General features: G+C 41.1%; 4 non-coding genes across 4 annotated transcripts; all 4 read left to right on the top strand.

Moving 5' to 3' along the window:
- The first annotated feature begins 23,620 nt into the window (after positions 1-23,620).
- Positions 23,621-23,706, top strand: TRNAY-GUA (transfer RNA tyrosine (anticodon GUA)). The gene is given in 2 exon segments: positions 23,621-23,657; positions 23,671-23,706. It is a non-coding gene; the product is annotated as a tRNA-Tyr (tRNA).
- Positions 23,707-26,108: 2,402 nt separating this feature from the next.
- TRNAY-GUA (transfer RNA tyrosine (anticodon GUA)) lies at positions 26,109-26,194 on the top strand. Its single transcript is given in 2 exon segments — positions 26,109-26,145; positions 26,159-26,194. It is a non-coding gene; the product is annotated as a tRNA-Tyr (tRNA).
- A 17,463-nt stretch (positions 26,195-43,657) lies between these two features.
- Positions 43,658-43,743, top strand: TRNAY-GUA (transfer RNA tyrosine (anticodon GUA)). Its single transcript is given in 2 exon segments — positions 43,658-43,694; positions 43,708-43,743. It is a non-coding gene; the product is annotated as a tRNA-Tyr (tRNA).
- A 14,369-nt stretch (positions 43,744-58,112) lies between these two features.
- On the top strand, positions 58,113-58,198 carry TRNAY-GUA (transfer RNA tyrosine (anticodon GUA)). Its single transcript is given in 2 exon segments — positions 58,113-58,149; positions 58,163-58,198. It is a non-coding gene; the product is annotated as a tRNA-Tyr (tRNA).
- The last annotated feature ends 7,514 nt before the right edge of the window (positions 58,199-65,712 follow it).

Raw genomic sequence — 65,712 nt, 5'->3', positions numbered from 1 at the left:
AGTTGGTACAGCGGAGGACTGTAGTGGTAAAACAGACATCCTTAGGTCGCTGGTTCAAATCCGGCTCGAAGGACTTTTGCCAAATGCACATTTTATTGAATACTTGGAAAGTAAAATACTTGGAAAATAAAATAACAGACAATTTATAATTATATTATATTTCATCACTGAAAATAGATGCCTTTGCTTTGAGGCTGTGACCATGTTATTTTTCTGTCCAACACGAATCTTCATTGGTTTCCTGTGAGGTGTTTTGGATCCCCATCTCTTGCTATGAACTGGCAAAACAGCAGAATCCCCTTGACAATCTTGATTTCTCAAGGGAAATGAGAGAACACTATACACCATCCAAGATATTAAAATATTGTCAAGGCCCAACGCGGCTGAATACTCTGAGGAGATGGCCTGTGAGGTGCCGCCTTTCAACTTTTCCCCCTTAGTATGGTGGTCAGTAACATGCGGGAGACTGCGGAGGGGGTCATTTTTTTAATTGGGAACTGATGTGCTTTTACTCAATTCGGGAACCTCACAAGCCAAATTTGTAGTATTTTGCACGAATTGCAAGAGATGTTTGAATGTCGACGGTTGAAGTGGAAGCTCGTATTGAGCTTGCTAGAGACTGATTTGCCAAGCTTTCGATAGCTCAGTTGGTAGAGCAGAGGACTGTAGTGGTAAAACAGGCATCCTTAGGTCGCTGGTTCAAATCCAGATTGAAGGACTTTTGCCAAATGCAAATTTTATTGAATACTTGGAAAGTAAAATGCTTGGAAAATAAAATAACAGAAAATGTATAATTATATTATATTTCATCACTGAAAATAGATGCCTTTTGCTTTGAGGCTGTGGCCACGTTATGTTTCTGGCCGACACCAATCTTCGTTGGTTTCCTGTGAGGTGTTTTGGATCCCCATCTCTTGCTATGAACTGACAAAACAGCAGAATCCCCTTGACAATCTTGATTTCTCAAGGGAAATGGGAGAACACTATACACCATCCAAGATATTAAAATATTGTCAAGGCCCAACACTGCTGAATACTCTGAGGAGATGGCCTGTGAGGCGCGCCTTTCAACTTTTCCCCCTTAGTATGGTGGTCAGTAACATGCGGGAGACTGCGGAGGGGGTCATTTTTTTAATTGGGAACTGATGTGCTTTTACTCAATTCGGGAACCTCACAAGCCAAATTTGTAGTATTTTGCACGAATTGCAAGAGATGTTTACAAGTCGACGGTTGAAGTGGAAGCTCGTATTGGGTTTGCTAGAGAATGATTTGCCAAGCATTCGATAGCTCGTCGCTGGTTCAAGTCCGGCTCAAAGGACTTTTGCCAAATGCACATTTTATTAAATACTTGGAAAGTAAAATACTTGGAAAGTAAAATAACAGACAATTTATAATTATATTTCATCACTGAAAATAGATGCCTTTTGCTTTGAGGCTGTGGCCACGTTATGTTTCTGTCCAACACGAATCTTCATTGGTTTCATGTGAGGTGTTTTGGATCCCCATCTCATGCTATGAACTGGCAAAACAGCAGAATCCCCTTGACAATCTTGATTTCTCAAGGGAAATGAGAGAACACTATACACCATCCAAGATATTAAAATATTGTCAAGGCCCAACACGGCTGAATACTCTGAGGAGATGGCCTGTGAGGCGCCGCCTTTCAACTTTTCCCCCTTAGTATGGTGGTCAGTAACATGCGGGAGACTGCGGAGGGGGTCATTTTTTTAATTGTGAACTGATGTGCTTTTACTCAATTCGGGAACCTCACAAGCCAAATTTGTAGTATTTTGCACGAATTGCAAGAGATGTTTGAATGTCGACGGTTGAAGTGGAAGCTCGTATTGAGCTTGCTAGAGACTGATTTGCCAAGCCTTCGATAGCTCAGTTGGTAGAGCAGAGGACTGTAGTGGTAAAACCGGCATCCTTAGGTCACTGGTTCAAATCCAGATTGAAGGACTTTTGCCAAATGCAAATTTTATTGAATACTTGGAAAATAAAATAACAGACAATTTATAATTATATTATATTTCATCACTGAAAATAGATGCCTTTTGCTTTGAGGCTGTGGCCACGTTATGTTTCTGTCCGACACCAATCTTCGTTGGTTTCCTGTGAGGTGTTTTGGATCCCCATCTCTTGCTATGAACTGACAAAACAGCAGAATCCCCTTGACAATCTTGATTTCTCAAGGGAAATGGGAGAACACTATACACCATCCAAGATATTAAAATATTGTCAAGGCCCAACACTGCTGAATACTCTGAGGAGATGGCCTGTGAGGCGCGCCTTTCAACTTTTCCCCCTTAGTATGGTGGTCAGTAACATGCGGGAGACTGCGGAGGGGGTCATTTTTTTAATTGGGAACTGATGTGCTTTTACTCAATTCGGGAACCTCACAAGCCAAATTTGTAGTATTTTGCACGAATTGCAAGAGATGTTTACAAGTCGACGGTTGAAGTGGAAGCTCGTATTGAGTTTGCTAGAGAATGATTTGCCAAGCCTTCGATAGCTCGTCGCTGGTTCAAATCCGGCTCAAAGGACTTTTGCCAAATGCACATTTTATTGAATACTTGGAAAGTAACATACTTGGAAAGTAAAATAACAGACAATTTATAATGATATTATATTTCATCACTGAAAATAGATGCCTTTTGCTTTGAGGCTGTGGCCACGTTATTTTTCTGTCCGACACCAATCTTCGTTGGTTTCCTGTGAGGTATTTTGGATCCCTCCCCATCTCTTGCTATGAACTGACAAAACAGCAGAATCCCCTTGACAATCTTGATTTATCAAGGGAAATGGGAGAACACTATACACCATCCAAGATATTAAAATGTTGTCAAGGCCGAACACTGATGAATACTCTGAGGAGATGGCCTGTGAGGCGCCGCCTTTCAACTTTTCCTCCTTAGTATGGTGGTCAGTAACATGCGGGAGACTGCGGAGGGGGTCATTTTTTTAATTGTGAACTGATGTGCTTTTACTCAATTCGGGAACCTCACAAGCCAAATTTGTAGTATTTTGCACGAATTGCAAGAGATGTTTGAATGTCGACGGTTGAAGTGGAAGCTCGTATTGAGCTTGCTAGAGACTGGTTTGCCAAGCCTTCGATAGCTCAGTTGGTACAGCGGAGGACTGTAGTGGTAAAACAGACATCCTTAGGTCGCTGGTTCAAATCCGGCTCGAAGGACTTTTGCCAAATGCACATTTTATTGAATACTTGGAAAGTAAAATACTTGGAAAATAAAATAACAGACAATTTATAATTATATTATATTTCATCACTGAAAATAGATGCCTTTTGCTTTGAGGCTGTGACCATGTTATTTTTCTGTCCAACACGAATCTTCATTGGTTTCCTGTGAGGTGTTTTGGATCCCCATCTCTTGCTATGAACTGGCAAAACAGCAGAATCCCCTTGACAATCTTGATTTCTCAAGGGAAATGAGAGAACACTATACACCATCCAAGATATTAAAATATTGTCAAGGCCCAACGCGGCTGAATACTCTGAGGAGATGGCCTGTGAGGTGCCGCCTTTCAACTTTTCCCCCTTATTATGGTGGTCAGTAACATGCGGGAGACTGCGGAGGGGGTCATTTTTTTAATTGGGAACTGATGTGCTTTTACTCAATTCGGGAACCTCACAAGCCAAATTTGTAGTATTTTGCACGAATTGCCAGAGATGTTTGAATGTCGACGGTTGAAGTGGAAGCTCGTATTGAGCTTGCTAGAGACTGATTTGCCAAGCTTTCGATAGCTCAGTTGGTAGAGCAGAGGACTGTAGTGGTAAAACAGGCATCCTTAGGTCGCTGGTTCAAATCCAGCTTGAAGGACTTTTGCCAAATGCAAATTTTATTGAATACTTTGAAAGTAAAATGCTTGGAAAATAAAATAACAGACAATTTATAATTATATTATATTTCATCACTGAAAATAGATGCCTTTTGCTTTGAGGCTGTGGCCACGTTATGTTTCTGGCCGACACCAATCTTCGTTGGTTTCCTGTGAGGTGTTTTGGATCCCCATCTCTTGCTATGAACTGACAAAACAGCAGAATCCCCTTGACAATCTTGATTTCTCAAGGGAAATGAGAGAACACTATACACCATCCAAGATATTAAAATATTGTCAAGGCCCAACACTGCTGAATACTCTGAGGAGATGGCCTGTGAGGCGCGCCTTTCAACTTTTCCCCCTTAGTATGGTGGTCAGTAACATGCGGGAGACTGCGGAGGGGGTCATTTTTTTAATTGGGAACTGATGTGCTTTTACTCAATTCGGGAACCTCACAAGCCAAATTTGTAGTATTTTGCACGAATTGCAAGAGATGTTTACAAGTCGACGGTTGAAGTGGAAGCTCGTATTGGGTTTGCTAGAGAATGATTTGCCAAGCCTTCGATAGCTCGTCGCTGGTTCAAATCCGGCTCAAAGGACTTTTGCCAAATGCACATTTTATTGAATACTTGGAAAGTAAAATACTTGGAAAGTAAAATAACAGACAATTTATAATTATATTATATTTCATCACTGAAAATAGATGCCTTTTGCTTTGAGGCTGTGGCCACGTTATGTTTCTGTCCGACACCAATCTTCGTTGGTTTCCTGTGAGGTGTTTTGGATCCCCATCTCTTGCTATGAACTGACAAAACAGCAGAATCCCCTTGACAATCTTGATTTATCAAGGGAAATGGGAGAACACTATACACCATGCAAGATATTAAAATATTGTCAAGGCCGAACACTGATGAATACTCTGAGGAGATGGCCTGTGAGGCGCCGCCTTTCAACTTTTCCTCCTTAGTATGGTGGTCAGTAACATGCGGGAGACTGCGGAGGGGGTCATTTTTTTAATTGTGAACTGATGTGCTTTTACTCAATTCGGGAACCTCACAAGCCAAATTTGTAGTATTTTGCACGAATTGCAAGAGATGTTTGAATGTCGACGGTTGAAGTCAAAGCTCGTATTGAGCTTGCTAGAGACTGATTTGCCAAGCCTTCGATAGCTCAGTTGGTACAGCGGAGGACTGTAGTGGTAAAACAAACATCCTTAGGTCGCTGGTTCAAATCCGGCTCGAATGACTTTTGCCAAATGCACATTTTATTGAATACTTGGAAAGTAACATACTTGGAAAGTAAAATAACAGACAATTTATAATTATATTATATTTCATCACTGAAAATAGATGCCTTTTGCTTTGAGGCTGTGACCATGTTATTTTTCTGTCCAACACCAATCTTCTTTGGTTTCCTGTGAGGTGTTTTTTTGATCCCCATCTCTTGCTATGAACTGGCAAAACAGCATAATCCCCTTGACAATCTTGATTTCTCAAGGAAAATGAGAGAACACTATACACCATCCAAGATATTAAAATATTGTCAAGGCCCAACATGGCTGAATACTCTGAGGAGATGGCCTGTGAGGTGCCGCCTTTCAACTTTTCCCCCTTAGTATGGTGGTCAGTAACATGCGGGAGACTGCGGAGGGGGTAATTTTTTTAATTGGGAACTGATGTGCTTTTACTCAATTCGGGAACCTCACAAGCCAAATTTGTAGTATTTTGCACGAATTGCAAGAGATGTTTACAAGTCGACGGTTGAAGTGGAAGCTCGTATTGAGCTTGTTAGAGACTGATTTGCCAAGCTTTCGATAGCTCAGTTGGTAGAGCAGAGGACTGTAGTGGTAAAACAGGCATCCTTAGGTCGCTGGTTCAAATCCAGATTGAAGGACTTTTGCCAAATGCAAATTTTATTGAATACTTGGAAAGTAAAATACTTGGAAAGTAAAATAACAGACAATTTATAATTATATTTCATCACTGAAAATAGATGCCTTTTGCTTTGAGGCTGTGGCCACGTTATGTTTCTGTCCAACACGAATCTTCATTGGTTTCATGTGAGGTGTTTTGGATCCCCATCTCTTGCTATGAACTGGCAAAACAGCAGAATCCCCTTGACAATCTTGATTTCTCAAGGGAAATGAGAGAACACTATACACCATCCAAGATATTAAAATATTGTCAAGGCCCAACACGGCTGAATACTCTGAGGAGATAGCCTGTGAGGCGCCGCCTTTCAACTTTTCCCCCTTAGTATGGTGGTCAGTAACATGCGGGAGACTGCGGAGGGGGTCATTTTTTTAATTGGGAACTGATGTGCTTTTACTCAATTCGGGAACCTCACAAGCCAAATTTGTAGTATTTTGCACGAATTGCAAGAGATGTTTGAATGTCGACGGTTGAAGTGGAAGCTCGTATTGAGCTTGCTAGAGACTGATTTGCCAGGCTTTCGATAGCTCAGTTGGTAGAGCAGAGGACTGTAGTGGTAAAACAGGCATCCTTAGGTCGCTGGTTCAAATCCAGATTGAAGGACTTTTGCCAAATGCAAATTTTATTGAATACTTGGAAAGTAAAATGCTTGGAAAATAAAATAACTGACAAAACAGCAGAAATATAATATCAGTTCCCAATTAAAAAAATGACCCCCTCCGCAGTCTCCCGCATGTTACTGACCACCATACTAAGGGGGAAAAGTTGAAAGGCGGCGCCTCACAGGCCATCTCCTCAGAGTATTCATCAGTGTTCGGCCTTGACAATATTTTAATATCTTGGATGGTGTATAGTGTTCTCCCATTTCCCTTGATAAATCAAGATTGTCAAGGGGATTCTGCTGTTTTGTCAGTTCATAGCAAGAGATGGGGATCCAAAATACCTCACAGGAAACCAACGAAGATTGGTGTCGGACAGAAAAATAACGTGGCCACAGCCTCAAAGCAAAAGGCAGTGATGAAATATAATATAATTATAAATTGTCTGTTATTTTACTTTCCAAGTATTTTACTTTCCAAGTATTCAATAAAATGTGCATTTGGCAAAAGTCCTTTGAGCCGGATTTGAACCAGCGACGAGCTATCGAAGGCTTGGCAAATCATTCTCTAGCAAACCCAATACGAGCTTCCACTTCAACCGTCGACTTGTAAACATCTCTTGCAATTCGTGCAAAATACTACAAATTTGGCTTGTGAGGTTCCCGAATTGAGTAAAAGCACAACCGTCGATTCAGCTGTGTTGGGCCTTGACAATATTTTAATATCTTGGATGGTGTATAGTGTTCTCTCATTTCCCTTGAGAAATCAAGATTGTCAAGGGGATTCTGCTGTTTTGCTAGTTCATAGCAAGAGATGGGGATCCAAAACACCTCACAGGAAACCAACGAAGATTGGTGTCGGCCAGAAACATAACGTGGCCACAGCCTCAAAGCAAAAGGCATCTATTTTCAGTGATGAAATATAATATAATTATAAATTGTCTGTCACAAGCCAAATTTGTAGTATTTTGCACGAATTGCAAGAGATGTTTGAATGTTGACGGTTGAAGTGGAAGCTCGTATTGAGCTTGCTAGAGACTCATTTGCCAAGCCTTCAATAGCTCAGTTGGTAGAGCAGAGGACTGTAGTGGTAAAACAGGCATCCTTAGGTCACTGGTTCAAATCCAGATTGAAGGACTTTTGCCAAATGCAAATTTTATTGAATACTTGGAAAGTAAAATGCTTGGAAAATAAAATAACAGACAATTTATAATTATATTATATTTCATCACTGAAAATAGATGCCTTTTGCTTTGAGGCTGTGGCCACGTTATGTTTCTGTCCGACACCAATCTTCGTTGGTTTCCTGTGAGGTGTTTTGGATCCCCATCTCTTGCTATGAACTGACAAAACAGCAGAATCCCCTTGACAATCTTGATTTCTCAAGGGAAATGGGAGAACACTATACACCATCCAAGATATTAAAATATGGTCAAGGCCCAAGACTGCTGAATACTCTGAGGAGATGGCCTGTGAGGCGCGCCTTTCAACTTTTCCCCCTTAGTATGGTGGTCAGTAACATGCGGGAGACTGCGGAGGGGGTCATTTTTTTAATTGGGAACTGATGTGCTTTTACTCAATTCGGGAACCTCACAAGCCAAATTTGTAGTATTTTGCACGAATTGCAAGAGATGTTTACAAGTCGACGGTTGAAGTGGAAGCTCGTATTGAGTTTGCTAGAGAATGATTTGCCAAGCCTTCGATAGCTCGTCGCTGGTTCAAATCCGGCTCAAAGGACTTTTGCCAAATGCACATTTTATTGAATACTTGGAAAGTAAAATACTTGGAAAGTAAAATAACAGACAATTTATAATTATATTATATTTCATCACTGAAAATAGATGCCTTTTGCTTTGAGGCTGTGGCCACGTTATTTTTCTGTCCGACACCAATCTTCGTTGGTTTCCTGTGAGGTATTTTGGATCCCCATCTCTTGCTATGAACTGACAAAACAGCAGAATCCCCTTGACAATCTTGATTTATAAAGGGAAATGGGAGAACACTATACACCATCCAAGATATTAAAATATTGTCAAGGCCGAACACTGATGAATACTCTGAGGAGATGGCCTGTGAGGCGCCGCCTTTCAACTTTTCCTCCTTAGTATGGTGGTCAGTAACATGCGGGAGACTGCGGAGGGGGTCATTTTTTTAATTGTGAACTGATGTGCTTTTACTCAATTCGGGAACCTCACAAGCCAAATTTGTAGTATTTTGCACGAATTGCAAGAGATGTTTGAATGTCGACGGTTGAAGTGGAAGCTCGTATTGAGCTTGCTAGAGACTGATTTGCCAAGCCTTCGATAGCTCAGTTGGTACAGCGGAGGACTGTAGTGGTAAAACAGACATCCTTAGGTCGCTGGTTCAAATCCGGCTCGAAGGACTTTTGCCAAATGCAAATTTTATTGAATACTTGGAAAGTAAAATACTTGGAAAGTAAAATAACAGACAATTTATAATTATATTTCATCACTGAAAATAGATGCCTTTTGCTTTGAGGCTGTGGCCACGTTATGTTTCTGTCCAACACGAATCTTCATTGGTTTCATGTGAGGTGTTTTGGATCCCCATCTCTTGCTATGAACTGGCAAAACAGCAGAATCCCCTTGACAATCTTGATTTCTCAAGGGAAATGAGAGAACACTATACACCATCCAAGATATTAAAATATTGTCAAGGCCCAACACGGCTGAATACTCTGAGGAGATAGCCTGTGAGGCGCCGCCTTTCAACTTTTCCCCCTTAGTATGGTGGTCAGTAACATGCGGGAGACTGCGGAGGGGGTCATTTTTTTAATTGTGAACTGATGTGCTTTTACTCAATTCGGGAACCTCACAAGCCAAATTTGTAGTATTTTGCACGAATTGCAAGAGATGTTTGAATGTCGACGGTTGAAGTGGAAGCTCGTATTGAGCTTGCTAGAGACTGATCTGCCAGGCATTCGATAGCTCAGTTGGTAGAGCAGAGGACTGTAGTGGTAAAACAGGCATCCTTAGGTCGCTGGTTCAAATCCAGATTGAAGGACTTTTGCCAAATGCAAATTTTATTGAATACTTGGAAAGTAAAATGCTTGGAAAATAAAATAACAGACAATTTATAATTATATTATATTTCATCACTGAAAATAGATGCCTTTTGCTTTGAGGCTGTGGCCACGTTATGTTTCTGGCCGACACAAATCTTCGTTGGTTTCCTGTGAGGTGTTTTGGATCCCCATCTCTTGCTATGAACTGACAAAACAGCAGAATCCCCTTGACAATCTTGATTTCTCAAGGGAAATGAGAGAACACTATACACCATCCAAGATATTAAAATATTGTCAAGGCCCAACACTGCTGAATACTCTGAGGAGATGGCCTGTGAGGCGCGCCTTTCAACTTTTCCCCCTTAGTATGGTGGTCAGTAACATGCGGGAGACTGCGGAGGGGGTCATTTTTTTAATTGGGAACTGATGTGCTTTTACTCAATTCGGGAACCTCACAAGCCAAATTTGTAGTATTTTGCACGAATTGCAAGAGATGTTTACAAGTCGACGGTTGAAGTGGAAGCTCGTATTGGGTTTGCTAGAGAATGATTTGCCAAGCCTTCGATAGCTCGTCGCTGGTTCAAATCCGGCTCAAAGGACTTTTGCCAAATGCACATTTTATTGAATACTTGGAAAGTAAAATACTTGGAAAGTAAAATAACAGACAATTTATAATTATATTATATTTCATCACTGAAAATAGATGCCTTTTGCTTTGAGGCTGTGGCCACGTTATGTTTCTGTCCGACACCAATCTTCGTTGGTTTCCTGTGAGGTATTTTGGATCCCCATCTCTTGCTATGAACTGACAAAACAGCAGAATCCCCTTGACAATTTTGATTTATAAAGGGAAATGGGAGAACACTATACACCATCCAAGATATTAAAATATTGTCAAGGCCGAACACTGATGAATACTCTGAGGAGATGGCCTGTGAGGCGCCGCCTTTCAACTTTTCCTCCTTAGTATGGTGGTCAGTAACATGCGGGAGACTGCGGAGGGGGTCATTTTTTTAATTGTGAACTGATGTGCTTTTACTCAATTCGGGAACCTCACAAGCCAAATTTGTAGTATTTTGCACGAATTGCAAGAGATGTTTGAATGTCGACGGTTGAAGTGGAAGCTCGTATTGAGCTTGCTAGAGACTGATTTGCCAAGCCTTCGATAGCTCAGTTGGTACAGCGGAGGACTGTAGTGGTAAAACAGACATCCTTAGGTCGCTGGTTCAAATCCGGCTCGAAGGACTTTTGCCAAATGCACATTTTATTGAATACTTGGAAAGTAAAATACTTGGAAAATAAAATAACAAACAATTTATAATTATATTATATTTCATCACTGAAAATAGATGCCTTTTGCTTTGAGGCTGTGACCATGTTATTTTTCTGTCCAACACGAATCTTCATTGGTTTCCTGTGAGGTGTTTTGGATCCCCATCTCTTGCTATGAACTGGCAAAACAGCAGAATCCCCTTGACAATCTTGATTTCTCAAGGGAAATGAGAGAACACTATACACCATCCAAGATATTAAAATATTGTCAAGGCCCAACGCGGCTGAATACTCTGAGGAGATGGCCTGTGAGGTGCCGCCTTTCAACTTTTCCCCCTTAGTATGGTGGTCAGTAACATGCGGGAGACTGCGGAGGGGGTCATTTTTTTAATTGGGAACTGATGTGCTTTTACTCAATTCAGGAACCTCACAAGCCAAATTTGTAGTATTTTGCACGAATTGCAAGAGATGTTTGAATGTCGACGGTTGAAGTGGAAGCTCGTATTGAGCTTGCTAGAGATTGATTTGCCAAGCTTTCGATAGCTCAGTTGGTAGAGCAGAGGACTGTAGTGGTAAAATAGGCATCCTTAGGTCGCTGGTTCAAATCCAGATTGAAGGACTTTTGCCAAATGCAAATTTTATTGAATACTTGGAAAGTAAAATGCTTTGAAAATAAAATAACAGACAATTTATAATTATATTATATTTCATCACTGAAAATAGATGCCTTTTTCTTTGAGGCTGTGGCCACGTTATGTTTCTGGCCGACACCAATCTTCGTTGGTTTCCTGTGAGGTGTTTTGGATCCCCATCTCTTGCTATGAACTGACAAAACAGCAGAATCCCCTTGACAATCTTGATTTCTCAAGGGAAATGGGAGAACACTATACACCATCCAAGATATTAAAATATTGTCAAGGCCCAACACTGCTGAATACTCTGAGGAGATGGCTTGTGAGGCGCGCCTTTCAACTTTTCCCCCTTAGTATGGTGGTCAGTAACATGCGGGAGACTGCGGAGGGGGTCATTTTTTTAATTGGGAACTGATGTGCTTTTACTCAATTCGGGAACCTCACAAGCCAAATTTGTAGTATTTTGCACGAATTGCAAGAGATGTTTACAAGTCGACGGTTGAAGTGGAAGCTCGTATTGGGTTTGCTAGAGAATGATTTGCCAAGCCTTCGATAGCTCGTCGCTGGTTCAAATCCGGCTCAAAGGACTTTTGCCAAATGCACATTTTATTGAATACTTGGAAAGTAAAATACTTGGAAAGTAAAATAACAGACAATTTATAATTATATTATATTTCATCACTGAAAATAGATGCCTTTTGCTTTGAGGCTGTGGCCACGTTATTTTTCTGTCCGACACCAATCTTCGTTGGTTTCCTGTGAGGTATTTTGGATCCCCATCTCTTGCTATGAACTGACAAAACAGCAGAATCCCCTTGACAATCTTGATTTATCAAGGGAAATGGGAGAACACTATACACCATCCAAGATATTAAAATGTTGTCAAGGCCGAACACTGATGAATACTCTGAGGAGATGGCCTGTGAGGCGCCGCCTTTCAACTTTTCCTCCTTAGTATGGTGGTCAGTAACATGCGGGAGACTGCGGAGGGGGTCATTTTTTTAATTGTGAACTGATGTGCTTTTACTCAATTCGGGAACCTCACAAGCCAAATTTGTAGTATTTTGCACGAATTGCAAGAGATGTTTGAATGTCGACGGTTGAAGTGGAAGCTCGTATTGAGCTTGCTAGAGACTGGTTTGCCAAGCCTTCGATAGCTCAGTTGGTAGAACAGAGGACTGTAGTGGTAAAACCGGCATCCTTAGGTCACTGGTTCAAAACCAGATTGAAGGACTTTTGCCAAATGCAAATTTTATTGAATACTTGGAAAATAAAATAACAGACAATTTATAATTATATTATATTTCATCACTGAAAATAGATGCCTTTTGCTTTGAGGCTGTGGCCACGTTATGTTTCTGTCCGACACCAATCTTCGTTGGTTTCCTGTGAGGTGTTTTGGATCCCCATCTCTTGCTATGAACTGACAAAACAGCAGAATCCCCTTGACAATCTTGATTTCTCAAGGGAAATGGGAGAACACTATACACCATCCAAGATATTAAAATATTGTCAAGGCCCAACACTGCTGAATACTCTGAGGAGATGGCCTGTGAGGCGCGCCTTTCAACTTTTCCCCCTTAGTATGGTGGTCAGTAACATGCGGGAGACTGCGGAGGGGGTCATTTTTTTAATTGGGAACTGATGTGCTTTTACTCAATTCGGGAACCTCACAAGCCAAATTTGTAGTATTTTGCACGAATTGCAAGAGATGTTTACAAGTCGACGGTTGAAGTGGAAGCTCGTATTGAGTTTGCTAGAGAATGATTTGCCAAGCCTTCGATAGCTCGTCGCTGGTTCAAATCCGGCTCAAAGGACTTTTGCCAAATGCACATTTTATTGAATACTTGGAAAGTAACATACTTGGAAAGTAAAATAACAGACAATTTATAATTATATTATATTTCATCACTGAAAATAGATGCCTTTTTCTTTGAGGCTGTGACCATGTTATTTTTCTGTCCAACACCAATCTTCTTTGGTTTCCTGTGAGGTGTTTTTTTGATCCCCATCTCTTGCTATGAACTGGCAAAACAGCATAATCCCCTTGACAATCTTGATTTCTCAAGGAAAATGAGAGAACACTATACACCATCCAAGATATTAAAATATTGTCAAGGCCCAACACGGCTGAATACTCTGAGGAGATGGCCTGTGAGGTGCCGCCTTTCAACTTTTCCCCCTTAGTATGGTGGTCAGTAACATGCGGGAGACTGCGGAGGGGGTAATTTTTTTAATTGGGAACTGATGTGCTTTTACTCAATTCGGGAACCTCACAAGCCAAATTTGTAGTATTTTGCACGAATTGCAAGAGATGTTTACAAGTCGACGGTTGAAGTGGAAGCTCGTATTGAGCTTGCTAGAGACTGATTTGCCAAGCTTTCGATAGCTCAGTTGGTAGAGCAGAGGACTGTAGTGGTAAAACAGGCATCCTTAGGTCGCTGGTTCGAATCCAGATTGAAGGACTTTTGCCAAATGCAAATTTTATTGAATACTTGGAAAGTAAAATGCTTGGAAAATAAAATAACAGACAATTTATAATTATATTATATTTCATCACTGAAAATAGATGCCTTTTGCTTTGAGGCTGTGGCCACGTTATGTTTCTGGCCGACACCAATCTTCGTTGGTTTCCTGTGAGGTGTTTTGGATCCCCATCTCTTGCTATGAACTGACAAAACAGCAGAATCCCCTTGACAATCTTGATTTCTCAAGGGAAATGAGAGAACACTATACACCATCCAAGATATTAAAATATTGTCAAGGCCCAACACTGCTGAATACTCTGAGGAGATGGCCTGTGAGGCGCGCCTTTCAACTTTTCCCGCTTAGTATGGTGGTCAGTAACATGCGGGAGACTGCGGAGGGGGTCATTTTTTTAATTGGGAACTGATGTGCTTTTACTCAATTCGGGAACCTCACAAGCCAAATTTGTAGTATTTTGCACGAATTGCAAGAGATGTTTACAAGTCGACGGTTGAAGTGGAAGCTCGTATTGGGTTTGCTAGAGAATGATTTGCCAAGCCTTCGATAGCTCGTCGCTGGTTCAAATCCGGCTCAAAGGACTTTTGCCAAATGCACATTTTATTGAATACTTGGAAAGTAAAATACTTGGAAAGTAAAATAACAGACAATTTATAATTATATTATATTTCATCACTGAAAATAGATGCCTTTTGCTTTGAGGCTGTGGCCACGTTATTTTTCTGTCCGACACCAATCTTCGTTGGTTTCCTGTGAGGTATTTTGGATCCCCATCTCTTGCTATGAACTGACAAAACAGCAGAATCCCCTTGACAATCTTGATTTATCAAGGGAAATGGGAGAACACTATACACCATCCAAGATATTAAAATATTGTCAAGGCCGAACACTGATGAATACTCTGAGGAGATGGCCTGTGAGGCGCCGCCTTTCAACTTTTCCCCCTTAGTATGGTGGTCAGTAACATGCGGGAGACTGCGGAGGGGGTCATTTTTTTAATTGTGAACTGATGTGCTTTTACTCAATTCGGGAACCTCACAAGCCAAATTTGTAGTATTTTGCACGAATTGCAAGAGATGTTTGAATGTTGACGGTTGAAGTGGAAGCTCGTATTGAGCTTGCTAGAGACTCATTTGCCAAGCCTTCAATAGCTCAGTTGGTAGAGCAGAGGACTGTAGTGGTAAAACAGGCATCCTTAGGTCACTGGTTCAAATCCAGATTGAAGGACTTTTGCCAAATGCAAATTTTATTGAATACTTGGAAAGTAAAATGCTTGGAAAATAAAATAACAGACAATTTATAATTATATTATATTTCATCACTGAAAATAGATGCCTTTTGCTTTGAGGCTGTGGCCACGTTATGTTTCTGTCCGACACCAATCTTCGTTGGTTTCCTGTGAGGTGTTTTGGATCCCCATCTCTTGCTATGAACTGACAAAACAGCAGAATCCCCTTGACAATCTTGATTTCTCAAGGGAAATGGGAGAACACTATACACCATCCAAGATATTAAAATATTGTCAAGGCCCAAGACTGCTGAATACTCTGAGGAGATGGCCTGTGAGGCGCGCCTTTCAACTTTTCCCCCTTAGTATGGTGGTCAGTAACATGCGGGAGACTGAGGAGGGGGTCATTTTTTTAATTGGGAACTGATGTGCTTTTACTCAATTCGGGAACCTCACAAGCCAAATTTGTAGTATTTTGCACGAATTGCAAGAGATGTTTACAAGTCGACGGTTGAAGTGGAAGCTCGTATTGAGTTTGCTAGAGAATGATTTGCCAAGCCTTCGATAGCTCGTCGCTGGTTCAAATCCGGCTCAAAGGACTTTTGCCAAATGCACATTTTATTGAATACTTGGAAAGTAAAATACTTGGAAAGTAAAATAACAGACAATTTATAATTATATTATATTTCATCACTGAAAATAGATGCCTTTTGCTTTGAGGCTGTGGCCACGTTATTTTTCTGTCCGACACCAATCTTCGTTGGTTTCCTGTGAGGTATTTTGGATCCCCATCTCTTGCTATGAACTGACAAAACAGCAGAATCCCCTTGACAATTTTGATTTATAAAGGGAAATGGGAGAACACTATACACCATCCAAGATATTAAAATATTGTCAAGGCCGAACACTGATGAATACTCTGAGGAGATGGCCTGTGAGGCGCCGCCTTTCAACTTTTCCTCCTTAGTATGGTGGTCAGTAACATGCGGGAGACTGCGGAGGGGGTCATTTTTTTAACTGTGAACTGATGTGCTTTTACTCAATTCGGGAACCTCACAAGCCAAATTTGTAGTATTTTGCACGAATTGCAAGAGATGTTTGAATGTCGACGGTTGAAGTGGAAGCTCGTATTGAGCTTGCTAGAGACTGATTTGCCAAGCCTTCGATAGCTCAGTTGGTACAGCGGAGGACTGTAGAGGTAAAACAGACATCCTTAGGTCGCTGGTTCAAATCCGGCTCGAAGGACTTTTGCCAAATGCACATTTTATTGAATACTTGGAAAGTAAAATACTTGGAAAATAAAATAACAGACAATTTATAATTATATTATATTTCATCACTGAAAATAGATGCCTTTTGCTTTGAGGCTGTGACCATGTTATTTTTCTGTCCAACACGAATCTTCATTGGTTTCCTGTGAGGTGTTTTGGATCCCCATCTCTTGCTATGAACTGGCAAAACAGCAGAATCCCCTTGACAATCTTGATTTCTCAAGGGAAATGAGAGAACACTATACACCATCCAAGATATTAAAATATTGTCAAGGCCCAACGCGGCTGAATACTCTGAGGAGATGGCCTGTGAGGTGCCGCCTTTCAACTTTTCCCCCTTAGTATGGTGGTCAGTAACATGCGGGAGACTGCGGAGGGGGTCATTTTTTTAATTGGGAACTGATGTGCTTTTACTCAATTCAGGAACCTCACAAGCCAAATTTGTAGTATTTTGCACGAATTGCAAGAGATGTTTGAATGTCGACGGTTGAAGTGGAAGCTCGTATTGAGCTTGCTAGAGACTGATTTGCCAAGCTTTCGATAGCTCAGTTGGTAGAGCAGAGGACTGTAGTGGTAAAACAGGCATCCTTAGGTCGCTGGTTCAAATCCAGCTTGAAGGACTTTTGCCAAATGCAAATTTTATTGAATACTTGGAAAGTAAAATGCTTGGAAAATAAAATAACAGACAATTTATAATTATATTATATTTCATCACTGAAAATAGATGCCTTTTACTTTGAGGCTGTGGCCACGTTATGTTTCTGGCCGACACCAATCTTCGTTGGTTTACTGTGAGGTGTTTTGGATCCCCATCTCTTGCTATGAACTGACAAAACAGCAGAATCCCCTTGACAATCTTGATTTCTCAAGGGAAATGAGAGAACACTATACACCATCCAAGATATTAAAATATTGTCAAGGCCCAACACTGCTGAATACTCTGAGGAGATGGCCTGTGAGGCGCGCCTTTCAACTTTTCCCCCTTAGTATGGTGGTCAGTAACATGCGGGAGACTGCGGAGGGGGTCATTTTTTTAATTGGGAACTGATGTGCTTTTACTCAATTCGGGAACCTCACAAGCCAAATTTGTAGTATTTTGCACGAATTGCAAGAGATGTTTACAAGTCGACGGTTGAAGTGGAAGCTCGTATTGGGTTTGCTAGAGAATGATTTGCCAAGCCTTCGATAGCTCGTCGCTGGTTCAAATCCGGCTCAAAGGACTTTTGCCAAATGCACATTTTATTGAATACTTGGAAAGTAAAATACTTGGAAAGTAAAATAACAGACAATTTATAATTATATTATATTTCATCACTGAAAATAGATGCCTTTTGCTTTGAGGCTGTGGCCACGTTATGTTTCTGTCCGACACCAATCTTCGTTGGTTTCCTGTGAGGTGTTTTGGATCCCCATCTCTTGCTATGAACTGACAAAACAGCAGAATCCCCTTGACAATCTTGATTTATCAAGGGAAATGGGAGAACACTATACACCATGCAAGATATTAAAATATTGTCAAGGCCGAACACTGATGAATACTCTGAGGAGATGGCCTGTGAGGCGCCGCCTTTCAACTTTTCCTCCTTAGTATGGTGGTCAGTAACATGCGGGAGACTGCGGAGGGGGTCATTTTTTTAATTGTGAACTGATGTGCTTTTATTCAATTCGGGAACCTCACAAGCCAAATTTGTAGTATTTTGCACGAATTGCAAGAGATGTTTACAAGTCGACGGTTGAAGTGGAAGCTCGTATTGAGTTTGCTAGAGAATGATTTGCCAAGCCTTCGATAGCTCGTCGCTGGTTCAAATCCGGCTCAAAGGACTTTTGCCAAATGCACATTTTATTGAATACTTGGAAAGTAAAATACTTGGAAAGTAAAATAACAGACAATTTATAATTATATTTCATCACTGAAAATAGATGCCTTTTGCTTTGAGGCTGTGGCCACGTTATGTTTCTGTCCAACACGAATCTTCATTGGTTTCATGTGAGGTGTTTTGGATCCCCATCTCTTGCTATGAACTGGCAAAACAGCAGAATCCCCTTGACAATCTTGATTTCTCAAGGGAAATGAGAGAACACTATACACCATCCAAGATATTAAAATATTGTCAAGGCCCAACACGGCTGAATACTCTGAGGAGATAGCCTGTGAGGCGCCGCCTTTCAACTTTTCCCCCTTAGTATGGTGGTCAGTAACATGCGGGAGACTGCGGAGGGGGTCATTTTTTTAATTGTGAACTGATGTGCTTTTACTCAATTCGGGAACCTCACAAGCCAAATTTGTAGTATTTTGCACGAATTGCAAGAGATGTTTGAATGTCGACGGTTGAAGTGGAAGCTCGTATTGAGCTTGCTAGAGACTGATTTGCCAAGCTTTCGATAGCTCAGTTGGTAGAGCAGAGGACTGTAGTGGTAAAACAGGCATCCTTAGGTCGCTGGTTCAAATCCAGATTGAAGGACTTTTGCCAAATGCAAATTTTATTAAATACTTGGAAAGTAAAATGCTTGGAAAATAAAATAACAGACAATTTATAATTATATTATATTTCATCACTGAAAATAGATGCCTTTTGCTTTGAGGCTGTGGCCACGTTATGTTTCTGGCCGACACCAATCTTCGTTGGTTTCCTGTGAGGTGTTTTGGATCCCCATCTCTTGCTATGAACTGACAAAACAGCAGAATCCCCTTGACAATCTTGATTTCTCAAGGGAAATGAGAGAACACTATACACCATCCAAGATATTAAAATATTGTCAAGGCCCAACACTGCTGAATACTCTGAGGAGATGGCCTGTGAGGCGCGCCTTTCAACTTTCCCCCCTTAGTATGGTGGTCAGTAACATGCAGGAGACTGCGGAGGGGGTCATTTTTTTAATTGGGAACTGATGTGCTTTTACTCAATTCGGGAACCTCACAAGCCAAATTTTTAGTATTTTGCACGAATTGCAAGAGATGTTTACAAGTCGACGGTTGAAGTGGAAGCTCGTATTGGGTTTGCTAGAGAATGATTTGCCAAGCCTTCGATAGCTCGTCGCTGGTTCAAATCCGGCTCAAAGGACTTTTGCCAAATGCACATTTTATTGAATACTTGGAAAGTAAAATACTTGGAAAGTAAAATAACAGACAATTTATAATTATATTATATTTCATCACTGAAAATAGATGCCTTTTGCTTTGAGGCTGTGGCCACGTTATTTTTCTGTCCGACACCAATCTTCGTTGGTTTCCTGTGAGGTATTTTGGATCCCCATCTCTTGCTATGAACTGACAAAACAGCAGAATCCCCTTGACAATCTTGATTTATCAAGGGAAATGGGAGAACACTATACACCATCCAAGATATTAAAATATTGTCAAGGCCGAACACTGATGAATACTCTGAGGAGATGGCCTGTGAGGCGCCGCCTTTCAACTTTTCCCCCTTAGTATGGTGGTCAGTAACATGCGGGAGACTGCGGAGGGGGTCATTTTTTTAATTGGGAACTGATGTGCTTTTACTCAATTCGGGAACCTCACAAGCCAAATTTGTAGTATTTTGCACGAATTGCAAGAGATGTTTGAATGTTGACGGTTGAAGTGGAAGCTCGTATTGAGCTTGCTAGAGACTCATTTGCCAAGCCTTCAATAGCTCAGTTGGTAGAGCAGAGGACTGTAGTGGTAAAACAGGCATCCTTAGGTCACTGGTTCAAATCCAGATTGAAGGACTTTTGCCAAATGCAAATTTTATTGAATACTTGGAAAGTAAAATGCTTGGAAAATAAAATAACAGACAATTTATAATTATATTATATTTCATCACTGAAAATAGATGCCTTTTGCTTTGAGGCTGTGGCCACGTTATGTTTCTGTCCGACACCAATCTTCGTTGGTTTCCTGTGAGGTGTTTTGGATCCCCATCTCTTGCTATGAACTGACAAAACAGCAGAATCCCCTTGACAATCTTGATTTCTCAAGGGAAATGGGAGAACACTATACACCATCCAAGATATTAAAATATTGTCAAGGCCCAAGACTGCTGAATACTCTGAGGAGATGGCCTGTGAGGCGCGCCTTTCAACTTTTCCCCCTTAGTATGGTGGTCAGTAACATGCGGGAGACTGAGGAGGGGGTCATTTTTTTAATTGGGAACTGATGTGCTTTTACTCAATTCGGGAACCTCACAAGCCAAATTTGTAGTATTTTGCACGAATTGCAAGAGATGTTTACAAGTCGACGGTTGAAGTGGAAGCTCGTATTGAGTTTGCTAGAGAATGATTTGCCAAGCCTTCGATAGCTCGTCGCTGGTTCAAATCCGGCTCAAAGGACTTTTGCCAAATGCACATTTTATTGAATACTTGGAAAGTAAAATACTTGGAAAGTAAAATAACAGACAATTTATAATTATATTATATTTCATCACTGAAAATAGATGCCTTTTGCTTTGAGGCTGTGGCCACGTTATTTTTCTGTCCGACACCAATCTTCGTTGGTTTCCTGTGAGGTATTTTGGATCCCCATCTCTTGCTATGAACTGACAAAACAGCAGAATCCCCTTGACAATTTTGATTTATAAAGGGAAATGGGAGAACACTATACACCATCCAAGATATTAAAATATTGTCAAGGCCGAACACTGATGAATACTCTGAGGAGATGGCCTGTGAGGCGCCGCCTTTCAACTTTTCCTCCTTAGTATGGTGGTCAGTAACATGCGGGAGACTGCGGAGGGGGTCATTTTTTTAACTGTGAACTGATGTGCTTTTACTCAATTCGGGAACCTCACAAGCCAAATTTGTAGTATTTTGCACGAATTGCAAGAGATGTTTGAATGTCGACGGTTGAAGTGGAAGCTCGTATTGAGCTTGCTAGAGACTGATTTGCCAAGCTTTCGATAGCTCAGTTGGTAGAGCAGAGGACTGTAGTGGTAAAACAGGCATCCTTAGGTCGCTGGTTCAAATCCGGCTCGAAGGACCTTTGCCAAATGCACATTTTATTGAATACTTGGAATGTAAAATACTTGGAAAGTAAAATAACAGACAATTTATAATTATATTATATTTCATCACTGAAAATAGATGCCTTTTACTTTGAGGCTGTGGCCACGTTATGTTTCTGGCCGACACCAATCTTCGTTGGTTTCCTGTGAGGTATTTTGGATCCCCATCTCTTGCTATGAACTGACAAAACAGCAGAATCCCCTTGACAATCTTGATTTCTCAAGGGAAATGAGAGAACACTATACACCATCCAAGATATTAAAATATTGTCAAGGCCCAACACTGCTGAATACTCTGAGGAGATGGCCTGTGAGGCGCGCCTTTCAACTTTTCCCCCTTAGTATGGTGGTCAGTAACATGCGGGAGACTGCGGAGGGGGTCATTTTTTTAATTGTGAACTGATGTGCTTTTACTCAATTCGGGAACCTCACAAGCCAAATTTGTAGTATTTTGCACGAATTGCAAGAGATGTTTACAAGTCGACGGTTGAAGTGGAAGCTCGTATTGGGTTTGCTAGAGAATGATTTGCCAAGCCTTCGATAGCTCGTCGCTGGTTCAAATCCGGCTCAAAGGACTTTTGCCAAATGCACATTTTATTGAATACTTGGAAAGTAAAATACTTGGAAAGTAAAATAACAGACAATTTATAATTATATTTCATCACTGAAAATAGATGCCTTTTGCTTTGAGGCTGTGGCCACGTTATGTTTCTGTCCAACACGAATCTTCATTGGTTTCATGTGAGGTGTTTTGGATCCCCATCTCTTGCTATGAACTGGCAAAACAGCAGAATCCCCTTGACAATCTTGATTTCTCAAGGGAAATGAGAGAACACTATACACCATCCAAGATATTAAAATATTGTCAAGGCCGAACACTGATCAATACTCTGAGGAGATGGCCTGTGAGGCGCCGCCTTTCAACTTTTCCCCCTTAGTATGGTGGTCAGTAACATGCGGGAGACTGCGGAGGGGGTCATTTTTTTAATTGGGAACTGATGTGCTTTTACTCAATTCGGGAACCTCACAAGCCAAATTTGTAGTATTTTGCACGAATTGCAAGAGATGTTTGAATGTCGACGGTTGAAGTGGAAGCTCGTATTGAGCTTGCTAGAGACTGATTTGCCAAGCCTTCGATAGCTCAGTTGGTAGAGCAGAGGACTGTAGTGGTAAAACCGGCATCCTTAGGTCACTGGTTCAAATCCAGATTGAAGGACTTTTGCCAAATGCAAATTTTATTGAATACTTGGAAAATAAAATAACAGACAATTTATAATTATATTATATTTCATCACTGAAAATAGATGCCTTTTGCTTTGAGGCTGTGGCCACGTTATGTTTCTGTCCGACACCAATCTTCGTTGGTTTCCTGTGAGGTGTTTTGGATCCCCATCTCTTGCTATGAACTGACAAAACAGCAGAATCCCCTTGACAATCTTGATTTCTCAAGGGAAATGGGAGAACACTATACACCATCCAAGATATTAAAATATTGTCAAGGCCCAACACTGCTGAATACTCTGAGGAGATGGCCTGTGAGGCGCGCCTTTCAACTTTTCCCCCTTAGTATGGTGGTCAGTAACATGCGGGAGACTGCGGAGGGGGTCATTTTTTTAATTGGGAACTGATGTGCTTTTACTCAATTCGGGAACCTCACAAGCCAAATTTGTAGTATTTTGCACGAATTGCAAGAGATGTTTACAAGTCGACGGTTGAAGTGGAAGCTCGTATTGAGTTTGCTAGAGAATGATTTGCCAAGCCTTCGATAGCTCGTCGCTGGTTCAAATCCGGCTCAAAGGACTTTTGCCAAATGCACATTTTATTGAATACTTGGAAAGTAAAATACTTGGAAAGTAAAATAACAGACAATTTATAATGATATTATATTTCATCACTGAAAATAGATGCCTTTTGCTTTGAGGCTGTGGCCACGTTATTTTTCTGTCCGACACCAATCTTCGTTGGTTTCCTGTGAGGTATTTTGGATCCCCATCTCTTGCTATGAACTGACAAAACAGCAGAATCCCCTTGACAATCTTGATTTATCAAGGGAAATGGGAGAACACTATACACCATCCAAGATATTAAAATGTTGTCAAGGCCGAACACTGATGAATACTCTGAGGAGATGGCCTGTGAGGCGCCGCCTTTCAACTTTTCCTCCTTAGTATGGTGGTCAGTAACATGCGGGAGACTGCGGAGGGGGTCATTTTTTTAATTGGGAACTGATGTGCTTTTACTCAATTCGGGAACGTCACAAGCCAAATTTGTAATATTTTGCACGAATTGCAAGAGATGTTTACAAGTCGACGGTTGAAGTGGAAGCTCGTATTGAGTTTGCTAGAGAACAATTTGCCAAGCCTTCGATAGCTCAGTTGGTAGAGCGGAGGACTGTAGTGGTAAAGCAGGCATCCTTAGGTCGCTGGTTCAAATCCGGCTCGAAGGACCTTTGCCAAATGCACATTTTATTGAATACTTGGAATGTAAAATACTTGGAAAGTAAAATAACAGACAATTTATAATTATATTATATTTCATCACTGAAAATAGATGCCTTTTGCTTTGAGGCTGTGGCCACGTTATTTTTCTGTCCGACACCAATCTTCGTTGGTTTCCTGTGAGGTATTTTGGATCCCCATCTCTTGCTATGAACTGACAAAACAGCAGAATCCCCTTGACAATCTTGATTTCTCAAGGGAAATGGGAGAACTCTATACACCATCCAAGATATTAAAATATTGTCAAGGCCGAACACTGATGAATACTCTGAGGAGATGGCCTGTGAGGCGCTGCCTTTCAACTTTTCCTCCTTTGTATGGTGGTCAGTAACATGCGGGAGACTGCGGAGGGGGTCATTTTTTTAATTGTGAACTGATGTGCTTTTACTCAATTCGGGAACCTCACAAGCCAAATTTTTAGTATTTTGCACGAATTGCAAGAGATGTTTACAAGTCGACGGTTGAAGTGGAAGCTCGTATTGGGTTTGCTAGAGAATGATTTGCCAAGCCTTCGATAGCTCGTCGCTGGTTCAAATCCGGCTCAAAGGACTTTTGCCAAATGCACATTTTATTGAATACTTGGAAAGTAAAATACTTGGAAAGTAAAATAACAGACAATTTATAATTATATTATATTTCATCACTGAAAATAGATGCCTTTTGCTTTGAGGCTGTGGCCACGTTATTTTTCTGTCCGACACCAATCTTCGTTGGTTTCCTGTGAGGTATTTTGGATCCCCATCTCTTGCTATGAACTGACAAAACAGCAGAATCCCCTTGACAATCTTGATTTATCAAGGGAAATGGGAGAACACTATACACCATCCAAGATATTAAAATATTGTCAAGGCCGAACACTGATCAATACTCTGAGGAGATGGCCTGTGAGGCGCCGCCTTTCAACTTTTCCCCCTTAGTATGGTGGTCAGTAACATGCGGGAGACTGCGGAGGGGGTCATTTTTTTAATTGGGAACTGATGTGCTTTTACTCAATTCGGGAACCTCACAAGCCAAATTTGTAGTATTTTGCACGAATTGCAAGAGATGTTTGAATGTCGACGGTTGAAGTGGAAGCTCGTATTGAGCTTGCTAGAGACTGATTTGCCAAGCCTTCGATAGCTCAGTTGGTAGAGCAGAGGACTGTAGTGGTAAAACCGGCATCCTTAGGTCACTGGTTCAAATCCAGATTGAAGGACTTTTGCCAAATGCAAATTTTATTGAATACTTGGAAAGTAAAATGCTTGGAAAATAAAATAACAGACAATTTATAATTATATTATATTTCATCACTGAAAATAGATGCCTTTTGCTTTGAGGCTGTGGCCACGTTATGTTTCTGTCCGACACCAATCTTCGTTGGTTTCCTGTGAGGTGTTTTGGATCCCCATCTCTTGCTATGAACTGACAAAACAGCAGAATCCCCTTGACAATCTTGATTTCTCAAGGGAAATGGGAGAACACTATACACCATCCAAGATATTAAAATATTGTCAAGGCCCAAGACTGCTGAATACTCTGAGGAGATGGCCTGTGAGGCGCGCCTTTCAACTTTTCCCCCTTAGTATGGTGGTCAGTAACATGCGGGAGACTGCGGAGGGGGTCTTTTTTTTAATTGGGAACTGATGTGCTTTTACTCAATTCGGGAACCTCACAAGCCAAATTTGTAGTATTTTGCACGAATTGCAAGAGATGTTTACAAGTCGACGGTTGAAGTGGAAGCTCGTATTGAGTTTGCTAGAGAATGATTTGCCAAGCCTTCGATAGCTCGTCGCTGGTTCAAATCCGGCTCAAAGGACTTTTGCCAAATGCACATTTTATTGAATACTTGGAAAGTAAAATACTTGGAAAGTAAAATAACAGACAATTTATAATTATATTTCATCACTGAAAATAGATGCCTTTTGCTTTGAGGCTGTGGCCACGTTATGTTTCTGTCCAACACGAATCTTCATTGGTTTCATGTGAGGTGTTTTGGATCCCCATCTCATGCTATGAACTGGCAAAACAGCAGAATCCCCTTGAAAATCTTGATTTCTCAAGGGAAATGGGAGAACACTATACACCATCCAAGATATTAAAATGTTGTCAAGGCCGAACACTGATGAATACTCTGAGGAGATGGCCTGTGAGGCGCCGCCTTTCAACTTTTCCTCCTTAGTATGGTGGTCAGTAACATGCGGGAGACTGCGGAGGGGGTCATTTTTTTAATTGGGAACTGATGTGCTTTTACTCAATTCGGGAACGTCACAAGCCAAATTTGTAATATTTTGCACGAATTGCAAGAGATGTTTACAAGTCGACGGTTGAAGTGGAAGCTCGTATTGAGTTTGCTAGAGAACAATTTGCCAAGCCTTCGATAGCTCAGTTGGTAGAGCGGAGGACTGTAGTGGTAAAGCAGGCATCCTTAGGTCGCTGGTTCAAATCCGGCTCGAAGGACCTTTGCCAAATGCACATTTTATTGAATACTTGGAATGTAAAATACTTGGAAAGTAAAATAACAGACAATTTATAATTATATTATATTTCATCACTGAAAATAGATGCCTTTTGCTTTGAGGCTGTGGCCACGTTATTTTTCTGTCCGACACCAATCTTCGTTGGTTTCCTGTGAGGTATTTTGGATCCCCATCTCTTGCTATGAACTGACAAAACAGCAGAATCCCCTTGACAATCTTGATTTCTCAAGGGAAATGGGAGAACTCTATACACCATCCAAGATATTAAAATATTGTCAAGGCCGAACACTGATGAATACTCTGAGGAGATGGCCTGTGAGGCGCTGCCTTTCAACTTTTCCTCCTTTGTATGGTGGTCAGTAACATGCGGGAGACTGCGGAGGGGGTCATTTTTTTAATTGTGAACTGATGTGCTTTTACTCAATTCGGGAACCTCACAAGCCAAATTTTTAGTATTTTGCACGAATTGCAAGAGATGTTTACAAGTCGACGGTTGAAGTGGAAGCTCGTATTGGGTTTGCTAGAGAATGATTTGCCAAGCCTTCGATAGCTCGTCGCTGGTTCAAATCCGGCTCAAAGGACTTTTGCCAAATGCACATTTTATTGAATACTTGGAAAGTAAAATACTTGGAAAGTAAAATAACAGACAATTTATAATTATATTATATTTCATCACTGAAAATAGATGCCTTTTGCTTTGAGGCTGTGGCCACGTTATTTTTCTGTCCGACACCAATCTTCGTTGGTTTCCTGTGAGGTATTTTGGATCCCCATCTCTTGCTATGAACTGACAAAACAGCAGAATCCCCTTGACAATCTTGATTTATCAAGGGAAATGGGAGAACACTATACACCATCCAAGATATTAAAATATTGTCAAGGCCGAACACTGATCAATACTCTGAGGAGATGGCCTGTGAGGCGCCGCCTTTCAACTTTTCCCCCTTAGTATGGTGGTCAGTAACATGCGGGAGACTGCGGAGGGGGTCATTTTTTTAATTGGGAACTGATGTGCTTTTACTCAATTCGGGAACCTCACAAGCCAAATTTGTAGTATTTTGCACGAATTGCAAGAGATGTTTGAATGTCGACGGTTGAAGTGGAAGCTCGTATTGAGCTTGCTAGAGACTGATTTGCCAAGCCTTCGATAGCTCAGTTGGTAGAGCAGAGGACTGTAGTGGTAAAACCGGCATCCTTAGGTCACTGGTTCAAATCCAGATTGAAGGACTTTTGCCAAATGCAAATTTTATTGAATACTTGGAAAGTAAAATGCTTGGAAAATAAAATAACAGACAATTTATAATTATATTATATTTCATCACTGAAAATAGATGCCTTTTGCTTTGAGGCTGTGGCCACGTTATGTTTCTGTCCGACACCAATCTTCGTTGGTTTCCTGTGAGGTGTTTTGGATCCCCATCTCTTGCTATGAACTGACAAAACAGCAGAATCCCCTTGACAATCTTGATTTCTCAAGGGAAATGGGAGAACACTATACACCATCCAAGATATTAAAATATTGTCAAGGCCCAACACTGCTGAATACTCTGAGGAGATGGCCTGTGAGGCGCGCCTTTCAACTTTTCCCCCTTAGTATGGTGGTCAGTAACATGCGGGAGACTGCGGAGGGGGTCATTTTTTTAATTGGGAACTGATGTGCTTTTACTCAATTCGGGAACCTCACAAGCCAAATTTGTAGTATTTTGCACGAATTGCAAGAGATGTTTACAAGTCGACGGTTGAAGTGGAAGCTCGTATTGAGTTTGCTAGAGAATGATTTGCCAAGCCTTCGATAGCTCGTCGCTGGTTCAAATCCGGCTCAAAGGACTTTTGCCAAATGCACATTTTATTGAATACTTGGAAAGTAAAATACTTGGAAAGTAAAATAACAGACAATTTATAATGATATTATATTTCATCACTGAAAATAGATGCCTTTTGCTTTGAGGCTGTGGCCACGTTATTTTTCTGTCCGACACCAATCTTCGTTGGTTTCCTGTGAGGTATTTTGGATCCCCATCTCTTGCTATGAACTGACAAAACAGCAGAATCCCCTTGACAATCTTGATTTATCAAGGGAAATGGGAGAACACTATACACCATCCAAGATATTAAAATGTTGTCAAGGCCGAACACTGATGAATACTCTGAGGAGATGGCCTGTGAGGCGCGCCTTTCAACTTTTCCCCCTTAGTATGGTGGTCAGTAACATGCGGGAGACTGCGGAGGGGGTCATTTTTTTAATTGGGAACTGATGTGCTTTTACTCAATTCGGGAACCTCACAAGCCAAATTTGTAGTATTTTGCACGAATTGCAAGAGATGTTTACAAGTCGACGGTTGAAGTGGAAGCTCGTATTGGGTTTGCTAGAGAATGATTTGCCAAGCCTTCGATAGCTCGTCGCTGGTTCAAATCCGGCTCAAAGGACTTTTGCCAAATGCACATTTTATTGAATACTTGGAAAGTAAAATACTTGGAAAGTAAAATAACAGACAATTTATAATTATATTATATTTCATCACTGAAAATAGATGCCTTTTGCTTTGAGGCTGTGGCCACGTTATGTTTCTGTCCGACACCAATCTTCGTTGGTTTCCTGTGAGGTGTTTTGGATCCCCATCTCTTGCTATGAACTGACAAAACAGCAGAATCCCCTTGACAATCTTGATTTATCAAGGGAAATGGGAGAACACTATACACCATGCAAGATATTAAAATATTGTCAAGGCCGAACACTGATGAATACTCTGAGGAGATGGCCTGTGAGGCGCCGCCTTTCAACTTTTCCTCCTTAGTATGGTGGTCAGTAACATGCGGGAGACTGCGGAGGGGGTCATTTTTTTAATTGTGAACTGATGTGCTTTTACTCAATTCGGGAACCTCACAAGCCAAATTTGTAGTATTTTGCACGAATTGCAAGAGATGTTTGAATGTCGACGGTTGAAGTCGAAGCTCGTATTGAGCTTGCTAGAGACTGATTTGCCAAGCCTTCGATAGCTCAGTTGGTACAGCGAGGACTGTAGTGGTAAAACAGACATCCTTAGGTCGCTGGTTCAAATCCGGCTCGAAGGACTTTTGCCAAATGCACATTTTATTGAATACTTGGAAAGTAACATACTTGGAAAGTAAAATAACAGACAATTTATAATTATATTATATTTCATCACTGAAAATAGATGCCTTTTGCTTTGAGGCTGTGACCATGTTATTTTTCTGTCCAACACCAATCTTCTTTGGTTTCCTGTGAGGTGTTTTTTTGATCCCCATCTCTTGCTATGAACTGGCAAAACAGCATAATCCCCTTGACAATCTTGATTTCTCAAGGAAAATGAGAGAACACTATACACCATCCAAGATATTAAAATATTGTCAAGGCCCAACACGGCTGAATACTCTGAGGAGATGGCCTGTGAGGTGCCGCCTTTCAACTTTTCCCCCTTAGTATGGTGGTCAGTAACATGCGGGAGACTGCGGAGGGGGTAATTTTTTTAATTTGGAACTGATGTGCTTTTACTCAATTCGGGAACCTCACAAGCCAAATTTGTAGTATTTTGCACGAATTGCAAGAGATGTTTACAAGTCGACGGTTGAAGTGGAAGCTCGTATTGAGCTTGCTAGAGACTGATTTGCCAAGCTTTCGATAGCTCAGTTGGTAGAGCAGAGGACTGTAGTGGTAAAACAGGCATCCTTAGGTCGCTGGTTCAAATCCAGATTGAAGGACTTTTGCCAAATGCAAATTTTATTGAATACTTGGAAAGTAAAATACTTGGAAAATAAAATAACAGACAATTTATAATTATATTTCATCACTGAAAATAGATGCCTTTTGCTTTGAGGCTGTGGCCACGTTATGTTTCTGTCCAACACGAATCTTCATTGGTTTCATGTGAGGTGTTTTGGATCCCCATCTCTTGCTATGAACTGGCAAAACAGCAGAATCCCCTTGACAATCTTGATTTCTCAAGGGAAATGAGAGAACACTATACACCATCCAAGATATTAAAATATTGTCAAGGCCCAACACGGCTGAATACTCTGAGGAGATAGCCTGTGAGGCGCCGCCTTTCAACTTTTCCCCCTTAGTATGGTGGTCAGTAACATGCGGGAGACTGCGGAGGGGGTCATTTTTTTAATTGTGAACTGATGTGCTTTTACTCAATTCGGGAACCTCACAAGCCAAATTTGTAGTATTTTGCACGAATTGCAAGAGATGTTTGAATGTCGACGGTTGAAGTGGAAGCTCGTATTGAGCTTGCTAGATACTGATTTGCCAGGCTTTCGATAGCTCAGTTGGTAGAGCAGAGGACTGTAGTGGTAAAACAGGCATCCTTAGGTCGCTGGTTCAAATCCAGATTGAAGGACTTTTGCCAAATGCAAATTTTATTGAATACTTGGAAAGTAAAATGCTTGGAAAATAAAATAACAGACAATTTATAATTATATTATATTTCATCACTGAAAATAGATGCCTTTTGCTTTGAGGCTGTGGCCACGTTATGTTTCTGGCCGACACCAATCTTCGTTGGTTTCCTGTGAGGTGTTTTGGATCCCCATCTCTTGCTATGAACTGACAAAACAGCAGAATCCCCTTGACAATCTTGATTTCTCAAGGGAAATGAGAGAACACTATACACCATCCAAGATATTAAAATATTGTCAAGGCCCAACACTGCTGAATACTCTGAGGAGATGGCCTGTGAGGCGCGCCTTTCAACTTTTCCCCCTTAGTATGGTGGTCAGTAACATGCGGGAGACTGCGGAGGGGGTCATTTTTTTAATTGGGAACTGATGTGCTTTTACTCAATTCGGGAACCTCACAAGCCAAATTTGTAGTATTTTGCACGAATTGCAAGAGATGTTTACAAGTCGACGGTTGAAGTGGAAGCTCGTATTGGGTTTGCTAGAGAATGATTTGCCAAGCCTTCGATAGCTCGTCGCTGGTTCAAATCCGGCTCAAAGGACTTTTGCCAAATGCACATTTTATTGAATACTTGGAAAGTAAAATACTTGGAAAGTAAAATAACAGACAATTTATAATTATATTATATTTCATCACTGAAAATAGATGCCTTTTGCTTTGAGGCTGTGGCCACGTTATTTTTCTGTCCGACACCAATCTTCGTTGGTTTCCTGTGAGGTATTTTGGATCCCCATCTCTTGCTATGAACTGACAAAACAGCAGAATCCCCTTGACAATCTTGATTTATCAAGGGAAATGGGAGAACACTATACACCATCCAAGATATTAAAATATTGTCAAGGCCCAACACGGCTGAATACTCTGAGGAGATGGCCTGTGAGGTGCCGCCTTTCAACTTTTCCCCCTTAGTATGGTGGTCAGTAACATGCGGGAGACTGCGGAGGGGGTCATTTTTTTAATTGTGAACTGATGTGCTTTTACTCAATTCGGGAACCTCACAAGCCAAATTTGTAGTATTTTGCACGAATTGCAAGAGATGTTTGAATGTCGACGGTTGAAGTGGAAGCTCGTATTGAGCTTGCTAGAGACTGATTTGCCAAGCCTTCGATAGCTCAGTTGGTAGAGCAGAGGACTGTAGTGGTAAAACCGGCATCCTTAGGTCACTGGTTCAAATCCAGATTGAAGGACTTTTGCCAAATGCAAATTTTATTGAATACTTGGAAAATAAAATAACAGACAATTTATAATTATATTATATTTCATCACTGAAAATAGATGCCTTTTGCTTTGAGGCTGTGGCCACGTTATGTTTCTGTCCGACACCAATCTTCGTTGGTTTCCTGTGAGGTGTTTTGGATCCCCATCTCTTGCTATGAACTGACAAAACAGCAGAATCCCCTTGACAATCTTGATTTCTCAAGGGAAATCGGAGAACACTATACACCATCCAAGATATTAAAATATTGTCAAGGCCCAACACTGCTGAATACTCTGAGGAGATGGCCTGTGAGGCGCGCCTTTCAACTTTTCCCCCTTAGTATGGTGGTCAGTAACATGCGGGAGACTGCGGAGGGGGTCATTTTTTTAATTGGGAACTGATGTGCTTTTACTCAATTCGGGAACCTCACAAGCCAAATTTGTAGTATTTTGCACGAATTGCAAGAGATGTTTACAAGTCGACGGTTGAAGTGGAAGCTCGTATTGAGTTTGCTAGAGAATGATTTGCCAAGCCTTCGATAGCTCGTCGCTGGTTCAAATCCGGCTCAAAGGACTTTTGCCAAATGCACATTTTATTGAATACTCGGAAAGTAAAATACTTGGAAAGTAAAATAACAGACAATTTATAATGATATTATATTTCATCACTGAAAATAGATGCCTTTTGCTTTGAGGCTGTGGCCACGTTATTTTTCTGTCCGACACCAATCTTCGTTGGTTTCCTGTGAGGTATTTTGGATCCCCATCTCTTGCTATGAACTGACAAAACAGCAGAATCCCCTTGACAATCTTGATTTATCAAGGGAAATGGGAGAACACTATACACCATCCAAGATATTAAAATGTTGTCAAGGCCGAACACTGATGAATACTCTGAGGAGATGGCCTGTGAGGCGCCGCCTTTCAACTTTTCCTCCTTAGTATGGTGGTCAGTAACATGCGGGAGACTGCGGAGGGGGTCATTTTTTTAATTGTGAACTGATGTGCTTTTACTCAATTCGGGAACCTCACAAGCCAAATTTGTAGTATTTTGCTCGAATTGCAAGAGATGTTTGAATGTCGACGGTTGAAGTGGAAGCTCGTATTGAGCTTGCTAGAGACTGGTTTGCCAAGCCTTCGATAGCTCAGTTGGTACAGCGGAGGACTGTAGTGGTAAAACAGACATCCTTAGGTCGCTGGTTCAAATCCGGCTCGAAGGACTTTTGCCAAATGCACATTTTATTGAATACTTGGAAAGTAAAATACTTGGAAAATAAAATAACAGACAATTTATAATTATATTATATTTCATCACTGAAAATAGATGCCTTTTGCTTTGAGGCTGTGACCATGTTATTTTTCTGTCCAACACGAATCTTCATTGGTTTCCTGTGAGGTGTTTTGGATCCCCATCTCTTGCTATGAACTGGCAAAACAGCAGAATCCCCTTGACAATCTTGATTTCTCAAGGGAAATGAGAGAACACTATACACCATCCAAGATATTAAAATATTGTCAAGGCCCAACGCGGCTGAATACTCTGAGGAGATGGCCTGTGAGGTGCCGCCTTTCAACTTTTCCCCCTTAGTATGGTGGTCAGTAACATGCGGGAGACTGCGGAGGGGGTCATTTTTTTAATTGGGAACTGATGTGCTTTTACTCAATTCGGGAACCTCACAAGCCAAATTTGTAGTATTTTGCACGAATTGCAAGAGATGTTTGAATGTCGACGGTTGAAGTGGAAGCTCGTATTGAGCTTGCTAGAGACTGATTTGCCAAGCTTTCGATAGCTCAGTTGGTAGAGCAGAGGACTGTAGTGGTATAACAGGCATCCTTAGGTCGCTGGTTCAAATCCAGCTTGAAGGACTTTTGCCAAATTCAAATTTTATTGAATACTTGGAAAGTAAAATGCTTGGAAAATAAAATAACAGACAATTTATAATTATATTATATTTCATCACTGAAAATAGATGCCTTTTGCTTTGAGGCTGTGGCCACGTTATGTTTCTGGCCGACACCAATCTTCGTTGGTTTCCTGTGAGGTGTTTTGGATCCCCATCTCTTGCTATGAACTGACAAAACAGCAGAATCCCCTTGACAATCTTGATTTCTCAAGGGAAATGAGAGAACACTATACACCATCCAAGATATTAAAATATTGTCAAGGCCCAACACTGCTGAATACTCTGAGGAGATGGCCTGTGAGGCGCGCCTTTCAACTTTTCCCCCTTAGTATGGTGGTCAGTAACATGCGGGAGACTGCGGAGGGGGTCATTTTTTTAATTGGGAACTGATGTGCTTTTACTCAATTCGGGAACCTCACAAGCCAAATTTGTAGTATTTTGCACGAATTGCAAGAGATGTTTACAAGTCGACGGTTGAAGTGGAAGCTCGTATTGGGTTTGCTAGAGAATGATTTGCCAAGCCTTCGATAGCTCGTCGCTGGTTCAAATCCGGCTCAAAGGACTTTTGCCAAATGCACATTTTATTGAATACTTGGAAAGTAAAATACTTGGAAAGTAAAATAACAGACAATTTATAATTATATTATATTTCATCACTGAAAATAGATGCCTTTTGCTTTGAGGCTGTGGCCACGTTATGTTTCTGTCCGACACCAATCTTCGTTGGTTTCCTGTGAGGTGTTTTGGTCCCCATCTCTTGCTATGAACTGACAAAACAGCAGAATCCCCTTGACAATCTTGATTTATCAAGGGAAATGGGAGAACACTATACACCATGCAAGATATTAAAATATTGTCAAGGCCGAACACTGATGAATACTCTGAGGAGATGGCCTGTGAGGCGCCGCCTTTCAACTTTTCCTCCTTAGTATGGTGGTCAGTAACATGCGGGAGACTGCGGAGGGGGTCATTTTTTTAATTGTGAACTGATGTGCTTTTACTCAATTCGGGAACCTCACAAGCCAAATTTGTAGTATTTTGCACGAATTGCAAGAGATGTTTGAATGTCGACGGTTGAAGTCGAAGCTCGTATTGAGCTTGCTAGAGACTGATATGCCAAGCCTTCGATAGCTCAGTTGGTACACTGTAGTGGTAAAACAGACATCCTTAGGTCGCTGGTTCAAATCCGGCTCGAAGGACTTTTGCCAAATGCACATTTTATTGAATACTTGGAAAGTAAAATACTTGGAAAATAAAATAACAGACAATTTATAATTATATTATATTTCATCACTGAAAATAGATGCCTTTTGCTTTGAGGCTGTGACCATGTTATTTTTCTGTCCAACACGAATCTTCATTGGTTTCCTGTGAGGTGTTTTGGATCCCCATCTCTTGCTATGAACTGGCAAAACAGCAGAATCCCCTTGACAATCTTGATTTCTCAAGGGAAATGAGAGAACACTATACACCATCCAAGATATTAAAATATTGTCAAGGCCCAACGCGGCTGAATACTCTGAGGAGATGGCCTGTGAGGTGCCGCCTTTCAACTTTTCCCCCTTAGTATGGTGGTCAGTAACATGCGGGAGACTGCGGAGGGGGTCATTTTTTTAATTGGGAACTGATGTGCTTTTACTCAATTCAGGAACCTCACAAGCCAAATTTGTAGTATTTTGCACGAATTGCAAGAGATGTTTGAATGTCGACGGTTGAAGTGGAAGCTCGTATTGAGCTTGCTAGAGACTGATTTGCCAAGCTTTCGATAGCTCAGTTGGTAGAGCAGAGGACTGTAGTGGTAAAACAGGCATCCTTAGGTCGCTGGTTCAAATCCAGATTGAAGGACTTTTGCCAAATGCAAATTTTATTGAATACTTGGAAAGTAAAATGCTTTGAAAATAAAATAACAGACAATTTATAATTATATTATATTTCATCACTGAAAATAGATGCCTTTTGCTTTGAGGCTGTGGCCACGTTATGTTTCTGGCCGACACCAATCTTCGTTGGTTTCCTGTGAGGTGTTTTGGATCCCCATCTCTTGCTATGAACTGACAAAACAGCAGAATCCCCTTGACAATCTTGATTTCTCAAGGGAAATGAGAGAACACTATACACCATCCAAGATATTAAAATATTGTCAAGGCCCAACACTGCTGAATACTCTGAGGAGATGGCATGTGAGGCGCGCCTTTCAACTTTTCCCCCTTAGTATGGTGGTCAGTAACATGCGGGAGACTGCGGAGGGGGTCATTTTTTTAATTGGGAACTGATGTGCTTTTACTCAATTCGGGAACCTCACAAGCCAAATTTGTAGTATTTTGCACAAATTGCAAGAGATGTTTACAAGTCGACGGTTGAAGTGGAAGCTCGTATTGGGTTTGCTAGAGAATGATTTGCCAAGCCTTCGATAGCTCGTCGCTGGTTCAAATCCGGCTCAAAGGACTTTTGCCAAATGCACATTTTATTGAATACTTGGAAAGTAAAATACTTGGAAAGTAAAATATCAGACAATTTATAATTATATTATATTTCATCACTGAAAATAGATGCCTTTTGCTTTGAGGCTGTGGCCACGTTATTTTTCTGTCCGACACCAATCTTCGTTGGTTTCCTGTGAGGTATTTTGGATCCCCATCTCTTGCTATGAACTGACACAACAGCAGAATCCCCTTGACAATCTTGATTTATCAAGGGAAATGGGAGAACACTATACACCATCCAAGATATTAAAATATTGTCAAGGCCGAACACTGATGAATACTCTGAGGAGATGGCCTGTGAGGCGCCGCCTTTCAACTTTTCCCCCTTAGTATGGTGGTCAGTAACATGCGGGAGACTGCGGAGGGGGTCATTTTTTTAATTGTGAACTGATGTGCTTTTACTCAATTCGGGAACCTCACAAGCCAAATTTGTAGTATTTTGCACGAATTGCAAGAGATGTTTGAATGTTGACGGTTGAAGTGGAAGCTCGTATTGAGCTTGCTAGAGACTCATTTGCCAAGCCTTCAATAGCTCAGTTGGTAGAGCAGAGGACTGTAGTGGTAAAACAGGCATCCTTAGGTCACTGGTTCAAATCCAGATTGAAGGACTTTTGCCAAATGCAAATTTTATTGAATACTTGGAAAGTAAAATGCTTGGAAAATAAAATAACAGACAATTTATAATTATATTATATTTCATCACTGAAAATAGATGCCTTTTGCTTTGAGGCTGTGGCCACGTTATGTTTCTGTCCGACACCAATCTTCGTTGGTTTCCTGTGAGGTGTTTTGGATCCCCATCTCTTGCTATGAACTGACAAAACAGCAGAATCCCCTTGACAATCTTGATTTCTCAAGGGAAATGGGAGAACACTATACACCATCCAAGATATTAAAATATTGTCAAGGCCCAAGACTGCTGAATACTCTGAGGAGATGGCCTGTGAGGCGCGCCTTTCAACTTTTCCCCCTTAGTATGGTGGTCAGTAACATGCGGGAGACTGCGGAGGGGGTCATTTTTTTAATTGGGAACTGATGTGCTTTTACTCAATTCGGGAACCTCACAAGCCAAATTTGTAGTATTTTGCACGAATTGCAAGAGATGTTTACAAGTCGACGGTTGAAGTGGAAGCTCGTATTGAGTTTGCTAGAGAATGATTTGCCAAGCCTTCGATAGCTCGTCGCTGGTTCAAATCCGGCTCAAAGGACTTTTGCCAAATGCACATTTTATTGAATACTTGGAAAGTAAAATACTTGGAAAGTAAAATAACAGACAATTTATAATTATATTATATTTCATCACTGAAAATAGATGCCTTTTGCTTTGAGGCTGTGGCCACGTTATTTTTCTGTCCGACACCAATCTTCGTTGGTTTCCTGTGAGGTATTTTGGATCCCCATCTCTTGCTATGAACTGACAAAACAGCAGAATCCCCTTGACAATCTTGATTTATAAAGGGAAATGGGAGAACACTATACACCATCCAAGATATTAAAATATTGTCAAGGCCGAACACTGATGAATACTCTGAGGAGATGGCCTGTGAGGCGCCGCCTTTCAACTTTTCCTCCTTAGTATGGTGGTCAGTAACATGCGGGAGACTGCGGAGGGGGTCATTTTTTTAATTGTGAACTGATGTGCTTTTACTCAATTCGGGAACCTCACAAGCCAAATTTGTAGTATTTTGCACGAATTGCAAGAGATGTTTGAATGTCGACGGTTGAAGTGGAAGCTCGTATTGAGCTTGCTAGAGACTGATTTGCCAAGCCTTCGATAGCTCAGTTGGTACAGCGGAGGACTGTAGTGGTAAAACAGACATCCTTAGGTCGCTGGTTCAAATCCGGCTCGAAGGACTTTTGCCAAATGCACATTTTATTGAATACTTGGAAAGTAAAATACTTGGAAAATAAAATAACAAACAATTTATAATTATATTATATTTCATCACTGAAAATAGATGCCTTTTGCTTTGAGGCTGTGACCATGTTATTTTTCTGTCCAACACGAATCTTCATTGGTTTCCTGTGAGGTGTTTTGGATCCCCATCTCTTGCTATGAACTGGCAAAACAGCAGAATCCCCTTGACAATCTTGATTTCTCAAGGGAAATGAGAGAACACTATACACCATCCAAGATATTAAAATATTGTCAAGGCCCAACGCGGCTGAATACTCTGAGGAGATGGCCTGTGAGGTGCCGCCTTTCAACTTTTCCCCCTTAGTATGGTGGTCAGTAACATGCGGGAGACTGCGGAGGGGGTCATTTTTTTAATTGGGAACTGATGTGCTTTTACTCAATTCAGGAACCTCACAAGCCAAATTTGTAGTATTTTGCACGAATTGCAAGAGATGTTTGAATGTCGACGGTTGAAGTGGAAGCTCGTATTGAGCTTGCTAGAGACTGATTTGCCAAGCTTTCGATAGCTCAGTTGGTAGAGCAGAGGACTGTAGTGGTAAAACAGGCATCCTTAGGTCGCTGGTTCAAATCCAGATTGAAGGACTTTTGCCAAATGCAAATTTTATTGAATACTTGGAAAGTAAAATGCTTTGAAAATAAAATAACAGACAATTTATAATTATATTATATTTCATCACTGAAAATAGATGCCTTTTGCTTTGAGGCTGTGGCCACGTTATGTTTCTGGCCGACACCAATCTTCGTTGGTTTCCTGTGAGGTGTTTTGGATCCCCATCTCTTGCTATGAACTGACAAAACAGCAGAATCCCCTTGACAATCTTGATTTCTCAATGGAAATGGGAGAACACTATACACCATCCAAGATATTAAAATATTGTCAAGGCCCAACACTGCTGAATACTCTGAGGAGATGGCTTGTGAGGCGCGCCTTTCAACTTTTCCCCCTTAGTATGGTGGTCAGTAACATGCGGGAGACTGCGGAGGGGGTCATTTTTTTAATTGGGAACTGATGTGCTTTTACTCAATTCGGGAACCTCACAAGCCAAATTTGTAGTATTTTGCACGAATTGCAAGAGATGTTTACAAGTCGACGGTTGAAGTGGAAGCTTGTATTGGGTTTGCTAGAGAATGATTTGCCAAGCCTTCGATAGCTCGTCGCTGGTTCAAATCCGGCTCAAAGGACTTTTGCCAAATGCACATTTTATTGAATACTTGGAAAGTAAAATACTTGGAAAGTAAAATAACAGACAATTTATAATTATATTATATTTCATCACTGAAAATAGATGCCTTTTGCTTTGAGGCTGTGGCCACGTTATTTTTCTGTCCGACACCAATCTTCGTTGGTTTCCTGTGAGGTATTTTGGATCCCCATCTCTTGCTATGAACTGACAAAACAGCAGAATCCCCTTGACAATCTTGATTTATCAAGGGAAATGGGAGAACACTATACACCATCCAAGATATTAAAATGTTGTCAAGGCCGAACACTGATGAATACTCTGAGGAGATGGCCTGTGAGGCGCCGCCTTTCAACTTTTCCTCCTTAGTATGGTGGTCAGTAACATGCGGGAGACTGCGGAGGGGGTCATTTTTTTAATTGTGAACTGATGTGCTTTTACTCAATTCGGGAACCTCACAAGCCAAATTTGTAGTATTTTGCACGAATTGCAAGAGATGTTTGAATGTCGACGGTTGAAGTGAAAGCTCGTATTGAGCTTGCTAGAGACTGATTTGCCAAGCTTTCGATAGCTCAGTTGGTAGAGCAGAGGACTGTAGTGGTAAAACAGGCATCCTTAGGTCGCTGGTTCAAATCCAGCTTGAAGGACTTTTGCCAAATGCAAATTTTATTGAATACTTGGAAAGTAAAATGCTTGGAAAATAAAATAACAGACAATTTATAATTATATTATATTTCATCACTGAAAATAGATGCCTTTTACTTTGAGGCTGTGGCCACGTTATGTTTCTGGCCGACACCAATCTTCGTTGGTTTCCTGTGAGGTGTTTTGGATCCCCATCTCTTGCTATGAACTGACAAAACAGCAGAATCCCCTTGACAATCTTGATTTCTCAAGGGAAATGAGAGAACACTATACACCATCCAAGATATTAAAATATTGTCAAGGCCCAACACTGCTGAATACTCTGAGGAGATGGCCTGTGAGGCGCGCCTTTCAACTTTTCCCCCTTAGTATGGTGGTCAGTAACATGCGGGAGACTGCGGAGGGGGTCATTTTTTTAATTGGGAACTGATGTGCTTTTACTCAATTCGGGAACCTCACAAGCCAAATTTGTAGTATTTTGCACGAATTGCAAGAGATGTTTACAAGTCGACGGTTGAAGTGGAAGCTCGTATTGGGTTTGCTAGAGAATGATTTGCCAAGCCTTCGATAGCTCGTCGCTGGTTCAAATCCGGCTCAAAGGACTTTTGCCAAATGCACATTTTATTGAATACTTGGAAAGTAAAATACTTGGAAAGTAAAATAACAGACAATTTATAATTATATTATATTTCATCACCGAAAATAGATGCCTTTTGCTTTGAGGCTGTGGCCACGTTATGTTTCTGTCCGACACCAATCTTCGTTGGTTTCCTGTGAGGTGTTTTGGATCCCCATCTCTTGCTATGAACTGACAAAACAGCAGAATCCCCTTGACAATCTTGATTTATCAAGGGAAATGGGAGAACACTATACACCATGCAAGATATTAAAATATTGTCAAGGCCGAACACTGATGAATACTCTGAGGAGATGGCCTGTGAGGCGCCGCCTTTCAACTTTTCCTCCTTAGTATGGTGGTCAGTAACATGCGGGAGACTGCGGAGGGGGTCATTTTTTTAATTGTGAACTGATGTGCTTTTACTCAATTCGGGAACCTCACAAGCCAAATTTGTAGTATTTTGCACGAATTGCAAGAGATGTTTACAAGTCGACGGTTGAAGTGGAAGCTCGTATTGAGTTTGCTAGAGAATGATTTGCCAAGCCTTCGATAGCTCGTCGCTGGTTCAAATCCGGCTCAAAGGACTTTTGCCAAATGCACATTTTATTGAATACTTGGAAAGTAAAATACTTGGAAAGTAAAATAACAGACAATTTATAATTATATTATATTTCATCACTGAAAATAGATGCCTTTTGCTTTGAGGCTGTGGCCACGTTATTTTTCTGTCCGACACCAATCTTCGTTGGTTTCCTGTGAGGTATTTTGGATCCCCATCTCTTGCTATGAACTGACAAAACAGCAGAATCCCCTTGACAATCTTGATTTATAAAGGGAAATGGGAGAACACTATACACCATCCAAGATATTAAAATATTGTCAAGGCCCAACGCGGCTGAATACTCTGAGGAGATGGCCTGTGAGGTGCCGCCTTTCAACTTTTCCCCCTTAGTATGGTGGTCAGTAACATGCGGGAGACTGCGGAGTGGGGTAATTTTTTTAATTGGGAACTGATGTGCTTTTACTCAATTCGGGAACCTCACAAGCCAAATTTGTAGTATTTTGCACGAATTGCAAGAGATGTTTACAAGTCGACGGTTGAAGTGGAAGCTCGTATTGAGCTTGCTAGAGACTGATTTGCCAAGCTTTCGATAGCTCAGTTGGTAGAGCAGAGGACTGTAGTGGTAAAACAGGCATCCTTAGGTCGCTGGTTCAAATCCAGATTGAAGGACTTTTGCCAAATGCAAATTTTATTGAATACTTGGAAAGTAAAATACTTGGAAAGTAAAATAACAGACAATTTATAATTATATTTCATCACTGAAAATAGATGCCTTTTGCTTTGAGGCTGTGGCCACGTTATGTTTCTGTCCAACACGAATCTTCATTGGTTTCATGTGAGGTGTTTTGGATCCCCATCTCTTGCTATGAACTGGCAAAACAGCAGAATCCCCTTGACAATCTTGATTTCTCAAGGGAAATGAGAGAACACTATACACCATCCAAGATATTAAAATATTGTCAAGGCCCAACGCGGCTGAATACTCTGAGGAGATGGCCTGTGAGGTGCCGCCTTTCAACTTTTCCCCCTTAGTATGGTGGTCAGTAACATGCGGGAGACTGCGGAGGGGGTCATTTTTTTAATTGGGAATTGATGTGCTTTTACTCAATTCGGGAACCTCACAAGCCAAATTTGTAGTATTTTGCACGAATTGCAAGAGATGTTTACAAGTCGACGGTTGAAGTGGAAGCTCGTATTGAGTTTGCTAGAGTTGATTTGCCAAGCCTTTGATCGCTCAGTTGGTAGAGCAGAGGACTGTAGTGGTAAAACAGGCATCCTTAGGTCGCTGGTTCAATTCTGGCTCAAAGGACTTTTGCCAAATGCACATTTTATTGAATACTTGGAAAGTAAAATACTTGGAAAGTAAAATAACAGACAATTTATAATTATATTATATTTCATCACTGAAAATAGATGCCTTTTGCTTTGAGGCTGTGGCCACGTTATTTTTCTGTCCAACACGAATCTTCATTGGTTTCCTGTCAGGTGTTTTGGATCCCCATCTCTTGCTATGAACTGGCAAAACAGCAGAATCCCCTTGACAATCTTGATTTCTCAAGGGAAATGAGAGAACACTATACACCATCCAAGATATTAAAATATTGTCAAGGCCCAACACGGCTGAATACTCTGAGGAGATGGCCTGTGAGGCGCCGCCTTTCAACTTTTCCCCCTTAGTATGGTGGTCATTAACAGGCGGGAGACTGCGAAGGGGGTCATTTTTTTAATTGGGAACTGATGTGCTTTTACTCAATTCGGGAACCTCACAAGCCAAATTTGTAGTATTTTGCACGAATTGCAAGAGATGTTTGAATGTCGACGGTTGAAGTGGAAGCTCGTATTGAGCTTGCTAGAAACTGATTTGCCAAGCCTTCGATAGCTCAGTTGGTAGAGAAGAGGACTGTAGTGGTAAAACAGGCATCCTTAGGTCGCTGGTTCAGATCCAGATTGAAGGACTTTTGCCAAATGCAAATTTTATTGAATACTTGGAAAGTAAAATGCTTGGAAAATAAAATAACAGACAATTTATAATTATATTATATTTCATCACTGAAAATAGATGCCTTTTGCTTTGAGGCTGTGGCCACGTTATGTTTCTGCCGACACCAATCTTCGTTGGTTTCCTGTGAGGTGTTTTGGATCCCCATCTCTTGCTATGAACTGACAAAACAGCAGAATCCCCTAGACAATCTTGATTTATCAAGGGAAATGGGAGAACACTATACACCATCCAAGATATTAAAATATTGTCAAGGCCGAACACTGATGAATACTCTGAGGAGATGGCCTGTGAGGCGCCGCCTTTCAACTTTTCCTCCTTAGTATGGTGGTCAGTAACATGCGGGAGACTGCGGAGGGGGTCATTTTTTTAATTGTGAATTGATGTGCTTTTACTCAATTCGGGAACCTCACAAGCCAAATTTGTAGTATTTTGCACGAATTGCAAGAGATGTTTGAATGTCGACGGTTGAAGTGGAAGCTCGTATTGAGCTTGCTAGAGACTGATTTGCCAAGCCTTTGATAGCTCAGTTGGTAGAGCGGAGGACTGTAGTGGTAAAACAGGCATCCTTAGGTCGCTGGTTCAAATCCGGCTTAAAGGACTTTTGCCAAATGCACATTTTATTGAATACTTGGAAAGTAAAATACTTGGAAAGTAAAATAACAGACAATTTATAATTATATTATATTTCATCACTGAAAATAGATGCCTTTTGCTTTGAGGCTGTGGCCACGTTATGTTTCTGGCCGACACCAATCTTCGTTGGTTTCCTGTGAGGTGTTTTGGATCCCCATCTCTTGCTATGAACTGACAAAACAGCAGAATCCCCTTGACAATCTTGATTTCTCAAGGGAAATGAGAGAACACTATACACCATCCAAGATATTAAAATATTGTCAAGGCCCAACACTGCTGAATACTCTGAGGAGATGGCCTGTGAGGTGCCGCCTTTCAACTTTTCCCCCTTAGTATGGTGGTCAGTAACATGCGGGAGACTGCGGAGGGGGTAATTTTTTTAATTTGGAACTGATGTGCTTTTACTCAATTCGGGAACCTCACAAGCCAAATTTGTAGTATTTTGCACGAATTGCAAGAGATGTTTACAAGTCGACGGTTGAAGTGGAAGCTCGTATTGAGCTTGCTAGAGACTGATTTGCCAAGCTTTCGATAGCTCAGTTGGTAGAGCAGAGGACTGTAGTGGTAAAACAGGCATCCTTAGGTCGCTGGTTCAAATCCAGATTGAAGGACTTTTGCCAAATGCAAATTTTATTGAATACTTGGAAAGTAAAATACTTGGAAAATAAAATAACAGACAATTTATAATTATATTTCATCACTGAAAATAGATGCCTTTTGCTTTGAGGCTGTGGCCACGTTATGTTTCTGTCCAACACGAATCTTCATTGGTTTCATGTGAGGTGTTTTGGATCCCCATCTCTTGCTATGAACTGGCAAAACAGCAGAATCCCCTTGACAATCTTGATTTCTCAAGGGAAATGAGAGAACACTATACACCATCCAAGATATTAAAATATTGTCAAGGCCCAACACGGCTGAATACTCTGAGGAGATAGCCTGTGAGGCGCCGCCTTTCAACTTTTCCCCCTTAGTATGGTGGTCAGTAACATGCGGGAGACTGCGGAGGGGGTCATTTTTTTAATTGTGAACTGATGTGCTTTTACTCAATTCGGGAACCTCACAAGCCAAATTTGTAGTATTTTGCACGAATTGCAAGAGATGTTTGAATGTCGACGGTTGAAGTGGAAGCTCGTATTGAGCTTGCTAGATACTGATTTGCCAGGCTTTCGATAGCTCAGTTGGTAGAGCAGAGGACTGTAGTGGTAAAACAGGCATCCTTAGGTCGCTGGTTCAAATCCAGATTGAAGGACTTTTGCCAAATGCAAATTTTATTGAATACTTGGAAAGTAAAATGCTTGGAAAATAAAATAACAGACAATTTATAATTATATTATATTTCATCACTGAAAATAGATGCCTTTTGCTTTGAGGCTGTGGCCACGTTATGTTTCTGGCCGACACCAATCTTCGTTGGTTTCCTGTGAGGTGTTTTGGATCCCCATCTCTTGCTATGAACTGACAAAACAGCAGAATCCCCTTGACAATCTTGATTTCTCAAGGGAAATGAGAGAACACTATACACCATCCAAGATATTAAAATATTGTCAAGGCCCAACACTGCTGAATACTCTGAGGAGATGGCCTGTGAGGCGCGCCTTTCAACTTTTCCCCCTTAGTATGGTGGTCAGTAACATGCGGGAGACTGCGGAGGGGGTCATTTTTTTAATTGGGAACTGATGTGCTTTTACTCAATTCGGGAACCTCACAAGCCAAATTTGTAGTATTTTGCACGAATTGCAAGAGATGTTTACAAGTCGACGGTTGAAGTGGAAGCTCGTATTGGGTTTGCTAGAGAATGATTTGCCAAGCCTTCGATAGCTCGTCGCTGGTTCAAATCCGGCTCAAAGGACTTTTGCCAAATGCACATTTTATTGAATACTTGGAAAGTAAAATACTTGGAAAGTAAAATAACAGACAATTTATAATTATATTATATTTCATCACTGAAAATAGATGCCTTTTGCTTTGAGGCTGTGGCCACGTTATTTTTCTGTCCGACACCAATCTTCGTTGGTTTCCTGTGAGGTATTTTGGATCCCCATCTCTTGCTATGAACTGACAAAACAGCAGAATCCCCTTGACAATCTTGATTTATCAAGGGAAATGGGAGAACACTATACACCATCCAAGATATTAAAATATTGTCAAGGCCCAACACGGCTGAATACTCTGAGGAGATGGCCTGTGAGGTGCCGCCTTTCAACTTTTCCCCCTTAGTATGGTGGTCAGTAACATGCGGGAGACTGCGGAGGGGGTCATTTTTTTAATTGTGAACTGATGTGCTTTTACTCAATTCGGGAACCTCACAAGCCAAATTTGTAGTATTTTGCACGAATTGCAAGAGATGTTTGAATGTCGACGGTTGAAGTGGAAGCTCGTATTGAGCTTGCTAGAGACTGATTTGCCAAGCCTTCGATAGCTCAGTTGGTAGAGCAGAGGACTGTAGTGGTAAAACCGGCATCCTTAGGTCACTGGTTCAAATCCAGATTGAAGGACTTTTGCCAAATGCAAATTTTATTGAATACTTGGAAAATAAAATAACAGACAATTTATAATTATATTATATTTCATCACTGAAAATAGATGCCTTTTGCTTTGAGGCTGTGGCCACGTTATGTTTCTGTCCGACACCAATCTTCGTTGGTTTCCTGTGAGGTGTTTTGGATCCCCATCTCTTGCTATGAACTGACAAAACAGCAGAATCCCCTTGACAATCTTGATTTCTCAAGGGAAATCGGAGAACACTATACACCATCCAAGATATTAAAATATTGTCAAGGCCCAACACTGCTGAATACTCTGAGGAGATGGCCTGTGAGGCGCGCCTTTCAACTTTTCCCCCTTAGTATGGTGGTCAGTAACATGCGGGAGACTGCGGAGGGGGTCATTTTTTTAATTGGGAACTGATGTGCTTTTACTCAATTCGGGAACCTCACAAGCCAAATTTGTAGTATTTTGCACGAATTGCAAGAGATGTTTACAAGTCGACGGTTGAAGTGGAAGCTCGTATTGAGTTTGCTAGAGAATGATTTGCCAAGCCTTCGATAGCTCGTCGCTGGTTCAAATCCGGCTCAAAGGACTTTTGCCAAATGCACATTTTATTGAATACTCGGAAAGTAAAATACTTGGAAAGTAAAATAACAGACAATTTATAATGATATTATATTTCATCACTGAAAATAGATGCCTTTTGCTTTGAGGCTGTGGCCACGTTATTTTTCTGTCCGACACCAATCTTCGTTGGTTTCCTGTGAGGTATTTTGGATCCCCATCTCTTGCTATGAACTGACAAAACAGCAGAATCCCCTTGACAATCTTGATTTATCAAGGGAAATGGGAGAACACTATACACCATCCAAGATATTAAAATGTTGTCAAGGCCGAACACTGATGAATACTCTGAGGAGATGGCCTGTGAGGCGCCGCCTTTCAACTTTTCCTCCTTAGTATGGTGGTCAGTAACATGCGGGAGACTGCGGAGGGGGTCATTTTTTTAATTGTGAACTGATGTGCTTTTACTCAATTCGGGAACCTCACAAGCCAAATTTGTAGTATTTTGCACGAATTGCAAGAGATGTTTGAATGTCGACGGTTGAAGTGGAAGCTCGTATTGAGCTTGCTAGAGACTGGTTTGCCAAGCCTTCGATAGCTCAGTTGGTACAGCGGAGGACTGTAGTGGTAAAACAGACATCCTTAGGTCGCTGGTTCAAATCCGGCTCGAAGGACTTTTGCCAAATGCACATTTTATTGAATACTTGGAAAGTAAAATACTTGGAAAATAAAATAACAGACAATTTATAATTATATTATATTTCATCACTGAAAATAGATGCCTTTTGCTTTGAGGCTGTGACCATGTTATTTTTCTGTCCAACACGAATCTTCATTGGTTTCCTGTGAGGTGTTTTGGATCCCCATCTCTTGCTATGAACTGGCAAAACAGCAGAATCCCCTTGACAATCTTGATTTCTCAAGGGAAATGAGAGAACACTATACACCATCCAAGATATTAAAATATTGTCAAGGCCCAACGCGGCTGAATACTCTGAGGAGATGGCCTGTGAGGTGCCGCCTTTCAACTTTTCCCCCTTAGTATGGTGGTCAGTAACATGCGGGAGACTGCGGAGGGGGTCATTTTTTTAATTGGGAACTGATGTGCTTTTACTCAATTCGGGAACCTCACAAGCCAAATTTGTAGTATTTTGCACGAATTGCAAGAGATGTTTGAATGTCGACGGTTGAAGTGGAAGCTCGTATTGAGCTTGCTAGAGACTGATTTGCCAAGCTTTCGATAGCTCAGTTGGTAGAGCAGAGGACTGTAGTGGTATAACAGGCATCCTTAGGTCGCTGGTTCAAATCCAGCTTGAAGGACTTTTGCCAAATTCAAATTTTATTGAATACTTGGAAAGTAAAATGCTTGGAAAATAAAATAACAGACAATTTATAATTATATTATATTTCATCACTGAAAATAGATGCCTTTTGCTTTGAGGCTGTGGCCACGTTATGTTTCTGGCCGACACCAATCTTCGTTGGTTTCCTGTGAGGTGTTTTGGATCCCCATCTCTTGCTATGAACTGACAAAACAGCAGAATCCCCTTGACAATCTTGATTTCTCAAGGGAAATGAGAGAACACTATACACCATCCAAGATATTAAAATATTGTCAAGGCCCAACACTGCTGAATACTCTGAGGAGATGGCCTGTGAGGCGCGCCTTTCAACTTTTCCCCCTTAGTATGGTGGTCAGTAACATGCGGGAGACTGCGGAGGGGGTCATTTTTTTAATTGGGAACTGATGTGCTTTTACTCAATTCGGGAACCTCACAAGCCAAATTTGTAGTATTTTGCACGAATTGCAAGAGATGTTTACAAGTCGACGGTTGAAGTGGAAGCTCGTATTGGGTTTGCTAGAGAATGATTTGCCAAGCCTTCGATAGCTCGTCGCTGGTTCAAATCCGGCTCAAAGGACTTTTGCCAAATGCACATTTTATTGAATACTTGGAAAGTAAAATACTTGGAAAGTAAAATAACAGACAATTTATAATTATATTATATTTCATCACTGAAAATAGATGCCTTTTGCTTTGAGGCTGTGGCCACGTTATGTTTCTGTCCGACACCAATCTTCGTTGGTTTCCTGTGAGGTGTTTTGGTCCCCATCTCTTGCTATGAACTGACAAAACAGCAGAATCCCCTTGACAATCTTGATTTATCAAGGGAAATGGGAGAACACTATACACCATGCAAGATATTAAAATATTGTCAAGGCCGAACACTGATGAATACTCTGAGGAGATGGCCTGTGAGGCGCCGCCTTTCAACTTTTCCTCCTTAGTATGGTGGTCAGTAACATGCGGGAGACTGCGGAGGGGGTCATTTTTTTAATTGTGAACTGATGTGCTTTTACTCAATTCGGGAACCTCACAAGCCAAATTTGTAGTATTTTGCACGAATTGCAAGAGATGTTTGAATGTCGACGGTTGAAGTCGAAGCTCGTATTGAGCTTGCTAGAGACTGATATGCCAAGCCTTCGATAGCTCAGTTGGTACACTGTAGTGGTAAAACAGACATCCTTAGGTCGCTGGTTCAAATCCGGCTCGAAGGACTTTTGCCAAATGCACATTTTATTGAATACTTGGAAAGTAAAATACTTGGAAAATAAAATAACAGACAATTTATAATTATATTATATTTCATCACTGAAAATAGATGCCTTTTGCTTTGAGGCTGTGACCATGTTATTTTTCTGTCCAACACGAATCTTCATTGGTTTCCTGTGAGGTGTTTTGGATCCCCATCTCTTGCTATGAACTGGCAAAACAGCAGAATCCCCTTGACAATCTTGATTTCTCAAGGGAAATGAGAGAACACTATACACCATCCAAGATATTAAAATATTGTCAAGGCCCAACGCGGCTGAATACTCTGAGGAGATGGCCTGTGAGGTGCCGCCTTTCAACTTTTCCCCCTTAGTATGGTGGTCAGTAACATGCGGGAGACTGCGGAGGGGGTCATTTTTTTAATTGGGAACTGATGTGCTTTTACTCAATTCAGGAACCTCACAAGCCAAATTTGTAGTATTTTGCACGAATTGCAAGAGATGTTTGAATGTCGACGGTTGAAGTGGAAGCTCGTATTGAGCTTGCTAGAGACTGATTTGCCAAGCTTTCGATAGCTCAGTTGGTAGAGCAGAGGACTGTAGTGGTAAAACAGGCATCCTTAGGTCGCTGGTTCAAATCCAGATTGAAGGACTTTTGCCAAATGCAAATTTTATTGAATACTTGGAAAGTAAAATGCTTTGAAAATAAAATAACAGACAATTTATAATTATATTATATTTCATCACTGAAAATAGATGCCTTTTGCTTTGAGGCTGTGGCCACGTTATGTTTCTGGCCGACACCAATCTTCGTTGGTTTCCTGTGAGGTGTTTTGGATCCCCATCTCTTGCTATGAACTGACAAAACAGCAGAATCCCCTTGACAATCTTGATTTCTCAAGGGAAATGAGAGAACACTATACACCATCCAAGATATTAAAATATTGTCAAGGCCCAACACTGCTGAATACTCTGAGGAGATGGCATGTGAGGCGCGCCTTTCAACTTTTCCCCCTTAGTATGGTGGTCAGTAACATGCGGGAGACTGCGGAGGGGGTCATTTTTTTAATTGGGAACTGATGTGCTTTTACTCAATTCGGGAACCTCACAAGCCAAATTTGTAGTATTTTGCACAAATTGCAAGAGATGTTTACAAGTCGACGGTTGAAGTGGAAGCTCGTATTGGGTTTGCTAGAGAATGATTTGCCAAGCCTTCGATAGCTCGTCGCTGGTTCAAATCCGGCTCAAAGGACTTTTGCCAAATGCACATTTTATTGAATACTTGGAAAGTAAAATACTTGGAAAGTAAAATATCAGACAATTTATAATTATATTATATTTCATCACTGAAAATAGATGCCTTTTGCTTTGAGGCTGTGGCCACGTTATTTTTCTGTCCGACACCAATCTTCGTTGGTTTCCTGTGAGGTATTTTGGATCCCCATCTCTTGCTATGAACTGACACAACAGCAGAATCCCCTTGACAATCTTGATTTATCAAGGGAAATGGGAGAACACTATACACCATCCAAGATATTAAAATATTGTCAAGGCCGAACACTGATGAATACTCTGAGGAGATGGCCTGTGAGGCGCCGCCTTTCAACTTTTCCCCCTTAGTATGGTGGTCAGTAACATGCGGGAGACTGCGGAGGGGGTCATTTTTTTAATTGTGAACTGATGTGCTTTTACTCAATTCGGGAACCTCACAAGCCAAATTTGTAGTATTTTGCACGAATTGCAAGAGATGTTTGAATGTTGACGGTTGAAGTGGAAGCTCGTATTGAGCTTGCTAGAGACTCATTTGCCAAGCCTTCAATAGCTCAGTTGGTAGAGCAGAGGACTGTAGTGGTAAAACAGGCATCCTTAGGTCACTGGTTCAAATCCAGATTGAAGGACTTTTGCCAAATGCAAATTTTATTGAATACTTGGAAAGTAAAATGCTTGGAAAATAAAATAACAGACAATTTATAATTATATTATATTTCATCACTGAAAATAGATGCCTTTTGCTTTGAGGCTGTGGCCACGTTATGTTTCTGTCCGACACCAATCTTCGTTGGTTTCCTGTGAGGTGTTTTGGATCCCCATCTCTTGCTATGAACTGACAAAACAGCAGAATCCCCTTGACAATCTTGATTTCTCAAGGGAAATGGGAGAACACTATACACCATCCAAGATATTAAAATATTGTCAAGGCCCAAGACTGCTGAATACTCTGAGGAGATGGCCTGTGAGGCGCGCCTTTCAACTTTTCCCCCTTAGTATGGTGGTCAGTAACATGCGGGAGACTGCGGAGGGGGTCATTTTTTTAATTGGGAACTGATGTGCTTTTACTCAATTCGGGAACCTCACAAGCCAAATTTGTAGTATTTTGCACGAATTGCAAGAGATGTTTACAAGTCGACGGTTGAAGTGGAAGCTCGTATTGAGTTTGCTAGAGAATGATTTGCCAAGCCTTCGATAGCTCGTCGCTGGTTCAAATCCGGCTCAAAGGACTTTTGCCAAATGCACATTTTATTGAATACTTGGAAAGTAAAATACTTGGAAAGTAAAATAACAGACAATTTATAATTATATTATATTTCATCACTGAAAATAGATGCCTTTTGCTTTGAGGCTGTGGCCACGTTATTTTTCTGTCCGACACCAATCTTCGTTGGTTTCCTGTGAGGTATTTTGGATCCCCATCTCTTGCTATGAACTGACAAAACAGCAGAATCCCCTTGACAATCTTGATTTATAAAGGGAAATGGGAGAACACTATACACCATCCAAGATATTAAAATATTGTCAAGGCCGAACACTGATGAATACTCTGAGGAGATGGCCTGTGAGGCGCCGCCTTTCAACTTTTCCTCCTTAGTATGGTGGTCAGTAACATGCGGGAGACTGCGGAGGGGGTCATTTTTTTAATTGTGAACTGATGTGCTTTTACTCAATTCGGGAACCTCACAAGCCAAATTTGTAGTATTTTGCACGAATTGCAAGAGATGTTTGAATGTCGACGGTTGAAGTGGAAGCTCGTATTGAGCTTGCTAGAGACTGATTTGCCAAGCCTTCGATAGCTCAGTTGGTACAGCGGAGGACTGTAGTGGTAAAACAGACATCCTTAGGTCGCTGGTTCAAATCCGGCTCGAAGGACTTTTGCCAAATGCACATTTTATTGAATACTTGGAAAGTAAAATACTTGGAAAATAAAATAACAAACAATTTATAATTATATTATATTTCATCACTGAAAATAGATGCCTTTTGCTTTGAGGCTGTGACCATGTTATTTTTCTGTCCAACACGAATCTTCATTGGTTTCCTGTGAGGTGTTTTGGATCCCCATCTCTTGCTATGAACTGGCAAAACAGCAGAATCCCCTTGACAATCTTGATTTCTCAAGGGAAATGAGAGAACACTATACACCATCCAAGATATTAAAATATTGTCAAGGCCCAACGCGGCTGAATACTCTGAGGAGATGGCCTGTGAGGTGCCGCCTTTCAACTTTTCCCCCTTAGTATGGTGGTCAGTAACATGCGGGAGACTGCGGAGGGGGTCATTTTTTTAATTGGGAACTGATGTGCTTTTACTCAATTCAGGAACCTCACAAGCCAAATTTGTAGTATTTTGCACGAATTGCAAGAGATGTTTGAATGTCGACGGTTGAAGTGGAAGCTCGTATTGAGCTTGCTAGAGACTGATTTGCCAAGCTTTCGATAGCTCAGTTGGTAGAGCAGAGGACTGTAGTGGTAAAACAGGCATCCTTAGGTCGCTGGTTCAAATCCAGATTGAAGGACTTTTGCCAAATGCAAATTTTATTGAATACTTGGAAAGTAAAATGCTTTGAAAATAAAATAACAGACAATTTATAATTATATTATATTTCATCACTGAAAATAGATGCCTTTTGCTTTGAGGCTGTGGCCACGTTATGTTTCTGGCCGACACCAATCTTCGTTGGTTTCCTGTGAGGTGTTTTGGATCCCCATCTCTTGCTATGAACTGACAAAACAGCAGAATCCCCTTGACAATCTTGATTTCTCAATGGAAATGGGAGAACACTATACACCATCCAAGATATTAAAATATTGTCAAGGCCCAACACTGCTGAATACTCTGAGGAGATGGCTTGTGAGGCGCGCCTTTCAACTTTTCCCCCTTAGTATGGTGGTCAGTAACATGCGGGAGACTGCGGAGGGGGTCATTTTTTTAATTGGGAACTGATGTGCTTTTACTCAATTCGGGAACCTCACAAGCCAAATTTGTAGTATTTTGCACGAATTGCAAGAGATGTTTACAAGTCGACGGTTGAAGTGGAAGCTTGTATTGGGTTTGCTAGAGAATGATTTGCCAAGCCTTCGATAGCTCGTCGCTGGTTCAAATCCGGCTCAAAGGACTTTTGCCAAATGCACATTTTATTGAATACTTGGAAAGTAAAATACTTGGAAAGTAAAATAACAGACAATTTATAATTATATTATATTTCATCACTGAAAATAGATGCCTTTTGCTTTGAGGCTGTGGCCACGTTATTTTTCTGTCCGACACCAATCTTCGTTGGTTTCCTGTGAGGTATTTTGGATCCCCATCTCTTGCTATGAACTGACAAAACAGCAGAATCCCCTTGACAATCTTGATTTATCAAGGGAAATGGGAGAACACTATACACCATCCAAGATATTAAAATGTTGTCAAGGCCGAACACTGATGAATACTCTGAGGAGATGGCCTGTGAGGCGCCGCCTTTCAACTTTTCCTCCTTAGTATGGTGGTCAGTAACATGCGGGAGACTGCGGAGGGGGTCATTTTTTTAATTGTGAACTGATGTGCTTTTACTCAATTCGGGAACCTCACAAGCCAAATTTGTAGTATTTTGCACGAATTGCAAGAGATGTTTGAATGTCGACGGTTGAAGTGAAAGCTCGTATTGAGCTTGCTAGAGACTGATTTGCCAAGCTTTCGATAGCTCAGTTGGTAGAGCAGAGGACTGTAGTGGTAAAACAGGCATCCTTAGGTCGCTGGTTCAAATCCAGCTTGAAGGACTTTTGCCAAATGCAAATTTTATTGAATACTTGGAAAGTAAAATGCTTGGAAAATAAAATAACAGACAATTTATAATTATATTATATTTCATCACTGAAAATAGATGCCTTTTACTTTGAGGCTGTGGCCACGTTATGTTTCTGGCCGACACCAATCTTCGTTGGTTTCCTGTGAGGTGTTTTGGATCCCCATCTCTTGCTATGAACTGACAAAACAGCAGAATCCCCTTGACAATCTTGATTTCTCAAGGGAAATGAGAGAACACTATACACCATCCAAGATATTAAAATATTGTCAAGGCCCAACACTGCTGAATACTCTGAGGAGATGGCCTGTGAGGCGCGCCTTTCAACTTTTCCCCCTTAGTATGGTGGTCAGTAACATGCGGGAGACTGCGGAGGGGGTCATTTTTTTAATTGGGAACTGATGTGCTTTTACTCAATTCGGGAACCTCACAAGCCAAATTTGTAGTATTTTGCACGAATTGCAAGAGATGTTTACAAGTCGACGGTTGAAGTGGAAGCTCGTATTGGGTTTGCTAGAGAATGATTTGCCAAGCCTTCGATAGCTCGTCGCTGGTTCAAATCCGGCTCAAAGGACTTTTGCCAAATGCACATTTTATTGAATACTTGGAAAGTAAAATACTTGGAAAGTAAAATAACAGACAATTTATAATTATATTATATTTCATCACCGAAAATAGATGCCTTTTGCTTTGAGGCTGTGGCCACGTTATGTTTCTGTCCGACACCAATCTTCGTTGGTTTCCTGTGAGGTGTTTTGGATCCCCATCTCTTGCTATGAACTGACAAAACAGCAGAATCCCCTTGACAATCTTGATTTATCAAGGGAAATGGGAGAACACTATACACCATGCAAGATATTAAAATATTGTCAAGGCCGAACACTGATGAATACTCTGAGGAGATGGCCTGTGAGGCGCCGCCTTTCAACTTTTCCTCCTTAGTATGGTGGTCAGTAACATGCGGGAGACTGCGGAGGGGGTCATTTTTTTAATTGTGAACTGATGTGCTTTTACTCAATTCGGGAACCTCACAAGCCAAATTTGTAGTATTTTGCACGAATTGCAAGAGATGTTTACAAGTCGACGGTTGAAGTGGAAGCTCGTATTGAGTTTGCTAGAGAATGATTTGCCAAGCCTTCGATAGCTCGTCGCTGGTTCAAATCCGGCTCAAAGGACTTTTGCCAAATGCACATTTTATTGAATACTTGGAAAGTAAAATACTTGGAAAGTAAAATAACAGACAATTTATAATTATATTATATTTCATCACTGAAAATAGATGCCTTTTGCTTTGAGGCTGTGGCCACGTTATTTTTCTGTCCGACACCAATCTTCGTTGGTTTCCTGTGAGGTATTTTGGATCCCCATCTCTTGCTATGAACTGACAAAACAGCAGAATCCCCTTGACAATCTTGATTTATAAAGGGAAATGGGAGAACACTATACACCATCCAAGATATTAAAATATTGTCAAGGCCCAACGCGGCTGAATACTCTGAGGAGATGGCCTGTGAGGTGCCGCCTTTCAACTTTTCCCCCTTAGTATGGTGGTCAGTAACATGCGGGAGACTGCGGAGTGGGGTAATTTTTTTAATTGGGAACTGATGTGCTTTTACTCAATTCGGGAACCTCACAAGCCAAATTTGTAGTATTTTGCACGAATTGCAAGAGATGTTTACAAGTCGACGGTTGAAGTGGAAGCTCGTATTGAGCTTGCTAGAGACTGATTTGCCAAGCTTTCGATAGCTCAGTTGGTAGAGCAGAGGACTGTAGTGGTAAAACAGGCATCCTTAGGTCGCTGGTTCAAATCCAGATTGAAGGACTTTTGCCAAATGCAAATTTTATTGAATACTTGGAAAGTAAAATACTTGGAAAGTAAAATAACAGACAATTTATAATTATATTTCATCACTGAAAATAGATGCCTTTTGCTTTGAGGCTGTGGCCACGTTATGTTTCTGTCCAACACGAATCTTCATTGGTTTCATGTGAGGTGTTTTGGATCCCCATCTCTTGCTATGAACTGGCAAAACAGCAGAATCCCCTTGACAATCTTGATTTCTCAAGGGAAATGAGAGAACACTATACACCATCCAAGATATTAAAATATTGTCAAGGCCCAACGCGGCTGAATACTCTGAGGAGATGGCCTGTGAGGTGCCGCCTTTCAACTTTTCCCCCTTAGTATGGTGGTCAGTAACATGCGGGAGACTGCGGAGGGGGTCATTTTTTTAATTGGGAATTGATGTGCTTTTACTCAATTCGGGAACCTCACAAGCCAAATTTGTAGTATTTTGCACGAATTGCAAGAGATGTTTACAAGTCGACGGTTGAAGTGGAAGCTCGTATTGAGTTTGCTAGAGTTGATTTGCCAAGCCTTTGATCGCTCAGTTGGTAGAGCAGAGGACTGTAGTGGTAAAACAGGCATCCTTAGGTCGCTGGTTCAATTCTGGCTCAAAGGACTTTTGCCAAATGCACATTTTATTGAATACTTGGAAAGTAAAATACTTGGAAAGTAAAATAACAGACAATTTATAATTATATTATATTTCATCACTGAAAATAGATGCCTTTTGCTTTGAGGCTGTGGCCACGTTATTTTTCTGTCCAACACGAATCTTCATTGGTTTCCTGTCAGGTGTTTTGGATCCCCATCTCTTGCTATGAACTGGCAAAACAGCAGAATCCCCTTGACAATCTTGATTTCTCAAGGGAAATGAGAGAACACTATACACCATCCAAGATATTAAAATATTGTCAAGGCCCAACACGGCTGAATACTCTGAGGAGATGGCCTGTGAGGCGCCGCCTTTCAACTTTTCCCCCTTAGTATGGTGGTCATTAACAGGCGGGAGACTGCGAAGGGGGTCATTTTTTTAATTGGGAACTGATGTGCTTTTACTCAATTCGGGAACCTCACAAGCCAAATTTGTAGTATTTTGCACGAATTGCAAGAGATGTTTGAATGTCGACGGTTGAAGTGGAAGCTCGTATTGAGCTTGCTAGAAACTGATTTGCCAAGCCTTCGATAGCTCAGTTGGTAGAGAAGAGGACTGTAGTGGTAAAACAGGCATCCTTAGGTCGCTGGTTCAGATCCAGATTGAAGGACTTTTGCCAAATGCAAATTTTATTGAATACTTGGAAAGTAAAATGCTTGGAAAATAAAATAACAGACAATTTATAATTATATTATATTTCATCACTGAAAATAGATGCCTTTTGCTTTGAGGCTGTGGCCACGTTATGTTTCTGCCGACACCAATCTTCGTTGGTTTCCTGTGAGGTGTTTTGGATCCCCATCTCTTGCTATGAACTGACAAAACAGCAGAATCCCCTAGACAATCTTGATTTATCAAGGGAAATGGGAGAACACTATACACCATCCAAGATATTAAAATATTGTCAAGGCCGAACACTGATGAATACTCTGAGGAGATGGCCTGTGAGGCGCCGCCTTTCAACTTTTCCTCCTTAGTATGGTGGTCAGTAACATGCGGGAGACTGCGGAGGGGGTCATTTTTTTAATTGTGAATTGATGTGCTTTTACTCAATTCGGGAACCTCACAAGCCAAATTTGTAGTATTTTGCACGAATTGCAAGAGATGTTTGAATGTCGACGGTTGAAGTGGAAGCTCGTATTGAGCTTGCTAGAGACTGATTTGCCAAGCCTTTGATAGCTCAGTTGGTAGAGCGGAGGACTGTAGTGGTAAAACAGGCATCCTTAGGTCGCTGGTTCAAATCCGGCTTAAAGGACTTTTGCCAAATGCACATTTTATTGAATACTTGGAAAGTAAAATACTTGGAAAGTAAAATAACAGACAATTTATAATTATATTATATTTCATCACTGAAAATAGATGCCTTTTGCTTTGAGGCTGTGGCCACGTTATGTTTCTGGCCGACACCAATCTTCGTTGGTTTCCTGTGAGGTGTTTTGGATCCCCATCTCTTGCTATGAACTGACAAAACAGCAGAATCCCCTTGACAATCTTGATTTCTCAAGGGAAATGAGAGAACACTATACACCATCCAAGATATTAAAATATTGTCAAGGCCCAACACTGCTGAATACTCTGAGGAGATGGCCTGTGAGGCGCGCCTTTCAACTTTTCCCCCTTAGTATGGTGGTCAGTAACATGCAGGAGACTGCGGAGGGGGTCATTTTTTTAATTGGGAACTGATGTGCTTTTACTCAATTCGGGAACCTCACAAGCCAAATTTTTAGTATTTTGCACGAATTGCAAGAGATGTTTACAAGTCGACGGTTGAAGTGGAAGCTCGTATTGGGTTTGCTAGAGAATGATTTGCCAAGCCTTCGATAGCTCGTCGCTGGTTCAAATCCGGCTCAAAGGACTTTTGCCAAATGCACATTTTATTGAATACTTGGAAAGTAAAATACTTGGAAAGTAAAATAACAGACAATTTATAATTATATTATATTTCATCACTGAAAATAGATGCCTTTTGCTTTGAGGCTGTGGCCACGTTATTTTTCTGTCCGACACCAATCTTCGTTGGTTTCCTGTGAGGTATTTTGGATCCCCATCTCTTGCTATGAACTGACAAAACAGCAGAATCCCCTTGACAATCTTGATTTATCAAGGCAAATGGGAGAACACTATACACCATCCAAGATATTAAAATATTGTCAAGGCCGAACACTGATGAATACTCTGAGGAGATGGCCTGTGAGGCGCCGCCTTTCAACTTTTCCTCCTTAGTATGGTGGTCAGTAACATGCGGGAGACTGCGGAGGGGCTCATTTTTTTAATTGTGAACTGATGTGCTTTTACTCAATTCGGGAACCTCACAAGCCAAATTTGTAGTATTTTGCACGAATTGCAAGAGATGTTTGAATGTCGACGGTTGAAGTGGAAGCTCGTATTGAGCTTGCTAGAGACTGATTTGCCAAGCCTTCGATAGCTCAGTTGGTACAGCGGAGGACTGTAGTGGTAAAACAGACATCCTTAGGTCGCTGGTTCAAATCCGGCTCGAAGGACTTTTGCCAAATGCACATTTTATTGAATACTTGGAAAGTAAAATACTTGGAAAGTAAAATAACAGACAATTTATAATTATATTTCATCACTGAAAATAGATGCCTTTTGCTTTGAGGCTGTGGCCACGTTATGTTTCTGTCCAACACGAATCTTCATTGGTTTCATGTGAGGTGTTTTGGATCCCCATCTCTTGCTATGAACTGGCAAAACAGCAGAATCCCCTTGACAATCTTGATTTCTCAAGGGAAATGAGAGAACACTATACACCATCCAAGATATTAAAATATTGTCAAGGCCCAACACGGCTGAATACTCTGAGGAGATAGCCTGTGAGGCGCCGCCTTTCAACTTTTCCCCCTTAGTATGGTGGTCAGTAACATGCGGGAGACTGCGGAGGGGGTCATTTTTTAAATTGTGAACTGATGTGCTTTTACTCAATTCGGGAACCTCACAAGCCAAATTTGTAGTATTTTGCACGAATTGCAAGAGATGTTTGAATGTCGACGGTTGAAGTGGAAGCTCGTATTGAGCTTGCTAGAGACTGATTTGCCAAGCTTTCGATAGCTCAGTTGGTAGATCAGAGGACTGTAGTGGTAAAACAGGCATCCTTAGGTCGCTGGTTCAAATCCAGATTGAAGGACTTTTGCCAAATGCAAATTTTATTAAATACTTGGAAAGTAAAATGCTTGGAAAATAAAATAACAGACAATTTATAATTATATTATATTTCATCACTGAAAATAGATGCCTTTTGCTTTGAGGCTGTGGCCACGTTATGTTTCTGGCCGACACCAATCTTCGTTGGTTTCCTGTGAGGTGTTTTGGATCCCCATCTCTTGCTATGAACTGACAAAACAGCAGAATCCCCTTGACAATCTTGATTTCTCAAGGGAAATGAGAGAACACTATACACCATCCAAGATATTAAAATATTGTCAAGGCCCAACACTGCTGAATACTCTGAGGAGATGGCCTGTGAGGCGCGCCTTTCAACTTTTCCCCCTTAGTATGGTGGTCAGTAACATGCAGGAGACTGCGGAGGGGGTCATTTTTTTAATTGGGAACTGATGTGCTTTTACTCAATTCGGGAACCTCACAAGCCAAATTTTTAGTATTTTGCACGAATTGCAAGAGATGTTTACAAGTCGACGGTTGAAGTGGAAGCTCGTATTGGGTTTGCTAGAGAATGATTTGCCAAGCCTTCGATAGCTCGTCGCTGGTTCAAATCCGGCTCAAAGGACTTTTGCCAAATGCACATTTTATTGAATACTTGGAAAGTAAAATACTTGGAAAGTAAAATAACAGACAATTTATAATTATATTATATTTCATCACTGAAAATAGATGCCTTTTGCTTTGAGGCTGTGGCCACGTTATTTTTCTGTCCGACACCAATCTTCGTTGGTTTCCTGTGAGGTATTTTGGATCCCCATCTCATGCTATGAACTGACAAAACAGCAGAATCCCCTTGACAATCTTGATTTATCAAGGGAAATGGGAGAACACTATACACCATCCAAGATATTAAAATATTGTCAAGGCCAAACACTGATGAATACTCTGAGGAGATGGCCTGTGAGGCGCCGCCTTTCAACTTTTCCCCCTTAGTATGGTGGTCAGTAACATGCGGGAGACTGCGGAGGGGGTCATTTTTTTAATTGTGAACTGATGTGCTTTTACTCAATTCGGGAACCTCACAAGCCAAATTTGTAGTATTTTGCACGAATTGCAAGAGATGTTTGAATGTTGACGGTTGAAGTGGAAGCTCGTATTGAGCTTGCTAGAGACTCATTTGCCAAGCCTTCAATAGCTCAGTTGGTAGAGCAGAGGACTGTAGTGATAAAACAGGCATCCTTAGGTCACTGGTTCAAATCCAGATTGAAGGACTTTTGCCAAATGCAAATTTTATTGAATACTTGGAAAGTAAAATGCTTGGAAAATAAAATAACAGACAATTTATAATTATATTATATTTCATCACTGAAAATAGATGCCTTTTGCTTTGAGGCTGTGGCCACGTTATGTTTCTGTCCGACACCAATCTTCGTTGGTTTCCTGTGAGGTGTTTTGGATCCCCATCTCTTGCTATGAACTGACAAAACAGCAGAATCCCCTTGACAATCTTGATTTCTCAAGGGAAATGGGAGAACACTATACACCATCCAAGATATTAAAATATTGTCAAGGCCCAAGACTGCTGAATACTCTGAGGAGATGGCCTGTGAGGCGCGCCTTTCAACTTTTCCCCCTTAGTATGGTGGTCAGTAACATGCGGGAGACTGCGGAGGGGGTCATTTTTTTAATTGGGAACTGATGTGCTTTTACTCAATTCGGGAACCTCACAAGCCAAATTTGTAGTATTTTGCACGAATTGCAAGAGATGTTTACAAGTCGACGGTTGAAGTGGAAGCTCGTATTGAGTTTGCTAGAGAATGATTTGCCAAGCCTTCGATAGCTCGTCGCTGGTTCAAATCCGGCTCAAAGGACTTTTGCCAAATGCACATTTTATTGAATACTTGGAAAGTAAAATACTTGGAAAGTAAAATAACAGACAATTTATAATTATATTATATTTCATCACTGAAAATAGATGCCTTTTGCTTTGAGGCTGTGGCCACGTTATTTTTCTGTCCGACACCAATCTTCGTTGGTTTCCTGTGAGGTATTTTGGATCCCCATCTCTTGCTATGAACTGAAAAAACAGCAGAATCCCCTTGACAATCTTGATTTATAAAGGGAAATGGGAGAACACTATACACCATCCAATATATTAAAATATTGTCAAGGCCGAACACTGATGAATACTCTGAGGAGATGGCCTGTGAGGCGCCGCCTTTCAACTTTTCCTCCTTAGTATGGTGGTCAGTAACATGCGGGAGACTGCGGAGGGGGTCATTTTTTTAATTGTGAACTGATGTGCTTTTACTCAATTCGGGAACCTCACAAGCCAAATTTGTAGTATTTTGCACGAATTGCAAGAGATGTTTGAATGTCGACGGTTGAATTGGAAGCTCGTATTGAGCTTGCTAGAGACTGATTTGCCAAGCCTTCGATAGCTCAGTTGGTACAGCGTAGGACTGTAGTGGTAAAACAGACATCCTTAGGTCGCTGGTTCAAATCCGGCTCGAAGGACTTTTGCCAAACGCACATTTTATTGAATACTTGGAAAGTAAAATACTTGGAAAATAAAATAACAAACAATTTATAATTATATTATATTTCATCACTGAAAATAGATGCCTTTTGCTTTGAGGCTGTGACCATGTTATTTTTCTGTCCAACACGAATCTTCATTGGTTTCCTGTGAGGTGTTTTGGATCCCCATCTCTTGCTATGAACTGGCAAAACAGCAGAATCCCCTTGACAATCTTGATTTCTCAAGGGAAATGAGAGAACACTATACACCATCCAAGATATTAAAATATTGTCAAGGCCCAACGCGGCTGAATACTCTGAGGAGATGGCCTGTGAGGTGCCGCCTTTCAACTTTTCCCCCTTAGTATGGTGGTCAGTAACATGCGCGAGACTGCGGAGGGGGTCATTTTTTTAATTGGGAACTGATGTGCTTTTACTCAATTCGGGAACCTCACAAGCCAAATTTGTAGTATTTTGCACGAATTGCAAGAGATGTTTGAATGTCGACGGTTGAAGTGGAAGCTCGTATTGAGCTTGCTAGAGACTGATTTGCCAAGCTTTCGATAGCTTAGTTGGTAGAGCAGAGGACTGTAGTGGTAAAACAGGCATCCTTAGGTCGCTGGTTCAAATCCAGATTGAAGGACTTTTGCCAAATGCAAATTTTATTGAATACTTGGAAAGTAAAATGCTTGGAAAATAAAATAACAGACAATTTATAATTATATTATATTTCATCACTGAAAATAGATGCCTTTTGCTTTGAGGCTGTGGTCACGTTATGTTTCTGGCCGACACCAATCTTCGTTGGTTTCCTGTGAGGTGTTTTGGATCCCCATCTCTTGCTATGAACTGACAAAACAGCAGAATCCCCTTGACAATCTTGATTTCCCAAGGGAAATGGGAGAACACTATACACCATCCAAGATATTAAAATATTGTCAAGGCCCAACACTGCTGAATACTCTGAGGAGATGGCCTGTGAGGCGCGCCTTTCAACTTTTCCCCCTTAGTATGGTGGTCAGTAACATGCGGGAGACTGCGGAGGGGGTCATTTTTTTAATTGGGAACTGATGTGCTTTTACTCAATTCGGGAACCTCACAAGCCAAATTTGTAGTATTTTGCACGAATTGCAAGAGATGTTTACAAGTCGACGGTTGAAGTGGAAGCTCGTATTGGGTTTGCTAGAGAATGATTTGCCAAGCCTTCGATAGCTCGTCGCTGGTTCAAATCCGGCTCAAAGGACTTTTGCCAAATGCACATTTTATTGAATACTTGGAAAGTAAAATACTTGGAAAGTAAAATAACAGACAATTTATAATTATATTATATTTCATCACTGAAAATAGATGCCTTTTGCTTTGAGGCTGTGGCCACGTTATTTTTCTGTCCGACACCATCTTCGTTGGTTTCCTGTGAGGTATTTTGGATCCCCATCTCTTGCTATGAACTGACAAAACAGCAGAATCCCCTTGACAATCTTGATTTATCAAGGGAAATGGGAGAACACTATACACCATCCAAGATATTAAAATATTGTCAAGGCCGAACACTGATGAATACTCTGAGGAGATGGCCTGTGAGGCGCCGCCTTTCAACTTTTCCCCCTTAGTATGGTGGTCAGTAACATGCGGGAGACTGCGGAGGGGGTCATTTTTTTAATTGTGAACTGATGTGCTTTTACTCAATTCGGGAACCTCACAAGCCAAATTTGTAGTATTTTGCACGAATTGCAAGAGATGTTTGAATGTTGACGGTTGAAGTGGAAGCTCGTATTGAGCTTGCTAGAGGCTCATTTGCCTAGCCTTCAATAGCTCAGTTGGTAGAGCAGAGGACTGTAGTGGTAAAACAGGCATCCTTAGGTCGCTGGTTCAAATCCAGATTGAAGGACTTTTGCCAAATGCAAATTTTATTGAATACTTGGAAAGTAAAATGCTTGGAAAATAAAATAACAGACAATTTATAATTATATTATATTTCATCACTGAAAATAGATGCCTTTTGCTTTGAGGCTGTGGCCACGTTATGTTTCTGTCCGACACCAATCTTCGTTGGTTTCCTGTGAGGTGTTTTGGATCCCCATCTCTTGCTATTAACTGACAAAACAGCAGAATCCCCTTGACAATCTTGATTTCTCAAGGGAAATGGGAGAACACTATACACCATCCAAGATATTAAAATATTGTCAAGGCCCAACACTGCTGAATACTCTGAGGAGATGGCCTGTGAGGCGCGCCTTTCAACTTTTCCCCCTTAGTATGGTGGTCAGTAACATGCGGGAGACTGCGGAGGGGGTCATTTTTTTAATTGGGAACTGATGTGCTTTTACTCAATTCGGGAACCTCACAAGCCAAATTTGTAGTATTTTGCACGAATTGCAAGAGATGTTTACAAGTCGACGGTTGAAGTGGAAGCTCGTATTGAGTTTGCTAGAGAATGATTTGCCAAGCCTTCGATAGCTCGTCGCTGGTTCAAATCCGGCTCAAAGGACTTTTGCCAAATGCACATTTTATTGAATACTTGGAAAGTAAAATACTTGGAAAGTAAAATAACAGACAATTTATAATTATATTATATTTCATCACTGAAAATAGATGCCTTTTGCTTTGAGGCTGTGGCCACGTTATGTTTCTGTCCGACACCAATCTTCGTTGGTTTCCTGTGAGGTGTTTTGGATCCCCATCTCTTGCTATGAACTGACAAAACAGCAGAATCCCCTTGACAATCTTGATTTATCAAGGGAAATGGGAGAACACTATACACCATGCAAGATATTAAAATATTGTCAAGGCCGAACACTGATGAATACTCTGAGGAGATGGCCTGTGAGGCGCCGCCTTTCAACTTTTCTTCCTTAGTAGGGTGGTCAGTAACATGCGGGAGACTGCGGAGGGGGTCATTTTTTTAATTGTGAACTGATGTGCTTTTACTCAATTCGGGAACCTCACAAGCCAAATTTGTAGTATTTTGCACGAATTGCAAGAGATGTTTGAATGTCGGCGGTTGAAGTCGAGGCTCGTATTGAGCTTGCTAGAGACTAATTTGCCAAGCCTTCGATAGCTCAGTTGGTACAGCAGAGGACTGTAGTGGTACAACAAGCATCCTTAGGTCGCTGGTTCAAATCCGGCTCGAAG

The sequence above is a fragment of the Ambystoma mexicanum genome, chromosome 1p (genome assembly GCF_040938575.1).
Source record: "Ambystoma mexicanum isolate Mex_15411 chromosome 1p, UKY_AmexF1_1, whole genome shotgun sequence".
Taxonomy (NCBI): Eukaryota; Metazoa; Chordata; class Amphibia; order Caudata; family Ambystomatidae; genus Ambystoma; species Ambystoma mexicanum.
This window is presented reverse-complemented; position numbering and strand designations above follow the sequence as displayed.